The sequence below is a fragment of the Hyla sarda genome, chromosome 7, assembly GCF_029499605.1.
Source record: "Hyla sarda isolate aHylSar1 chromosome 7, aHylSar1.hap1, whole genome shotgun sequence".
Lineage (NCBI taxonomy): Eukaryota > Metazoa > Chordata > Amphibia > Anura > Hylidae > Hyla > Hyla sarda.
This window is the reverse complement of record NC_079195.1, coordinates 25,152,073-25,224,161: the sequence shown is the minus strand read 5'-3', so window position 1 is coordinate 25,224,161 and position 72,089 is coordinate 25,152,073. Positions and strand designations below refer to the sequence as shown.

Sequence of the window (72,089 nt, the reverse complement as noted above, 5' to 3'; positions counted from 1 at the left end):
CAAACATATAAAATTAAAGAAGGAAGAGGTGACAAGGGGTTATTGCACTAGGAGGATCCTACCGGTATGCAGGAACTCTGACTTTGGGGACTTAGCACACAAGGTACGGTACCAGGACACCACAGATAGATAGACAGTAGTTAGGCCCTGTCAGGTTGAGTCCCTCTGTGTCCTAGGGGCCCTCCTGCAGTGTTTCCCCCATAGTCATATATATATTGTATAGTGTTATGTGCAATAGGTATTAAGGACCTTTAAGGACCTTTGAGTTAGTCACATGATAATGTGTTCACATGATGTGCTGGTTACCCAGAGAGCACCAGCTAACCAGGTGACCTGTTGCTTGACCTATGGGCTTCTGGCTCAGCCCCCCTTTATAAGCGGGGCAGCCATTACAATCTCTCTCTTATCACTCCTGCTGAGATACAGTAAAGTCCAGACGTCTCAGAGCCAGTGTCCAGCACATCTGGAGGCCTCAAGCCTAACCTACAGCCACATGTCAGTAAGTCAAGTCATCTCTGTCTGCTGTCACTACCTACAGTCAAGTCAAGGAATTCTCTCCTGGAGGAGGGGGTCATGGTGAAGTCTGTCAGAGAGTTCAAAAGGGGTCTGGATGCATTTTTGGAGAGTAATAACATCACTGGTTATATATATTAGATTTATAGGGACAGAACGTTGATCCAGGGATTTATTCTGATGCCATATTTGGAGTCGGGAAGGAATTTTTACCTCTAGTATGAGGGATTTTTTGTCTTCCTCTGGATCAACTCAGTAGGGACTCATTAGGGCTATAGGTTGAACTTGATGGACTCTGGTTTTTTTTCGACCTTATGAACTATGTTACTAAGTCTATAGTCAAGTCAATTATAGTCAGCGTGGCTGTCCTAAAGTCTGTCAAAGTCACTACAAGTCCCAGCAAGCTGCAAGGTCCCATGGGATACTGGTCACCTCTCTGGGGTCCTGGCCTAGCTGTAAAGACTATTTCCATCTGTCTACCTCAGTAAAGCTACTGTTAACCTAACCTGGTCTTGGACTATTATTACCCTGCCTAACCTAGGGATAGCGGTGCTACCGTTCAGGTGGTTACCGGGAAAACCACGCCCTGGCGTCACAAACATTTAGGGGTTAATAACATCTGTCCCTGGGCTAAAACATCTGCCCCATACACCTCATCTTCACACCCCGAGACACCACAGATAGATAGATATGAGATAGATGGATAGATAGATAGATAGATATGAGATAGATAGATAAATAGATAGATAGATATGAGATAGATAGATAGATAAATAGATAGATATGAGATAGATATGAGATAGATAGATAGATAGATATGAGATAGATAGATATGAGATAGATGATAGATAGATATGAGATAGATAGATATGAGATAGATGATAGATAGATAGATAGATAGATATGAGAAAGATAGATAGAAAGATATGAGATAGATAGATATGAGATAGATAGATAGATATGAAATAGATAGATATGAGATAGATAGATATGAGATAGATAGATATGAGATAGATGATAGATAGATATAGATAGATAAATAGATATGAGATAGATAGATATGTTCCAGATCCTGCCATGCTTACTGAACTGTTCACACAGAGGCATATTCACAGTGTAGGGTCCGTCCCAATGAGGCCACCTTATCACGGTGGGACGGTCCAAGCTATTTGACCGCCGGCGGAGACAAATTTGCGAGCTAAGTGCCTCACTATTTCATAGTTTCACATTTGCATCTATTACACCATAGCTGTATAGCTCTCCATGTTTTATCTGCATGTTCATGTTTCACCTATATCCTTGTGCTGGCAGTGTGCTGCTGTATTCTTCTGTTGCTGTATATCTAGCCTAGTAGCGTGCACCTGTAGGCCAGGTCCATATAATAGTTTGGTATCAACTAAAGTGCTGGCTGACTTATTCTTTGTCTAGATAGATATGAGATATATAGATAGATATAAGATAGATAGATAGATATTAGATAGATAGATGATAGATATGAGATAGATAGAAGATAGATAGATATGAGATAGATGATAGATAGATAGATATGAGATAGATGATAGATAGATAGATAGATAGATATGAGATAGATAGAAGATAGATAGATATGAGATAGATGATAGATATGAGATAGATAGAAGATAGATAGATATGAGATAGATGATAGATAGCACATTACTTATTAATCTGGAATAATAATAATAATACATTGTGAATTGTATCTATAATACAGATCTATTCTTCCTGATTCTTGTAAAAACCTTTTGTCTCAGGAATATAACATCGCAGTAATAGGAGGAGCAGTTTCCTTCCTGTCTATGACACTGATCAGCGTCTGGTATGAGGCAGAGATCAGCGTCACCCATCATGTCTTCCATACAGACGCTGCTCTTCTGCTGCTTTCTTCCAGTCTGTAAGTATTAGGTGTCCTTAAGAATAATCCTCTGACCAGAACACCAATGGATGACAATCATGACCTCTGTATCTATTAGGTCAGACACTATTAGTATCCCAGATATATCTATTACAGTAAAGTATGGGAATATTCAATATAATGTTGTATACAATTGTATTTCTTGAATTCTAAGACCTTATAGATAAAATCAGTAATGGTCGCTCCTCCTTTATCTACAGGTCTGGCCAAAAACCCCTCCATCACCCAAACCCCACAACTCCTGAGAGGCACGGCCGGCTCTGAGGTGGTGATGACCTGTGAACAGATGACTACAGACCATGAGTGGATGTTCTGGTATCACCACCGCCGGGGGCAGGGGCTGGAGATGGTCACCTACATGCTGAGAGGAAATCCACCCGGCTATGAAGATGGCTACAAGGTCGGCTACCAGATGAACATGACAAAAGGAGACAAACTCAGCTTTCTAAGGATCACGTCTGCTGAAGCCAAGGATGAGGGGAGTTATTTCTGCGCTTCCAGTGATGCACGGTGACACAATGAGCCCAACGGCTTTGATGTAACCTCAGTGCACAATAATAGTGAACACCAGTCACCAGCACAGAAGGGGCACAAAGGAACAGAAAGTATCAACCAAAAAGTATAAAAGATACTACAGTGTAATGTAGATAGATGAATGGATAGATGTGAGATAGATAGATAGATAGATGGATAGATATGAGATAGATAGATAGATAGATAGATAGATAGATGGATATGAGATAGATAGATAGATAGATATATAGATAGATATGAGATAGATAGGTGGATAGATATGAGATAGATAGATAGATAGATAGATAGATAGATAGATAGATATGAGATAGATAGATAGATAGATAGATAGATATGAGATAGATAGATAGATAGATAGATAGATAGATAGATAGATAGATAGATATGAGATAGATAGATATGAGATAGATAGATAGATAGATATGTTATAGATAAATAGATAGATATGAGATAGATAGATAGATAGATAGATATGAGATAGATAGATAGATAGATATGAGAGATAGATAAATAGATAGATATGAGATAGATAGATAGATATGTTGTAGATAAATAGATAGATATGAGATAAATAGATCGATAGATAGATATGAGATAGATATGAGATAGACAGATAGATAGATAGATATGTTATAGATAAATAGATAGATATGAGATAGATAGATAGATAGGCCAGCACTATTGATTCCAAACTATTATATGGACCTGGCTTAAAGATAGATAGATAGATAGATAGATAGATAGATAGATAGATATGATATGATATAGATAGATATGAGATAGATAGAGGTGGACCGATCACGATACGACTTTCCAAGGATCAATTTACCCTACCTTTGCGGCTATACAAGCTTTTTTCCTCCACCCTACCAGTACTAAGCCGGGGACATTTAAGGAGACAGATCCGGCGTGTGTTTTCTTGCATGTGGGCATAATAGAGTACTTCTCCCATACAGCAGGGACAAGTGTTGGATAGACTATCTGGACCAACGCCCGAACAGTTTCTGTCCGGGGTGATTCAGGTGTCTCTACCTGGAGGACGTCCATTGCTACGGACGTTATCCTAAACACAGCACTTTGGTCCTATAATTAGGGAGAGTGCTGTACTCTCGCCCTTGTGTATATGAGTTTATGTTTGGGATCATGTCAGCAATGCCCCCGCGCTTATGTATAAGCATATGACACATGTCCCCATATGTTCGCCAGTGAATACAATCGAAATCATAAGAAAATGTCATGAATTCCCTTGCCTTACTTTGCCCTACACTAAGATGGCGAACGGGAAGCCTGTGGACACTCTGAGCATGCACAAGCTCTTTCATCTGTAGCTGGAGAGTGTAACTATGGACGCTAAGCAAATCGGAAGTGACGTATATGTCACCGGAAACAGCCGCGCTATGTTTACAAGGCCGCTTACGGCGTTCCACGCTGGAGACGGCAAGATGTATTGGAATGGGATCGTTACCGGAAACCCCTGGAGATGACGAGCACGAGCACTTTTCATAGAGGTGGGATGTATATACCACATATTAAGAATCGGATATTCGAAAGCACTGATAATGTATATACAATTATGTACATATGCCATTTTATTGTAATATGCACTTTATTCATGTATTTTGCACTTTGATTCATTTGTTTACATATGTAAATGTATTGGTGATGATGTCATACTATTTCCTGTGGGCGGTGTATAAAGCCCAGCACTTATCACACATTTGTACTTGAAAAAGCCAGCGTGAGGCTGGTGAAACGTTGTCTATTGGAATACACTATGGAATAAACCTTACACCGTGATTCTCAAGCTGTGGTGTGCTGCATCTATTTGCTTTTTATAGATAGATAGATAGATAGATATGAGATAGATAGATAGATATGAGATAGATAGATATGAGATAGATAGATATGAGATAGATAGATATGAGATAGATAGAGATGGATAGATATGAGATAGATAGATAGATAGATAGATATGAGATAGATAGATAGATATGAGATAGATAGATATGGGATAGATAGATACAGACAGCAAACAAAAGCCGCAGCACACCGGATAAACGTGAAGAGGTTATTTATTCCAACTAACGGACCAACGTTTCAGACGCCCATGCGTCCTTTCTCAAGCAAGAGAAAGGACGTATGGGCGTCTGAAACGTTGCTCTGTTAGTTGAAATAGATAACCACTTCACGTTTATCCGGTGTGCTGCGGCTTTTGTTTGCTGTCTGGATCTAGTAAGGGCTCCTGACCTGGGCTTGTCTCCGCTTGCACCCCCTGCTACTAAAGGACTTATGTGCCGCTCCATTTGCTTTTTCTTCTGGGATAGATAGATATGAGATATATAATATATAGATATATAGATAGATAGGAGATAGATGGATATGAGATATATATAAGATAGATATGAGATAGATAGATAGATATGAGATAGATAGATAAATATGAGATAGATAAATATGAGATAGATAGATAGATAGATATAGATATGAGATGGATAGATATAGATATGAGATAGATAGATATGAGATAAATAGATAGATAGATAGATAGATAGATAGATATGAGATAGATAGATATGACATAGATAGATAGATAGATATGAGATAGATAGATAAATATGAGATAGATAGATATGAGATAGATAGATATGAGATAGATAAATATGAGATAGATAGATAGATAAATATGAGATAAATAGATAGATAGATGGATAGATATGAGATAGATAGATAGATAGATAGATATGAGATAGATAGATATGAGATAGATAGATAGATAGATAGATATGAGATGAATAGATAGATATATATATGAGATAGATAATAGATAGATAAATAGATATGAGATAGATAGATAGATAGATAGATAGATTTGAGATAGATAGATAGATAGATAGATATGAGATAGATAGATAGATAGATATGAGATAGATAGATAGATAGATAGAGAGATAGATATGATATAGATAGATAGATTGATAGATAGATATTAGATAGATATGAGATAGATAGATAGATAGATAGATATGAGATACATAGATATATATTAGATAGATATGAGATAGATATGAGATAGATAGATGGATAGATAGATATGAGATAGATATGAGATACATATATATATATATATATATATATACATATATATATATATATATACATATATATATATATATATATATATATATATATGAGATAGATAGATATGAGATAAATAGATATATGAGATAGATAGATAGATAGATAGATATGAGATAGATAGATTGATAGATAGATAGATAGATAGATAGATAGATACGGCAAGGTCAAAGACAGGCAGCACTCCAGATTAAGGTGCAAAATAGAAGTGGCTTTATTCACACCAAAAAATGCAAGGCGACGTTTCGACCACCTCTCGTGGTCTGCATCAGGCCTTGCACTATTTGGTGTGAATAAAGCCACTTCTATTTTGCACCTTAATCTGGAGTGCTGCCTGTCTTTGACATTGCTGTATCTAGAGGGAACTTGGGGCTCAGGTCCGACCACAGCGTGCACCCTTTACTTCTGGACTCCTGTGTGCTGCTCTACCTGCTGTATATAGATAGATAGATAGATATGAGATAGATAGCCTAGCTTGAAAAAGGCTGCATGCTTGCAGCTGAAACGTTGCCTATTGCACCTTGATGGAATAAACCACTTTTACAAGTTTTTTCACCTACTTACCGGAGTGCTGCAGTGTTCTTGCATTGTGTATTGTTTGGGGCCCTGTGACCTAGGACTCACACTGAACTGCACCCACCGTCTATTTTTGTTAACGGTGTTCTGCTGCCTTCAGTGTTTTCTCGATAGATAGATAGATAGATAGATAGATAGATAGATAGATGGATAGTGAAAATATTAATAAAAAAAAATTAAAAGACAAAAGAATGAAAAAAATATTAGGGTATTAAAAGAAATGTTAGACCACCTGACAGCTGATAATCTCTACAATGTCCTGCAGAGGCTCATTCATAGAATGTAAAGCTTCATATAAAACCCTAAAAGTGAATTCTGAGGGGGATCAGAGTATAAAAAGAGTATATAAAGAGTATAAAAAGAGTATATAAAGAGTATAAAAAGAGTATATAAAGAGTATATAAAGATTATATAAAGATTATATAAAGAGTATATAAATATTATATAGAGTATAAAAAGATTATATAACGAGTATATAAAGAGTATATAAAGAGTATAAAAAGAGTATATAAAGAGTATATAAAGAGTATAAAAAGAGTATATAAGGAGTATATAAAGATTATATAAAGAGTATAAAAAGAGTATATAAAGAGTATATAAAGAATATATAAAGAGTATAAAAAGAGTATATAAAGAGTATATCAAGAGTATATAAAGATTTTATAAAGAGTATATAAAGAGAATATAAAGATTGTATAAAGAGTAGTGTTGAGCGGCATAGGCCATATTCGAATTCGCGAATATTCGCGAATATATGGACGAATATTCGTCATATATTCGCGAATATTCGCATATTCGTTATATTCTTGTTTTATTTTCGCATATGCGAAACTTCGCGTATGCGAAAATTAACATATGTGAATAATAGCATATACAAAATTAGCGTACGCGAAAATTCGCATATGTGAAAATTAGCATATGCGAATTTTCGCTTATGCGAATTTTCGCACGCCAGTCTCACACAGTAGTATTACAGCCTTCTTTACACCACACAAGCTGGAAGCAGAGAGGGGTGATCACTGTGATGTGTACTGTGAAAAAACAAAAAAACAAAAAAAAAAAAACGAATATTCGTAATTACGAATATATAGCGCTATATTCGCGAAATTCGCGAATTCGCGAATATGCGATATTCGCGAATAATATTCGAATTGCGAATATTCGTGAGCAACACTAATAAAGAGTATAAAAAGAGTATATAAAGATTATATAAAGATTATATAAAGAGTATATAAAGAATATAAAATGAGTATATAAAGAGTATATAAAGATTATATAAAGAGAATATAAAGAGTATATAAAGATTGTATAAAGAGTATAAAAAGAGTATATAAAGAGTATATAAAGATTGTATAAAGAGTATATAAAGATTGTATAAAGAGTATAAAAAGAGTATATAAAGTTCATATAAAGATTATATAGAGTATATAAAGAATATAAAATGAGTATATAAAGAGTATATAAAGAGCATATAAAGATTGTATAAAGAGTATAAAAAGAGTATATAAAGAGTATATAAAGATTGTATAAAGAGTATAAAAGAGTATATAAAGAATATAAAATGAGTATATAAAGAGTATATAAAGAGCATATAAAGATTGTATAAAGAGTATAAAAAGAGTATATAAAGAGTATATAAAGATTGTATAAAGAGTATAAAAGAGAATATAAAGAGTATATAAAGATTATATAAAGATTATATAAAGAGTATATAAAGAGTATATAATGATTATATAAAGATTATATAAAGAGTATATAAAGATTATATAAAGAGTATATAAAGAGTATATAAAGAGAATACAAAGAGTATATAAAGAGTATATAAAGATTATATAAAGAGTATATAAAGAGTATATAAAAAGTATATAAAGAGTACATAAAGAGTATATAAAGAGTATATAAAGATTATATAAAGAGTATATAAAGATTATATAAAGAGTATATAAAGAGTATATAAAAAGTATATAAAGAGTACATAAAGAGTATATAAAGAGTATATAAAGAGTATATAATGATTATATAAAGATTATATAAAGAGTATATAAAGATTATATAAAGAGTATATAAAGAGCATATAAAGAGAATACAAAGAGTATATAAAGAGTATATAAAGATCATATAAAGAGTATATAAAAAGTATATAAAGAGTACATAAAGAGTATATAAAGAGTATATAAAGATTATATAAAGAGTATATAAAGATTATATAAAGAGTATACAAAGAGTATATAAAGATTATATAAAGATTATATAAAGAGTATATAAAGAGTATACAAAGAGTATATAAAGAGTATATAAAGAGTATACAAAGAGTATATAAAGAGTATATAAAGAGTATACAAAGAGTATATAAAGAGTATATAAAGAGTATACAAAGAGTATATAAAGAGTATATAAAGAGTATACAAAGAGTATATAAAGAGTATATAAAGAGTATACAAAGAGTATATAAAGATTATATAAAGATTATATAAAGATTATATAAAGAGTATACAAAGATTATATAAAGAGTATACAAAGAGTATATAAAGAGTATATAAAGAGTATCTCTCACTTCGGAGGACCCATCATGTTCAAGTATTACATGAATGCCCCTTTTGTTTCAGCAAGAAATATGTCATACTTTCATTGCCCTGTGGAGGCGCTGCAGGTTACTGAATGTAGAGAGTCCCTCTGTGATCAGTTCATCATCATGGGCATAAAACTATTGTACTTATTCTATTTTTTGTAAATTGTTTTCCAGAATTGAATTGGGAATCCACCTCAGAATGACATATAACAACAAGAGATATTATAACAGTCATAACATGGATACGACAAGTCCTACAGGATTCAAGAACTGAAGAACTGATACTGTTATGATGAAGGTTCATATTAATATAGATATCAAGAACACAAAGGAGAGGCTCCCTGTGTCAGGCCCCTCCCCTCAGACACTAGGCTAAAACAAGGCCAACTGGTGTCAAGGGTAAAAATAGGGAAAGCAAAGGGGCATGGACCAACATTCAGAGGCCTCACTTCTCACTACTGTACAATCCCAGCAGAGAGGCACAGGGCTGGTGCAAGGATCTTTTCCACCCTAGGCAAAAGCTAATTTTGCTGCCTCCTTGACTCCTCCCATTGACACTCCCCACCGTACTTCTAGGGTGACACACTGTAACAAACCCCCTCCTCATGTAATCTCCTTACAACTGGGGCGACACACTGTAACAAACCTCCTCCTCATGTAATCTTCTTACTACTGTGGTGACACACTGTAACAAACCTCCTCCTCATGTAATCTCCTTACTACTGGGGTGACACACTGTAACAAACCTCCTCCTCATGTTATTTCCTTACTACTGGGGTGACACACTGTAACAAACCCCCTCCTCATGTAATTTCCTTACTACTGGGGTGACACACTGTAAAAAACCTCCTCCTCATGTAATCTCCTTACTACTGGGGTGACACACTGTAACAAACCTCCTCCTCATGTAATCTCCTTCCTACTGGGGTGACACACTGTAACACACCTCCTCCTCATGTAATCACCTTACTACTGATTTGACACACTGTAACAAACCTCCTCCTCATGCAATCTCCTTACTGCTGGGGTGACACACTGTAACAAACCCCCTCCTCATGTAATCTCCTTACTACTGGGGTGACAAACTGTAACAAACCTCCTCCTCATGTAATCACCTTACTACTGGGGTGACAAACTGTAACAAACCTCCTCCTCATGTAATCTCCTTACTACTGGGGTGACACACTGTAACAAACCTCCTCCTCATGTAATCTCCTTACTACTGGGCTGACACACTGTAACAAACCTCCTCCTCATGTAATCACCTTACTACTGGGGTGACACACTGTAACAAACCTCCTCCTCATGTAATCTCCTTATTACTGGGGTGACACACTGTAACAAACCTCCTCCTCATGTAATCACCTTACTACTGGGGTGACACACTGTAACAAACCTCCTTGTCATGTAATCTCCTTACTACTGGGGTGACACACTGTAACAAACCTCCTCATGTAATCTCCTTACTATTGGGGTGACACACTGTAACAAACCTCCTCCTCATGTAATCTCCTTATTACTGGGGTGACACACTGTAACAAACCTCCTCCTCATGTAATCTCCTTATTACTGGGGTGACACACTGTAACAAACCTCCTCCTCATGTAATCACCTTACTACTGGGGTGACACACTGTAACAAACCTCCTTATCATGTAATCTCCTTACTACTGGGGTGACACACTGTAACAAACCTCCTCATGTAATCACCTTACTACTGGGGTGACACACTGTAACAAACCTCCTTATCATGTAATCTCCTTACTACTGGGGTGACACACTGTAACAAACCACCTCCTCATGTAATCTCCGTACTACTGGGGTGACACACTGCAACAAACCTCCTCATGTAATCTCCTTACTACTGGGGTGACACACTGCAACAAACCTCCTCATGTAATCTCCTTACTACTGGGGTGACACACTGTAACAAACCTCCTCATGTAATCTCCTTACTACTGGGGTGACACACTGCAACAAACCTCCTCATGTAATCTCCTTACTACTGGGGTGACACACTGTAACAAACCTCCTCATGTAATCTCCTTACTACTTGGGTGACACACTGCAACAAGCCTCCTCATGTAACCTCCTTACTACTGGGGTGACAGCTTAGCAGCTGTCAGGACCTGGAGATATAACTTTCTTGTGGACGTGTCAGAAAGTTAAACAGATTTGTAAATTACTTCTATTAAAAATCTTAATCCTTCCAGTACTTATTAGCTGCTGAATACTACAGAGGAAATTCTTTTCTTTTTGGAACACAGAGCTCTCTGCTGACATCATGACCCCAGTGCTCTCTGATGACATCTCTGTCCATTTTAAGAACTGTCCAGAGTAGAAGAAAATCCCCATAGAAAACATATGCTGCTCTGGACAGTTCTTAAAATGGACAGAGATGTCAGCAGAGAGCACTGGGGTCATGATGTCAGCAGAAAGCTCTGTGTTCCAAAAAGAAAAGAATTTCCTCTGTAGTATTCAGCAGTTAATAAGTACTGGAAGGATTAAGATTTTTAATAGAAGTAATTTACAAATCTGTTTATCTTTCTGACAACAGTTGATTTAAAAAAAAAAAAAAGTTTTCCACCGGAGTACCCCTTTAATGCCTTATGTTAAGCATGAGATTGTTTTTATAATGTTCATATGCCTTTAAATGTTGTTACCAAGTCATGTAACCAGGGAAGGTGTCAGTGACCAGGTGTCTTGAGTGGTGACCTATAGGACCACTCCAATTGCTCCCTTATATCCCCAGGGAGGCGCTAGCTAGTGAGTCTAATCTTTGCTGAGGTTCAGTCAAGACCTGAGAGTATCTGGTGTCCTGAAGAGACCTAGGCGGATCACGCAGCAACGTTTCCATCATCAAGTGCCCCACAGGTGAACGTTAAAGCCTGGTACACTACATAAGGGGTGAATTCTAGTCAGTCCTAGTCAACTCAGTCAAGTCTTTCTAAATTCAACGTGAGTCTGCAGCATTCTATCCAAGTCCACTACAAGTCCCGGCGAGACCGCAAGTTTTTAAAGTCACTGGTCACCTCCTTGGGCCTAACTGAGCTGTAAAGACTATTCCATCTCTCTGCCTCAGTAAAGCTGCCGTTGTTCCATGACTTGGCGTTGGAATCATTATTTGTCCTGTGCCTAGCCCAGGATCCAGCGGCCATACCTCGGGTGGTGTAGAGGTTAACCACGCACTGGCGTCACGAATACAAGGGGATAATGCCATCTGCCCCTAGGGTAATAACATCTGCTCTCATCACACCCTCACCACACTATAACAGGGCCCCAAGTATCAGGAGACTGTTTTGAGTTCCCTTAAAGGGGTACTCCGCTGCTAGACAACTTATCCCCTATCCAAAGGATCAGGGGTAAGATGTCTGATTGTTGAAGCCGGATGCCTGCTGAAACCGTTCAGCAGGCATCCCGGCATATCGCCCAGGGGGGTCATTATGCCCCCCCATGTTGGCGATCGCCGCAGATCGCTGGACAATTCAGTCCAGCGATCTGCGGCGATTCCAGGTCAATCGGGTCTCCAGTGACCCGATGACCCGGAATTACTGGCTGATCTGTCTCTGATGGCCCCGAACAGCCAGAGCCTGCAGGGGTGAGGTGGCACTGGTGCCACCTCACGATCGCCCTGATTCGTCAGCCGGATTACCGGCCGACCAATCAGGGCGCCTGCTGCGGGTGTCACTCCCGCACCCGCTCCGCCCCTCTTCTGGAGGACGTGAGCGGGTGCGGGACGTGCACCCCGGGTGCTGGGGACCCCGATCCCCGGTGCCCCTGTTGGGATCGGGGCCCCAGGAGCAGCTGCGGCGGCGGGACTGACCTGCAGCGTCTGGATCGTTGGAGGTGAGTGACAGCCTCCTGCTGTTGCTTAGCAACAGCTCCCAGCATGCAAAAAGGGCATGCTGGGAGCTGTAGTTATGCAACAGCAGGAGGCAGACCACCACAACTCCCAGCATTCCCTTATGGGCATGCTGGGACTTATGGTTTTGCAACAGCTGGAGGCACATTCTTTCTATGGAAAAGTGTACCTTCAGCTGTTGTATAACTACAACTCCCAGCTTGCACAAACAGCTAAAGTGCATGCTGGGAGTTGTAGTGGTGCATCTGCTGGTTGCATAACTACAACTCCCAGCATGCCCGTTGGCTGTCGGTGACTGCTGAGAGTTGTAGTTTTGCAACAGCTGAAGGCACACTGGTTGTGAAACTCAGAGGTTTTTTTTACCTAACTCAGTGTTTCACGACCGGTGTGCCTCCAGCTGTTGCAAACTACAACTCTCAGCAGTCACCATACACCATGCACCGTACATGCTGGGAGTTGTAGTTTTGCAACAGCTGGAGGCACACTGGTTGTGAAACACTGAGTTAGGTCACAAACTCAGTGATACATAACCAGTGTGCCTACAGTTGTTGCAAAACTGCAACTCTCAGCAGTCACCGACAGCCAACGGGCATGCTGGGAGTTGTAGTTATGCAACAGCTGGATGTCCCCCCCCAATGTGAACGTACAGGGTACACTCACATGGGCGGAGGCTTACAGTAAGTAAATTTGAGCTGCCGCAAACTTTCTGCTGCAACTCAAACTGCCAGCGAGAAACTACTGTGAACCCCCGCCCGTGCGACTGTACCCTAAAAACACTACACTACACTAACACAAAAAATAAAATAAAAGTAAAAAATACTACATATACACATACCCCTACACAGCCCCCCTCCCCTCCCCAATAAAAATGAAAAACGTCTGGTACGCCACTGTTTCCAGAACGGAGCCTCCAGCTGTTGCAAAACAACTCCCAGTATTGTCGGACAGCCGTTGACTGTCCAGGCATGCTGGGAGTTTTGCAACAGCTGGAGGCAGCCTGTTTGGGAATCACTGGCGTAGAATACCCCTATGTCCACCCCTATGCAATCCTTAATTTAGGCCTCAAATGCGCATGGTGCTCTCAATTTGGAGCCCTGTCGTATTTCAAGGCAACAGTTTAGGGTCACATATGGGGTATCGCCGTACTCGGGAGAAATTGTGTTACAAATTTTGGGGGGTATTTTCTGCTTTTACCCTTTTTAAAAATGTAAAATTTTTGGGAAAACAAGCATTTTAGGTAAAAAAAAAAATTTTTTTTTTACATATGCAGAAGTCGTGAAACACCTGTGGGGTATAAAGGTTCACTTAACCCCTTGTTACGTTCCCCGAGGGGTCTAGTTTCCAAAATGGAATGCCATGTGGTTGTTTTTTTGCTGTCCTGGCACCATAGGGGCTTCCTAAATGCGGCATGCCCCCAGAGCAAAATTTGCGTTCAAAAAGCCAAATAAGACTCCTTCTCTTCCGAGACCTGTAGTGCGCCAGCAGAGCACTTTTCACCCCCATATGGGGTGTTTTCTGAATCGGGAGAAATTGGGCTTCACATTTTTAGGGGTATTTTCTGCTATTACCCTTTTTAAAAATAAAAAATTTTTGGGAAAACAAGCATTTTAGGTAAATTTTTTTTTTTTTTTTTACATTTGCAAAAGTCGTGAAACACCTGTGGGGTATTAAGGTTCACTTTATCCTATGTTACATTCCCCAAGGGGTCTAGTTTCCAAAATGGTATGCCATGTGTTTTTTTTTTTGCTGTTCTGGCACCATAAGGGCTTCCTAAAGGTAACATGCCCCCCAAAAACCATTTCAGAAAAACGTACTCTCCAAAATCCCCTTGTCGCTCCTTCGCTTCTGAGCTCTCTACTGCGCCCGCCGAACACTTTACATAGACATATGAGGTATGTCCTTACTCGAGAGAAATTGGGCTACAAATACAAGTAAAAATTTTGTCCTTTTACCCCTTGTAAAAATTCAAAAATTGGGTCTACAAGAACATGAGAGTGTAAAAAATGAAGATTGTGAATTTTCTCCTTCACTTTGCTGCTATTCGTGTGAAACACCTAAAGGGTTAAAACACTTACTGAATGTCATTTTGAATACTTTGGGGGGTGTAGTTTATATAATGGGGTCATTTATGGGGTATTTCTAATATGAAGACCCTTCAAATCCACTTCAAACCTGAACTGGTCCCTGAAAAATAGTGAGTTTGAAAATTTTGTGAAAAATCGGAAAATTGCTGCTGACCGTTGAAGCCCTCTGGTGTCTTCCAAAAGTAAAAACACGTTAATTTTATGATGCAAACATAAAGTAGACATATTGTATATGTGAACCAAAAAAAAATGTATTCGTAATATCCATTTTCCTTACAAGCAGAGAGCTTCAAAGTTAGAAAAATGCAAAATTTTCAAATTTTTCATCAAATTTACGGATTTTTCACCAAGAAAGGATGCAAGTATCGACAAAAATTTACCACTATGTTAAAGTAGAATATGTCACGAAAAAACAATCTCGGAATCAGAATGATAACTAAAAGCATTCCAGAGTTATTAATGTTTAAAGTGACAGTGGTCAGATGTGCAAAAAACGCTCCGGTCCTTAAGGCCAAAATGGGCTCCGTCCTGAAGGGGTTAAGGGGACTTTTTTGGGTTCCCTGAGCCCTAATTCTTCGGTACCCTATGAACCTCTTATAGTCACACCATTATCTAAGTGCATGGTCATCTTTGGTTACTGTCTTCTTGTTATTCTATTTCTGATGTAAAAAACACAAACATGTACAATAAATTTCTTTTTGGGTCTTTGAGTGTTGCTTGTGGCTTTTTGTTCTATACTTGTATCTCTATTGTTGTTTTTTGTTGTTGTTGTTGTTGTTTTTTTTTTTGCACCTGTTATAAACCACAAGCCCAACACAACAAAAATGGAGCACAGTGGCCCCAGAGTGATAGGATGTGGTGACTGTGTGAGTATATACATGTACTGTGTGTGTTTTGCAGCTGTTTGTTGTGTATTGCGCTTGCAGTAGTAGATTAGGTCAACGTACACCACTGTGATCCAAATATACAATCATACAATCTGACACCTGGGGGACACGAGCAATGTTATGTTCTGCAGACCTACTTACTGCTGCATTTGATTTGTGTTTTGTGCTTATTTTATGTAGAATAACATCTGGTACGGTATTAGAGACTTATATGGGCTCTGCCGGTGGACACCGGCTCTGGAACAATGATGGGCCTCCAATATCCAGCAGAAGACAACCCCGATGTGTAGGTGACTTTGGAGCAATCTCCTACCAGTCGGGTCTATTTCTTCTGGGATGATTCACAATTAAAGGATTACTCCAGTGAAAAACAATTTTGCTCCAGAAAGTTAAACAGATTTGTAAATTGCTTCTTTAAAAAAATACTTAATCCTTTCAGTACTTATCAGCTGCTGAAGTTGAGTTGTTGTTTTTGTCTGAAAACAGTGCTCTCCGCCACAACCCCTGCCATAGACTTGCATTGAGGGGGTGTGGAGTGACATCACCAGGGGCGTGACCGTGACATCACGACCCCGCAGCCCGCACTCAGCTTTCGGAACACTGGGGCAGTGGAGTACACCTTTAAATCATGTCTACAGGTCCATACAGGGATAATTTCACTGAAGCACCGGAACTAAAACTTAAAGGAGTACACCGGTGGAAAACTTTTTTTTATTTTTTAGTAACTGGTGCCAGAAAGTTAAACAGATTTGTTAATTACTTCTATATAAAAAAAAATCTTAATCCTTTCAGTACATATCAGCTGCTGAAGTTGAGTTGTTGTTTTTTTGTCTGACAACAGTGCTCTCTGCTGACACCTCTGTCTGTCTCTTGAACTGTCCAGAGTAGGAGCAAATCCCCATAGCAAACCTCTCCTGCTTCGGACAGTTCCAGAGACAGACAGATGTGTCAGCAGAGAGCACTGTTGTCAGACAAAAAAGAACAACTCAACTTCAGCAACTGATAAGTACTGGAAGAATTAAATGGCCACTGTCACCAAACTATTTTTTTGGATATGTTGTAGTACTTATGTACTACAACATATCTCTAATATAAATTTATAGATTTTTTTTTCATTAAAATAGTGTATTTTAATGTTGAAAACCGGCCACTAGGGGTCTCCCTCCTAGTGGCCGACTGCAGGCTGGCGTGACGTCACGCTTGAATTCTGACCGATGCCGGCCTGGCAATCGGTCCTGATTCATTCAGCCTGTGTTCGCTCCCTGCCTGTCAATCAGACAGGCGGGAGCGAGCGCTGAGAGCGCATTGGCTCCCTGGCTTCATACGCCCGCCCCGCCTCCCGGCATATACGTGCTGCTGCTCTGCACTCAGGTATGGCTACGGGGGGAGCAGGGTTCGGGGTAGTGCTGCGGCAACTTTTGATTTCAACAGAGAGGGGGGGAGCGGTGTTCTGGGTAGCGCCGCAGCCTATACAAAACTATTGATTTCAACAGAGGGGGGAGAGAGCGGGGTTCGGGGTAGTGGCGCAATGCTAACAAAGTTATTGCTTTCAACACAGGGTGCCTCCAGTTGTTTCACCACTACAACTCCCAGCATGCCCTGACAGCCAGTAGATGTCAGGGCAAGCTGGGAGTTGTAGTGGTGAAACAGCTGGAGGCACCCTGTATAGATGAACTAAGGGCGGAAGTGTCGGCCCCAGTAGGCATCAGTGACGTCTGCCTGCTGGGGAAGTCTGCCTGGTAGTGAGCACACTACCACACTACCAAGCAGACAAAAAGGCATTTTTAATATAGTAAAAAAAAATTTAAAGGCAGGGAGGGGGTTAGGGAGAGATGGGCAATAGGCAGGGACAGAAAAAAAAAAGGATGGTGGGAGCTACACTTTAAGATTTTTTAATAGAAGTAATTTACAAATCTGTTTAACATTCTGGAGCCAGTTGAAAAAAAAATGTTTTTCACTGGAGTACCCCTTTAACCTATAGATCTTATTGAGGGAAGTTCCCTGCAATGATAGCAACAAGAGGGTGGACCTCAGAATCATCTCCTCTGGTGGGCCCCGGGAAGCACTGGCTGAGGGTCTTATGTAGTAAATCTTACAAATGTAACCATAGGCCAAGCTATGTGGACCTGTGTGTTAAAGGGGTACTCCACTGCCCAGCGTTCAGAACATTTAGTGGGTTGAAGAAGTGGGTTGTAACGTCACGGTCATGCCCCTGGTGGCGTCACGCCATGCCCCCTCAATGCAAGTCTACGGGAGGGGGCATGATAGCTGTCACGCCCCCTCCCGTAGGCTTGCATTGAGGGGCGGCGCGTGACATCACACGGGGGCGGGGGCGTGACGTCACAAGCCGCCCACCCTATAGTCGCCGGTAATCAGTCCCGGGGCGAACACGCTCCGGGGACTGATTACAAACGGGGTGCCGCGTGCAAGATCACGGGGGTCCCCAGCGGCGGGACTCCCGCGATCAGGCATCTTATCCCCTATCCTTTGGATAGGGGATGAGATGTCTAAGCACCGGAGTACCCCTTTAATAGCCGACACGCGGCCTGCTATTAAAGGGGTATTCCAGGGGAAAACTTTTTTTTTTTATATCAACTGGCTCCAGAAAGTAAAACAGATTTGTAAATTACTTCCATTAAAAATCTTAATACTTTCATTAATTATCAGCTGCTGAAGTTGAGTTGTTCTTTTCTGTCTGGCAACAGTGCTCTCTGCTGACATATCTGCTTGTCTCGGGAACTGCACAGAGTAGAAGAGGTTTGCTATGGGGATTTGCTTCTACACTGGGTGGTTCCCGAGACAGGTGTCATCAGAGAGCACCTAGACAGAAAAGAACAACTCAACTTCAGCAGCTCATGAGTACTGAAAGGATTAAGATTTTTTAATAGAAGTAATTTACAAATCTGTTTAACTTTCTGGAGCCAGTTGATATATATAAAAAAAAAAAAGTTTTTTCCTGGATAACCCCTTTAACCCTTTAGATCGCTGTTGGCAAAGCTGACAGTGGCGTCTAAATGTTCCTTTATTCCGTCCCTGGAGGTCCAGTGGGGTGGACTCCTGCCGACTCCTGCGCTGAGAATGATAAAGCCTGGCAGGACCAGGCTTTATCAATCGAGTGCAGAACACACAGATCAATGTGGTTTTAAGGAACCACATTGATCTGTATGAGGAATCAATTAATTCCGCCTAGAAGTCCCCTAAGGGGACTAAAAGTGTAAAAAAAAAAAAAAAAAAAAAAAGTTTAAAAACACACATTAACCCCTTCCTTATTTAAAGATCAACCCCCTTTTCCCAAACTCCATATAAAAAAATATATAAACATAATAAAAATAAACATATGTGGTATCTCCACTTGCGTAAATGTCCGAACTATAAAAACATATCGTTAATTAAACTGCAAGGTCCAATATAGCATATTAGTGGTCACTTTTTATACAATAAAAACGTGAATAAAAAGTGATTAAAAAGCTCCGATCAAAACAAAATGGTACCGATAAAAACTTAAGATCACGGCGCAAAATATGAGCCCTCATAGAGCCCCGTACAAAAATAAAAAAGTTATAGGGGTCAGAAGATGACAATTTTAAATGTAATCATTTTCTTGCATGTAGTTATGATTTTTCAGAAGTACGACAAAATCAAACCTATATAAGTAGGGGATCATTTTAATCATATTGACCTACAGAATATAGATAAAGTGTCATTTTTTTCCGAAAAAATGTAATGCGTAGAAATGGAAGCCCCCAAAATTTACAAAATTTCATTTTTTCTTCAATTTTGTTGCACAATGATTTTTTTTTCTCCATTTTGCTGTAGATTTTTGGGTAAAATGACTAGAATGATTTCATTACAAAGTAAAATTGGTGGCGCAAAAAAAAAAGCCCTCATTTTTTTTTAAATGCAAAATTGAAAGGGTTATGATTTTGAAAAGGTAAGGAGGAAAAAACTAAAGTGCAAAAACAGAAAAACGCTTGGTCCTTAAGGGGTTAAATCCGTGTACCCCAATATTCAACCATTACAAGTAAATTAATTAACATTCAAAAAAGAAGAGATGTGGCCCTTCAGTTCAGTGAATTAAGGTGGCTCTTTCTTCACCCATCAGTGTTTCAATTCCATGTTCCAGTCTCACGAAGTGACACTGATGGGTGAAGAAAGAGCCACTTTAATTCAGTGAACCGGGGGCCACATCTCTTCTTTTTTGGATGTTATTGGATCATAAGGCCAGGAGTCAGGCCTTGGGAAGCAGTGCACCCACACCTGGGACTAGAAGCCTTATCACAGTGCCCATTGTCTTGTTATTTTTAAGTAAATGTATTATGTAGCCTACACTAAAGCCAATATGGACTAGTATGTTGTCCACTAGCATGATCCACCATTCTACAGGGTGGGCCATTTATATGGATACACCTTAATAAAATGGGAATGGTTGGTGAAATTAACTTCCTGTTTGTGGCACGTTAGTATATGTGAGGGGGGAAACTTTTCAAGATGGGTGGTGACCATGGCGGCCATTTTGAAGTCGGCCATTTTGAATCCATCTTTTGTTTTTTCAATAGGAAGAGGGTCATGTGACACATCAAACTTATTGGGAATTTCACAAGAAAAACAATGATGTGCTTGGTTTTATCATAACTTTATTCTTTCATGAGTTATTTACAAGTTTCTGACCACTTATAAAATGTGTTCAATGTGCTGCCCATTGTGTTGGATTGTCAATGCAACCCTCTTCTCTATATACTGCTAAATACTACTATATACACCGCAGGAGAACTGCTAGTACAGGCTTCCAGTATCCGTATACACTGCTATATACTACTATATACACCGCAGGAGAAATGCGAGCACAGGCTTCCAGTATCCGTATACACTGCTATATACTACTATATACACCGCAGGAGAAATGCTAGCACAGGCTTCCAGTATCCGTATACACTGCTATATACTACTATATACACCGCAGGAGAAATGCTAGCACAGGCTTCCAGTATCCGTATACACTGCTATATACTACTATATACACCGCAGGAGAAATGCTAGCACAGGCTTCCAGTATCCATATACACTGCTATATACACTATATACACCGCAGGAGAAATGCTAGCACAGGTTTCCAGTATCCGTATACACTGCTATATACTACTATATACACCGCAGGAGAAATGCTAGCACAGGCTTCCAGTATCTGTATACACTGCTATATACTACTATATACACCGCAGGAGAAATGCTAGCACAGGCTTCCAGTATCCGGATACACTGCTATATACTACTATATACACCGCAGAAGAAATGCTAGCACAGGCTTCCAGTATCCGTATATACTGCTATATACTACTATATACACCGCAGGAGAAATGCTAGCACAGGCTTCCAGTATCCGTATACACTGCTATATACACTATATACACCGCAGGAGAAATGCTAGCACAGGCTTCCAGTATCCACTGTGACCAAACTTTTTTTATATGTTGTAGGACTTATGTACTACAACATATCTCTAATATAAACCTATTAAATATTTTTTTCATTAAAATAGTTTATTTTAATGTTTAAAACAGGCCACTAGGGGTCTCCCTCCTAGTGGCAGGCTGCAGGCTGGCGTGACGTCACACCTGAATTTGGACTGATGCCGGATGGGCATCAGTCCTAATTCATTCAGCCTGCGCTCGCCCCCTGCCTGTGAATCAGACAGGCGGGAGCGAGCGCTGAGAGTGCATTGGCTCCCTGGCTTCACACGCCGGCCCCGTCTCCCGACATATACGCGCCGCTGCACTAGAGGTATGGCTGGAGGGGGGGGGGAAGAGGAGTTCAGGTTGGCTCCGTGGCAGGCTCTGCACTAGAGGTATGGATGGGGTGGTGGAGCGGGGTTCGGGGTAGCGCCACGGCAGGCTCTGCACTAGAGGTATGGCTGGAGGGGGGGAGCAGGGTTCAGGGTAGTGCCGCGGCAGGCTCTGCACTAGAGGTATGGATGGGGGGAGCGGGGTTCTGGGTAGCACCGCAGTGCTAACAAAGTTATTGTATTCACCACAGGGTGCCTCCAGCTGTTTCACCACTACAACTCCCAGCGTTCCCTGACAGCCAGTAGATGTCAGGGCAAGCTGGGAGTTCTAGTGGTGAAACAGCTGGAGGCACCCTGTATAGTGAACTAAGGGCGGAAGTGTCGGCCCCAGCAGGCATCAGTGACGTCACGCCTGCTGGAGAAGTCTGCACACTACCAGGCAGACAAAAAGCCATTTTAATATAGTAAAAAAAAATGTAAAGGCAGGGAGGGGGTTAGGGATAGATGGGCAATAGGCAGGGACAGAAAAGAAAAACAGATGGTGGGAGCTACCCTTTAAAACCAAGCACATCATTTTTTTTGTTGTGAAATTCCCAATAAGTTTGATGTGTCACATGACCCTCTTCTTATTGAAAAAACAAAAGTTGGATTCAAAATGGCCAACATCAAAATGGCCACCATGGTCACCACCCATTTGGAAAGTTTCCCCCCTCACATATACTAATGTGATACAAACAGGAAGTTGATATCACCAACCATTCCCATTTTATTAAGGTGTATCCGTATAAATGGCCCACCCTGTAGTATCCATTACCCAAAGCTCTTGTGTCAGACTGAACTATAGATGGATGATTAAAGAGGTACTCCGGTGAAAACCTTTTTTCTTTTAAATCAACTGGTGGCAGAAAGTTAAATATATTTGTAAATTACTTCTATTAAAAAATCTTAATCCTTCCTGTACTTATTAGCTGTTGAATACTACAGAGGAAATTATTTTCTTTTTGGAATGCTCTCTGATGACATCACGAGCACAGTTCTCTCTGCTGACGTTATTATAATAATAATGCTTTATTTATTGTTGTCCTTAGTGGGATTTGAACCCATGTCCCCAGCACTGCAAGGCAGCAGTGCTAACCACTGAGCCACCATGCTTCCCTTAGCAAACATCTGCTATGCATGGTTCCTAAAATGGACCGAGATGTCAGCAGAGAACACTGTGCTCGTGATGTCATCAGTGTTCCAAAAAGAAAGGAAATGCCTCTGTAGCATTCAGCAGCTAATAAGTACTGGAAGGATTAACATTTTTTAATAGAAGTAATTTGCAAATATGTTTAACTTTCTGCCACCAGTTGATTTAAAAGAAAAAAGGTTTTCACTGGAGTACCCCTTTAATGTCCTAACCCAAAGGAACACCAATGGGGTCATTTCTTACCCCCTAACATATTTCAAGGTATATGGCTAATATCTGCTCTTTCCCATTCCCAAAACTTGTAAAACAGCATGACGGTGCCTCATTTCACTTTTTGCACTGCAATGTCCCAGTACGGGACATGGTCCTGCACTACACTTAGGTCCTGTCAGGTTGAGTCCCTCAGTGACTTGGGGGCTCCCCTGCTCGTTCTTTAATGTTATTTTTCCTACCTTATGTGTAGACAGTGTCCTAATGTATAGATAGTCTACAGGACCTCTGAGAGGTCACAAGGACCTGTGGAATGTCACATGTTATGTTGTCACATGATGTTACCCAGAGAGCACCAGCTTGACCTTTGACCCGCATCTTGACCAATGAGCCTTAGTCCAGCCCTCCACTATATAAAGTGTCAGCCATTACAATTCACTCTCTTCCTTTACTGAGAACCAGCCAGTGCAGATGTCACAGTGCTAGTGGCCACAAAGCTACAGTCATTCCAGTAAGTCAAAAGTCTATGTCTGCTGTCACTACAAATAGTCAAGTCCTGCATATAGTCAAGCATGAAGTCAAATCTTTAAAGTCTATTACAAGTCTAATTGGTCCCAGCAAGCTGCAAGGTCCTTCTGTGTTCCTGGCCACCTCTCTGGGAATCTGGCCTAGCTGTGAAGATAATTCTGTCTGTCTGCATTCAGTAAAGTATCTGTTAAACCATAACTGGTTGTGGACTCTCCTTTCCTTAACTAGCCATTGGAATAGCGGAGATACCGTTCATGTGGTTCCGGTACTAAAAACAACTCTGGCGTCACGAACACTAGGGGTTAACAACATCTTGCCCCAGGGGTTAATACCATCTGTCCCCAACACCTACACCGCTACACCCCGTGGTCCTGCCATACACCATGGGTCACCACAGCACTAGATGAAATCCATTGACCACCTTCAAGCGACTTTATTTGCTAACTCTCCACTTGCATATATGTAACATTTGTGTATGACCCTATATCCCACCGCCCCATCCAGATAGAATCGACTTTCACACAGGCCTTAAAATAAAATCAACATATGGAGCATTAGATGTAGGCGGCCAATGCAGATCTTGTCTGAAGGTGGAAACTATTTTAGAGACAATTAGAATGTGAGATGTTTATCAGAGTGAAACCTGACATGTTCCCTGGGAGACAATGACTTGTAATGTAAGAACCTGTCTATCTGCCTCATACACACCTGCGGTTTCCGGACGTGACTGCAGCTGTTTTTTATTTTCCTGCCGTGTGGTTGAGAATACTGAGCGCGTGGTTTCCATGTCAGTTATTCTCTAACAAGGTTGTGGCTGAAATGAGGTCTCCGCATTTATAATAAGAAATGGGCGCTGCTTCCTGCACAACCTCAGGTTCAGGACGACATAGACGGCTCTACAGCAAAATACAGAAAGTGCAACAACAGGGTTCAGACTGCACATGTATAGGTTAATTATTAACTATAAAAGTAACTATGGCAACCATTTCAATAGATACAGTGCACAGAAAAGTTTTAGTCAATGTTTACTGTTATCCTGTACTGATCCTGAGTTATATCCTGTATTATACTCCAGAGCTGTACTCACTATTCTGCTGGTGAGGTCACTGTGTACATACATTACATTACTTATCCTTTACTGATCCTGAGTTATATCATGCATTATACTCCAGAGCTGCACTCACTATTCTGCTAGTGGGGTCACTGTGTACATACATTACATTACTTATCCTGTACTGATCCTGAGTTATATCCTGTATTATACTCCAGAGCTGTACTCACTATTCTGCTAGTGGGGTCACTGTGTACATACATTACATTACTTATCCAGTACTGATCCTGAGTTATATCCAGTATTATACTCCAGAGCTGTGCTCACTATTCTGCTGGTGGAGTCACTGTGTACATACATTACATTACTTATCCTGTACTGATCCTGAGTTATATCCTGTATTATACTCCAGAGCTGTACTCACTATTCTGCTGGTGGAGTCACTGTGTACATACATTACATTACTTATCCTGTACTGATCCTGAGTTATATCCTGTATTATACTCCAGAGCTGTACTCACTATTCTGCTGGTGGGGTCACTGTGTACATATATTACATTACTTATCCTGTACTGATCCTGAGTTATATCCTGTATTATACTTCAGAGCTGTACTCACTATTCTGCTGGTGAGGTCACTGTGTGCATACATTACATTACTTATCCTGTACTGATCCTGAGTTATATGACTGTGTCAGTGCCCGGTTTCCTCCAGGTAGTTCAATCTTGGTTTCATTAGACGAGATGATCTTGCTTCTCACAGTCTTAAAGTCCTTTAGAGGCTTTTTTGCAATCTACGGGTAGCTTTGAAACTCTGTTATCAAGGCTGTTTTCCTCCTATTACTTAGTATGGTGGGGCGGCCAGCTCCAAAAAGAGTCCTGGTTGTTCCAATCTTCTTCAATTTAAGAATTCTGGAGACCTCTGAGCTCTCGGGAATGATCTTGTCCCTTCTTCAGATCTGTGCCTCCACACAATCCTGTCTCTGAGCTCTACAGGCAGTTGTTTCCCCCTCAGGATTATACCACAGATGACTCCAGTCAAGGGGTAGAAACATCTCAAAGATGATCAAGAAAAATGGGAGTCCAAAGAGATCAATTTCAGGAGTCATATGAAATTTCAAAAATTGACAGGATTTGACAGAATTTATATATATATATATATATATATATATATATATATATATATCAGTTAAAGGGGTACTCCGCTGCTCAGTGTTTGGAACTGTTCCGAACACTGGAGCCAGCAGCTTGTGACATCATAGTTCCACCCCCTCATGACGTCACACCCCGCCCCCTCAATGCAAGTCTATGGGCGGGGGCGTGACAGCCGTCATCCCCCTCCCATAGACTTGCATTGAGGTGCAGGGTGTGACGTCATGAGGAGGGGGAGCTATGAAGTCACAAGCTGCCGGCACCAGCTCCAGTGTTCGGAATAGTTTGTTCCAAACAATGAGCAGCGGAGTACCCCTTTGAGGATGGCATACAAATAATAGCAAATTCAAGATCCAAATAATCAGGGCCGGTTCATCATTGGCACACCTGGAGTGCCTTCTCCGGGCCCCTTGCCCGCAGGGGGCCCCGTCATATTCGGGACATCCCTGCGGGCCGCTCAGTAGCGGATCCGGGGGTTACTGTTTTAAAGTGGCCGCAGCGCCGGCTGCTTGTTAAAGATCAGTAGCCCGGCCACGGCCACTTTAACCCCTTAAGGACCCAGACACTTTTCACTTTAGGACCAGGCCATTTTTTGCACATTTTACCACTGTCATTTTAAGCATTAAAAATGCTGGGATGCTTTTACCTTTCATTGTTATTCCGATATAGTTTTTTCGTGACATATTCTACTGTGGTAGCCCTAGGGGGTGTTGGTAGTGGGTTTATTGTTTCGGTAAATGAGGGGTTAATGTTAACCCTATAGTTCGTGACGACAGGCTGAGGGCTAGTATGCTGAGGTAATTCTCCGGCCTATCGCCGCCCTTCCCAGTAACGATAGGTGCATATAATAAAATGACTGAAGATCCACAAAGTAGTTGAACTTTAACTTGAAGAACTTTACTTAGATGATTGCGGTACATCCAATGAACAAATACAGTCTCAGGCAAACAGTCTCTATATATCTCAATGACTGACAATTGTTGCGGACCTTGAGTGAAATTAAAGTCTCTGAATTTAGGGTAATTATTGCAGATCCGTTCATAGGAAGGGAAAGGTAAACACGGCCTTAACCACAACTCAGCCGGGTACAGTCCTTGATGAATCTCCTACAGACTAGGAGTCTCTTGACTTAATAGTCAGGCACAAGCTTAGTGGTTACGTGGCTGAACTTTGAACTGGAACAATCTTAGCACAGTCCTGCTAGGCACAATTCTTAAACTTGGTTGCTGTAAGACAAAAATGGTTAGACAAAAAACAATATGACATTACTTTAGAGTCTCTTTAGAAGATGTTCTTCTTTACTCTTGTAGTGCCTCTCTGGGTTCCTCTGTATCTGCCAACGTCAGGGACAGGATTAGAATTGACATAGCTTTGCCACACCACATTGATGAGAATGGAGTTGTGGAAGGCAGCTTGAGAAGGGGTTATAGGCTTACTAGCCGGGATCAAAGTGGGGCAATAGGGCTTGAGTACCATCTCCAAATGAGGATGGACCCATGACTCCTTCGTTGGTACCTGTGCAGGAGGCAAACTCTCATTGCTCCGAGAGGGCCTAGGTACGGTCTTTGGTGCCCGCAATTTGGGCTTGCTTTCTTGAACTTGAGCAGGACTTGAGTCTCGACGATCTGTAGAAAATGAAGAACTTGGCTCTTTGCTGTACATAGAAGATGATGAACTTGACTCTTGAAGCTCCTCCTCCTTGGGTACGCTGGTGGAGGCTTTAGGAGTGGACCTTTTCGGCCTCAAGTTGAAGGGATCAGACTTCCAATCCGTTGACGGGAAATATTTGAAAGGAAGCTGTGTTTGGGCTGTTGATCTAGTTACCGCTGCAGCCCATTCTCCACGAAGGCTATGGATGGGGGTGTACTCCACAATTTCACCCACCTCCAAGGTGTAGAACTTGTTATGGAGATATGGCATTTGCACTTTTTGCCGGTTTACGAGGATGGTCTGCCCAGTGTGGCAGTCAAGGAGATAAGGTCCGGTGATCCTGCAGAGTGCTTAGGGATTGATACACTAGCGATTCTAGATATATCAGCCGTTGCCGCAAGGCTCAGGCCTAACTCACTGCGATATGCAGCTATGCAGATCCTGCTCGTTTGACAGCCCGGGAACAAGAAAGATCCTTACTGCTTAGCTGCGCAGGAACAAGAGAGAGAACAATGGCCACCGCTCCCTTATATGGGCAGGGGCGGGCCGAATCTGATTGGTCCGAACTTTCGTCACTCACTGTTACACAGTGTGAAGGGATTGAACTATTAGTGCAATAACTATCTGGATGAGAGGTGACTAGGGGTGAACTAGAGGGACTCACATTAAGGGGACCCACACACGCAGGCACCGGATAGGATACGTTACCGGGACACCACACTACTTCATGTTAGTGGTAAAATTTTGACGATACTTGTATCATTTCTTGATACAAAATCTGAAAAAATTTAAAATGTTGCATTTTTTAAACTTTGTAGCTCTCTGCTAATAAGGAAAATGAACATTCCAAAAAAATTATATATTGATTCACAAATACAATATGTCTTCTTTATGTTTCCATCATAAAGTTGACATGTTTTTACTTTTGGAAGACATCAGAGGGCTTCAAAGTTCAGCAGCAATTTTCCAATTTTTCTCAAAAATTTCAAAATCGAAATTTTTCAGGGACCAGTTCAGTTTTGAAGTGGATTTCAAGGGCCTTCATATACCCCATAAATTACCCCATTATAAAAACTGCACCCCTCAAAGTATTCAAAATTACATTCAGTAAGTGTGTTAACCCTTTAGGTGTTTCACAGGAATAGCAGCTAATTGAAGGAGAAAATTCAAAATCTTCATTTTACACTCGCATGTTCTTGAACCCAAAGAAAAAAGGAGCTACTCAAAAATTATAAGTCAAATATAAAATATAAACTTTATTTCATAATATTAAAAACATAGTGCAATATGTTAAAAAAGGAGGAATACGGCACAGACAGGCGGCATTCCTGGGACAATGGCAATAAATGTGCAAATACTGCTAAATCTCATTAAATTTGTGGGTAAAATAACTGAGGCAAGGAGGTACAGTAGGTGCATATGCTGGCAATTCCAGTTAAAGTGCAAGTGCAAACAGGATAAGGCCTAAGCATTGATCATATGGTAACAAATAAGTAACATATACATACCACAGTAATATAGAGAAAGTATTGTAAGTCCCAGGATGCCACCACCCCACAGAATTTAATAAGGGGTGCAGTGAGTATTTACACCACACTGGCATTTGACAGATCTTTGGAACAGTGGGCTGTGCAAATGAAAAATTAATTTTTTCCTTTTCACGGACCACTGTTCCAAAAATCTGTCAGACACCTGTGGGGCGTAAATGCTCACTATACCCCTTATTACATTACGTGAGGGGTGTAGTTTCCAAAATGGGGTCACATGTGGGGGGGAGGTCCAATGTTCTGGCACTATGGGGGCTTTGTAAACACATGTGGCCTTCGATTCCGGACAAACTTTCTCTTCAAAATCCCAATGGCGCTCCTTCTCTTCTGAGTATTGTAATGCGCCAGCAGAGCATTTTACATCCACATATGGGGTATGTTCTTACTCAGAGGAAATGGGATTACAATTTTTTTTCCCCTTGTGAAAATGAAAAACATTTTTTTAGCGGAAAAAATGTTTTTCTTCATTTTTCCATCCAACTTTTTCATCAAACACCTGTGGGGTGTTCAGGCTCACAATACCCCTTGTTACCTTCCGTGAGGGGTGTAGTTTCCAAAATGGGGTCACATGTGGGTATATATTTTTTTTCGTTTATGTCAGAACCGCTGTAAAATCAGCCACCGCTGTGTAAATCACCAATTTAGGCCTCAAATGAACATAGTGCGGTCTCACTCCTGAGCCTTGTTGTGCGCCCGCAGAGCATTTTTCGCCCACATATGGGGTATTTCCGTACTCAGGAGAAATGGGGTTACAAATTTTGGGGGTCTTTTTTCCCTTTTAACACTTGTGAAAATAAAAAGTAAAGGGCAACACCAGCATGTTAGTGTAATTTTTTTTTTTTTACACTTACAGACTGATGTAGCCCCCAACTTTTCCTTTTCATAAAGGGTAAATGGAGAAAAAGCCCCCCAAAATTTGTAGTGTAATTTCTCCCAAATACGGAAATACCCCATATGTGGTACTAAACTGTTTACTTGAGATACATCAGGGCTCCGAAGGGAGAGAGCGCCATGCGCATTTGAGGACTAAATTAGGGATTGCATAGGGGTGGACATAGGGGTATTCTACACCATTGATTCCCAAACAGGGTGCCTCCAGCTGTTGCTAAACTCCCAGCATGCCTGGACAGTTAGTGGCTGTCCAGAAATGCTGGAAGTTGTTGTTTTGCAACAGCTGGAGGCTCCATTTTGAAAACACTGCCGTACAATACGGTTTTAATTTTTATTGGGGGGGGGGGGGGACAGTGTAAGGGGTGTATATGTAGTGTTTTACCCTTTATTATGTGTTAGTGTAGTGTAGTGTTTTTAGGGTACGTTCGCACTGTCGGAGGTACATAGTGAGCTTCCCACTAGAAATTTGCGGAACGGCGAAAAATTTGCCGCAGCTCATACTTGAAGCAGGCAACTTACTGTATGTTCACATGCAGGGGGGGGGGGGGGAACCTCCAGCTGTTTCAAAACTACAAATCCCAGCATGTACTGACAGACCTTGCATATTGGGAGTTGTACTTTTGCAACAGCTGGAGGCACACTGGTTGGAAAATCTTCAGTTAGGTTCTGTTACCTAACTCAGTATTTTCCAACCAGTGTGCCTCCAACTGTTGCAAAACTACAACTCCCAGCATGTACTGATCGCTGAAGGGCATGGTGGAAAATGTAGTTATGCAACAGCTGGAGGTACCCAACTACAACTCCCAGCATACCAAGACAGCTGTTTGCAGTTTGAGCATGCTGGGATTTGCAGTTTTGCAACATCTGGAGGGCTACAGTTAGAGACCACTAGAGGCCTATTGTGGGTGGGCAAAACGGGGAAAACGAAAGTTAACCCCGCCGCCCCTGATCTGCTATTGGTCGTCGCTGTTGATGACCAATAGCAGCGATAGGAGGGGTGGCCCCCTTGCCACCTCACTCCTATCCCTTCAGGGGGATCGTAGGTGTCTTGGACAACCGCGATACCCCTTATATTCCGGGTCACCGGGTCACCATAGACCTGTATGACCCAGAATAGGTGCAAATCGCAAGAGTGAATTCACTTGCAATTTGCCCCGATTGCCGACATGGTGGGGTCTGATGACCCCCCTGGGCATTTGCGTGGGGTGCCTGCTGATTGATATCAGCAGTCACCCCGGCCCGGTCCCTGCCCGCCACGTGGCAGGGACTGACATTCCCACGGACGTACATGTACGTCCTGGGTCCTTAAGACCCAGGGTATCAGAACGTGCCAGTACGCCCGGGGTCCTGAACAGGTTAAAGAGGTTATCCGGGAAAAAACTTTTATATACATATACATATATATATATATATATATATATATATATATATATCAACTGGCTCCGGAAAGTTAAACAGATTTGAAAATTATATTAAAAATCTTAATCCTTTCAGTACTTATGAGCTGCTAAAGTTGAGTTGTTCTTTTCTGTCTAAGTGCTCTCTGATGACACCTGTCTCGGGAACTGTCCAGAGTAGAAGAAAATCCCCATAGCAAACCTCTTTTACTCTGAGCAGTTCCCGAGACAAGCAGAGATGTCAGCAGAGAGCACTGTTGCCAGACAGAAAAGAACAACTCAACTTCAGCAGCACATAATTATTGGAAGGATTAAGATATTTTTAATAGACGTAATTTACAAATCTGTTTAACTTTCTGGAGCCAGTTGATATATATATATATATATATATATATATATATATATATATATATGTATATAAATTTCCTGGAATACCCCTTTAAGTATTTTCAAAATGAGTGATGAGTGATGGTAATCTGGAGATAAAATGTGAAGATATTGAATCCTTAGATCCCTTGTAAATGCTCTTCACCTCCTTGTCCTCTATGTCTCCATTCCATGTCCCTTATTCCACTATCTACAGCAGTGGTCTTCAACCTGCGGACCTCCAGATGTTGCAAAACTACAACTCCCAGGATGCCCGGACAGCCATCGGCTGTCCGGGCATGCTGGGAGTTGTAGTTTTGAAACATCTGGAGGTCCGCAGGTTGAAGACCACTGATCTACAGTATGCGCATAAACAGACAGGAGAGCATGATGTACAATAAAGTTATCATTTATTAGAATGTAAGTACATATACACACATATATAACAGCACAATACACAGACACAGGAACAATCTCAGCTACTACGTAACAGGATCAAACACATCAGCTTTTATTCAGTTCTCTCCGCTCCGTAATACGACTATATGCAGTTATCCATGAAGCAGAGGTATACGGTCTATAGAACTCTGAAGCATTAATAACATCCGTCATCCATTAGTAAGAACTCGTAATGACCTAAAATAAGAAATATCTAGTAAATTCCACATGACTCAAGTCTTGTCTAACATACAATATACTTACTGTCAGCCATATTACCTGTCAAGGGGGTGGGGAGAGTGATACATACAGTAGGGGGGTAGTAATACCGAAATTATATACTTTTACATAGGAGGCAGTATTATAGAAGTTATATTCTTGTATATAGGAGCAGTATTATAGTAGTTATATTCTTGTATATAGGAGCAGTATTATAGTAGATATATTCTTGTATATAGGAGCAGTATTATAGTAGTTATATTCTTGTATATAGGGGCAGTATTATAGTAGTTATATTCTTGTATATAGGAGGCAGTATTATAGTAGTTATATTCTTGTATATAGCAGCAGTATTATAGTAGTTATATTCTTGTATATAGGAGCAGTATTATAGTAGTTATATTCTTGTATATAGGGGCAGTATTATAGTAGTTATATTCTTGTATATAGGAGCAGTATTATAGTAGTTATATTCTTGTATATAGGAGCAGTATTATAGTAGTTATATTCTTGTATATAGGAGGCAGTATTATAGTAATTATATTCTTGTACATAGGAGCAGCATTATAGTAGTTATATTCTTGTATAGAAGAGCAGTATTATAGTAGTTATATTCTTGTATATAGGAGCAATATTATAGTAGTTATATTCTTGTATATAGGAGACAGTATTATAGTAGTTATATTCTTGTATATAGGAGCAGTATTGTAGTAGTTATATTCTTGTATATAGGAGCAGTATTATAGTAGTTATATTCTTGTATATAGGAGCAGTATTGTAGTAGTTATATTCTTGTATATAGGGGCAGTATTATAGAAGTTATATTCTTGTACATAGGGGCAGTATTATAGTAGTTATATTCTTGTATATAGGGGGCAGTATTATAGTAGTTATATTCCTGTATATAGGAGCAGTATTATAGTAGTTATATTCTTGTATATAAGAGCAGTATTATAGTAGTTATATTCTTCTATATAGGAGCAGTATTATAGTAGTTGTATTCTTGTACATATGGGGCAGTATTATAGTAGTTATATTCTTGTATATAAGAGGCAGTATTATAGTAGTTATATTCTTGTATATAGGAGCAGTATTATAGTAGTTATATTCTTGTATATAGGAGCAGTATTATAGTAGTTATATTCTTGTATATAGGTGGCAGTATTATAGTAGTTATATTCTTGTATATAGGAGCAGTATTATAGTAGTTATATTCTTGTATATAAGAGGCAGTATTATAGTGGTTATATACTTGTATATAGGGGGCAGTATTATAGTAGTTATATTTTTGTATATAGGAGCAGTATTATAGTAGTTATATTCTTGTATATAGGAGCAGTATTATAGTAGTTATATTCTTGTATATAGGTGGCAGTATTATAGTAGTTATATTCTTGTATATAGGAGCAGTATTATAGTAGTTATATTCTTGTATATAAGAGGCAGTATTATAGTGGTTATATACTTGTATATAGGGGGCAGTATTATAGTAGTTATATTCTTGTATATAGTAGCAGTATTATAGTAGTTATATTCTTGTATATAGGAGCAGTATTATAGTAGTTATATTCTTGTATATAGGAGCAGTATTATAGTAGTTGTATTCTTGTATATATGTGGAAGTATTATAGTAGTTATATTCTTGTATATAGGAGGCAGTATTATAGTAGTTATATTCCTGTATATAGGAGCAGTATTATAGTAGTTATATTCTTGTATATAGGAGCAGTATTATAGTAGTTATATTCTTCTATATAGGAGCAGTATTATAGTAGTTGTATTCTTGTACATATGGGGCAGTATTATAGTAGTTATATTCTTGTATATAAGAGGCAGTATTATAGTAGTTATATTCTTGTATATAGGAGCAGTATTATAGTAGTTATATTCTTGTATATAGGAGCAGTATTATAGTAGTTATATTCTTGTATATAGGGGGCAGTATTATAGTAGTTATATTCTTGTATATAGGAGCAGTATTATAGTAGTTGTATTCTTGTACATATGGGGCAGTATTATAGTAGTTATATTCTTGTATATAGGAGCAGTATTATAGTAGTTATATTCTTGTATATAGGAGCAGTATTATAGTAGTTATATTCTTGTACATAGGGGCAGTATTATAGTAGTTATATTCTTGTATATAGGGGGCAGTATTATAGTAGTTATATTCCTGTATATAGGAGCAGTATTATAGTAGTTATATTCTTGTATATAAGAGCAGTATTATAGTAGTTATATTCTTGTACATAGGAGCAGTATTATAGTAGATATATTCTTGTATATAGGAGCAGTATTATAGTAGGTATATTCTTGTATATAGGAGCAGTATTATAGTAGTTATATTCTTGTATATAGGAGCAGTATTATAGTAGTTATTGTCACGATGCCGGCTGGCAGGTAGTGGATCCTCTGTGCCAGAGAGGGATTGGCGTGGACCGTGCTAGTGGATCGGTTCTAAGTCACTACTGGTTTTCACCAGAGCCCGCCGCAAAGCGGGATGGTCTTGCTGCGGCGGTAGTGACCAGGTCGTATCCACTAGCAACGGCTCAACCTCTCTGGCTGCTGAAGATAGGCGCGGTACAAGGGAGTAGACAGAAGCAAGGTCGGACGTAGCAGAAGGTCGGGGCAGGCAGCAAGGATCGTAGTCAGGGGCAACGGCAGGAGGTCTGGAACACAGGCTAGGAACATACAAGGAACGCTTTCACTGGCACAATGGCAACAAGATCCGGCAGGGAAGTGCAGGGGAAGTGAGGTGATATAGGGAAGTGCACAGGTGAAGACACTAATTGGAATCACTGCGCCAATCAGCGGCGCAGTGGCCCTTTAAATCGCAAAGACCCGGCGCGCGCGCGCCCTAGGGAGCGGGGCCGCGCGCGCCGGGACAGGACCGAGGGAGAGCGAGTCAGGTACGGGAGCCGGGGTGCGCATCGCGAGCGGGCGCTACCCGCATCGTGAATCGCATCCCGGCTGGCAGCAGAATCGCAGCGCCCCGGGTCAGTGGATCTGACCGGAGCGCTGCAGCGGAGAGAGTGTAGCGAGCGCTCCGGGGAGGAGCGGGGACCCGGAGCGCTCGGCGTAACAGTACCCCCCCCCTTGGGTCTCCCCCTCTTTTTAGGGCCTGAGAACCTGAGGAGCAGACTTTTATCTAGGATGTTGTCCTCAGGTTCCCAGGATCTCTCTTCAGGACCACAACCCTCCCAGTCCACTAAAAAAAAAGTTTTCCCTCTGACCTTTTTAGAGGCTAAGATCTCTTTGACAGAGAAGATGTCCGAGGAGCCGGAAACAGGAGTGGGAGGAACAGATTTGGGAGAAAAACGGTTGAGGATGAGTGGTTTAAGAAGAGAGACGTGAAAGGCATTAGGGATACGAAGAGAAGGAGGAAGAAGAAGTTTGTAAGAGACAGGATTAATTTGACACAAAATTTTGAAAGGACCAAGATAGCGTGGTCCCAACTTGTAGCTAGGGACACGGAAGCGGACATATTTAGCGGAGAGCCATACCTTGTCTCCAGGGGAAAAAACGGGAGGAGCTCTTCTTTTCTTATCCGCGAACCTCTTCATGCGTGAAGAAGCCTGTAAGAGAGAATTTTGGGTCTCTCTCCATATAATGGAAAGGTCACGAGAAATTTCATCCACAGCGGGCAGACCAGAGGGCAAGGGGGTAGGGAGGGGGGGAAGAGGGTGACGGCCGTACACCACGAAAAATGGGGATTTGGAGGAAGATTCAGAGACTCTGAAGTTATACGAGAATTCGGCCCATGGAAGGAGATCTGCCCAGTCATCCTGGCGGGAGGAAACAAAATGTCGCAAATAATCACCCAAGACTTGGTTAATTCTTTCTACTTGTCCATTGGACTGGGGATGATATGCAGAAGAAAAATTTAATTTAATCTTGAGTTGTTTACAGAGAGCCCTCCAGAATTTAGACACAAATTGGACGCCTCTATCCGAGACGATCTGCGTAGGCAACCCGTGAAGACGAAAAATGTGTACAAAAAATTGTTTAGCCAACTGAGGCGCTGAAGGAAGACCAGGAAGAGGGATGAAATGTGCCATTTTGGAGAATCGATCAACGACCACCCAAATAACAGTGTTGCCACGGGAAGGGGGTAAATCAGTAATAAAATCCATACCAATCAGAGACCAAGGCTGTTCGGGGACAGGCAGGGGATGAAGAAAACCAGCGGGCTTCTGGCGAGGAGTCTTATCCCGGGCACAGATAGTGCAGGCTCGCACAAAGTCCACAACATCCGTCTCCAGAGTCGGCCACCAATAGAAGCGGGAGATGAGTTGCACAGATTTCTTGATGCCCCCATGACCAGCGAGATGGGAGGAGTGACCCCATTTGAGGATTCCGAGGCGTTGGCGTGGAGAAACAAAGGTCTTTCCTGGAGGAGTTTGCCTGATGGAGGCTGGAGAAGTGGAGATCAGGCAGTCAGGTGGAATGATGTGTTGCGGAGAGAGTTCAACTTCTGAGGCATCCGAGGAACGAGAGAGAGCATCGGCCCTAATGTTCTTATCGGCAGGACGAAAGTGAATCTCAAAATTAAATCGGGCAAAGAACAGAGACCACCGGGCCTGGCGAGGATTCAGCCGTTGGGCAGACTGGAGGTAGGAGAGGTTCTTGTGGTCGGTGTAAATAATAACTGGAAATCTTGATCCCTCCAGCAGATGCCTCCATTCCTCAAGTGCTAATTTAATGGCTAGAAGCTCTCGATCCCCGATGGAGTAGTTCCTCTCCGCCGGAGAGAAGGTCCTAGAAAAAAAACCACAAGTGACAGCATGCCCGGAAGAATTTTTTTGTAAAAGAACAGCTCCAGCTCCCACTGAGGAGGCATCAACCTCCAATAGGAAGGGTTTGGAAGGGTCAGGTCTGGAGAGCACGGGAGCCGAAGAAAAGGCAGACTTGAGTCGTTTAAAGGCGTCTTCCGCTTGAGGAGGCCACGACTTGGGATCGGCATTTTTTTTGGTTAAAGCCACGATAGGAGCCACAACGGTAGAAAAATGTGGAATAAATTGCCTGTAATAATTGGCGAACCCCAAAAAGCGTTGGATAGCACGGAGTCCGGAGGGGCGTGGCCAATCTAAGACGGCAGAGAGTTTGTCTGGATCCATTTGTAGTCCCTGGCCAGAGACCAAATATCCTAGAAAAGGAAGAGATTGGCATTCAAACAGGCATTTCTCAATTTTGGCATAGAGTTGATTGTCACGAAGTCTCTGAAGAACCATACGGACATGCTGGCGGTGTTCTTCTAGATTGGCAGAAAAAATTAGGATATCGTCCAGATATACAACAACACAGGAGTATAACAGATCACGAAAAATTTCATTGACAAAGTCTTGGAAGACAGCAGGGGCGTTGCACAGGCCAAAGGGCATGACCAGATACTCAAAGTGTCCATCTCTGGTGTTAAACGCCGTTTTCCACTCATCCCCCTCTCTGATGCGGATGAGGTTATAGGCGCCTCTTAAGTCCAATTTAGTAAAGATGTGGGCACCTTGGAGGCGATCAAAGAGTTCAGAGATGAGGGGTAGGGGGTAGCGGTTCTTAACCGTGATTTTATTAAGACCGCGGTAGTCAATGCAAGGACGTAGGGAGCCATCTTTTTTGGACACAAAGAAAAATCCAGCTCCGGCAGGAGAGGAGGATTTACGGATAAAGCCCTTTTTTAAATTTTCCTGGACATACTCAGACATGGCAAGAGTCTCTGGGGCAGAGAGAGGATAAATTCTGCCCCGGGGTGGAGTAGTACCCGGGAGGAGGTCGATAGGGCAATCATAAGGCCTGTGAGGAGGTAGAGTCTCAGCTTGTTTTTTGCAGAAAACATCCGCGAAGTCCATATAGGCCTTAGGGAGACCGGTTACTGAGGGAACCACAGAGTCACGGCAAGGGTTACTGGGAACCGGTCTTAGACAGTCCTTGGAACAAGAGGGCCCCCAACTCTTGATCTCCCCAGTGGACCAATCCAGGGTTGGGGAATGAAGTTGAAGCCAGGGAAGTCCAAGGAGAATTTCCGAGGTGCAATTGGGGAGGACCAAAAGTTCAATCCTCTCGTGATGAGATCCGATGCTCATTAGAAGGGGCTCCGTGCGGAAGCGTATGGTACAGTCCAATCTTTCATTGTTTACACAATTGATGTAAAGGGGTCTGGCGAGACTGGTCACTGGGATGTTGAACCTGTTGACGAGAGAGGCCAAAATAAAATTTCCTGCAGATCCAGAGTCCAAGAAGGCCACGGTAGAGAAGGAGAAGGCAGAGGCAGACATCCGCACAGGCACAGTAAGACGTGGAGAAGCAGAGTAGACATCAAGGACTGTCTCTCCTTTGTGCGGAGTCAGCGGACGTCTTTCCAGGCGGGGAGGACGGATAGGACAATCCCTCAGGAAGTGTTCGGTACTAGCACAGTACAGGCAGAGGTTCTCCATGCGGCGTCGTGTCCTCTCTTGAGGTGTCAGGCGAGACCGGTCGACCTGCATAGCCTCCACGGCGGGAGGCACAGGAACAGATTGCAGGGGACCAGAGGAGAGAGGAGCCGAGGAGAAGAAACGCCTCGTGCGAACAGAGTCCATATCTTGGCGGAGCTCCTGACGCCTTTCGGAAAAACGCATGTCAATGCGAGTGGCTAGGTGAATAAGTTCATGTAGATTAGCAGGAATTTCTCGTGCGGCCAGAACATCTTTAATGTTGCTGGATAGGCCTTTTTTAAAGGTTGCGCAGAGGGCCTCATTATTCCAGGACAATTCTGAAGCAAGAGTACGGAATTGTACGGCATACTCGCCAACGGAAGAATTACCCTGGACCAGGTTCAACAGGGCAGTCTCAGCAGAAGAGGCTCGGGCAGGTTCCTCAAAGACACTTCGGACTTCCGAGAAGAAGGAGTGTACAGAGGCAGTGACTGGATCATTGCGGTCCCAGAGCGGTGTGGCCCATGACAGGGCTTTTCCGGACAGAAGGCTGACTACGAAAGCCACCTTAGACCTTTCAGTGGGAAACAGGTCCGACATCATCTCCAGATGCAGGGAACATTGGGAAAGAAAGCCACGGCAAAACTTAGAGTCCCCATCAAATTTATCCGGCAAGGATAGGCGTAGCCCAGGAGCGGCCACTCGCTGCGGAGGAGGTGCAGGAGCTGGCGGAGGAGATGACTGCTGAAGCTGTGGTAGTAACTGTTGTAGCATAACGGTCAGTTGAGACAGCTGTTGGCCTTGTTGCGCTATCTGTTGTGACTGCTGGGCGACCACCGTGGTGAGGTCAGCGACAACTGGCAGAGGAACTTCAGCGGGATCCATGGCCGGATCTACTGTCACGATGCCGGCTGGCAGGTAGTGGATCCTCTGTGCCAGAGAGGGATTGGCGTGGACCGTGCTAGTGGATCGGTTCTAAGTCACTACTGGTTTTCACCAGAGCCCGCCGCAAAGCGGGATGGTCTTGCTGCGGCGGTAGTGACCAGGTCGTATCCACTAGCAACGGCTCAACCTCTCTGGCTGCTGAAGATAGGCGCGGTACAAGGGAGTAGACAGAAGCAAGGTCGGACGTAGCAGAAGGTCGGGGCAGGCAGCAAGGATCGTAGTCAGGGGCAACGGCAGGAGGTCTGGAACACAGGCTAGGAACATACAAGGAACGCTTTCACTGGCACAATGGCAACAAGATCCGGCAGGGAAGTGCAGGGGAAGTGAGGTGATATAGGGAAGTGCACAGGTGAAGACACTAATTGGAATCACTGCGCCAATCAGCGGCGCAGTGGCCCTTTAAATCGCAAAGACCCGGCGCGCGCGCGCCCTAGGGAGCGGGGCCGCGCGCGCCGGGACAGGACCGAGGGAGAGCGAGTCAGGTACGGGAGCCGGGGTGCGCATCGCGAGCGGGCGCTACCCGCATCGTGAATCGCATCCCGGCTGGCAGCAGCATCGCAGCGCCCCGGGTCAGTGGATCTGACCGGAGCGCTGCAGCGGAGAGAGTGTAGCGAGCGCTCCGGGGAGGAGCGGGGACCCGGAGCGCTCGGCGTAACAGTTATATTCTTGTATATAAGAGGCAGTATTATAGTAGTTATATTCTTGTATATAGGATCAGTATTATAGTAGTTATATTCTTGTATATAGGAGCAGTATTATAGTAGTTATATTCTTGTATATAGGTGGCAGTATTATAGTAGTTATATTCTTGTATATAGGAGCAGTATTATAGTAGTTATATTCTTGTATATAGGGGCAGTATTATAATAGTTATATTCTTGTATATAGGAGGCAGTATTATAGTAGTTATATTCTTGTATATAGGAGCAGTATTATAGTGGTTATATACTTTTATATAGGGGGCAGTATTATAGTAGTTATATTCTTGTATATAGGAGCAGTATTATAGTAGTTATATTCTTGTATATTGGAGCAGTATTATAGTAGTTGTATTCTTGTACATATGGGGCAGTATGCCTTGTATCTGTATTTGTTTATATTCTCATCCATATTTAACAAAGTTGTATTGGGAACAGTCAAACTGTCTTTCCATGGTATAACCGGGGCTGTGTTATATTATAATTCCATCTCTCTGTATTGTGAAACATCTTCTTTCGCCTCCGGTCTCGCTTTGATAAGAGATTGGAGCAGACAGAGGATTTTATACAGGACAAACCATAGGAGGGGTTATTGGCGATCCAAGCTTTCCTTCTGACTTCCTATAATATATCACGTGATCTGATCCTAGTGATGTCACCAGATCACAGGCTGGTACTTATTGCCCAGTTGGTGGCCCCAATTGAATGGTTAGAAGGGACTTAGGCTTCATTCTTTAGGTTTTACCTTGTCCATATCGTTCAGTCGCATCTCTTTGTCTCTTACCTTTTTCCTCCACAACAAGACAAGGACGATCACTGCATAAAAGACGCTTTTGCAGAGAACCACAATGTAGGAAATCTTTCCTTTGTTAATCTGCATGGCATAGGACTCTGTAAATAGAGATATATTTATAAGACACCTTCAGATTTTAAAGGGGTACTCCACCCCTGGACATCTTATCCCCTATCTAAAAGATAGGGGATAAGATGTCTTATTGTGGGGGGATCCAGACACTGGGACCCCCACAAACATTGTGTTCAGAACACCGGCTTCATAGACATGAATGGAGGGGGCTTGGCGTGACATCATGACAACCACGCCCCCTCCCATAGACATGAATGGAGGGGGCTGGGCGTGACATCATAACAACCACACCCCCTCCCATAGACATGAATGGAGGGGGCTTGGCGTGACATCATGACAACCACGCCCCCTCCCATAAACATGAATGGAGGGGGCTGGGCGTGACATCATAACAACCACACCCCCTCCAATAGACATGAATGGAGAGGGATTGGTTTGACATCATGGCAACCACGCCCCCTCCCATAGACATAAATGGAGAGGGCTTGGCGTGACACCATGACCACAGCCACCCAAAGCCGGCATTCTAAACATAATGTTCAGAACATTGGGGTGTCGGCACGGAGATCACGGGGGTCCCATCAGCTGGTCCCCCCTGCAATCAGACATATTATCCCCTATCCTTATCCTATCTTCTACATTAAAAGCAATTGGTTGAGGGGAAGTCAAGATCTGGGAAAAGTCTCCCTTTATTCCTAAAGCCATAAATCTTCCTTGTAATAGCAGGAGGCGCACCCTAAAAGCCTGTATCAGAAAAGGACTTCACAAGTTTAGTGTTTTCTCAGACTGAGACGGAATTTACGTCTCCCAAAGTCTTTAGGGATTTCCACAGCAAATTGTATTATTGGTGGATATGTCTCCCTGTGCAGTTAAAGGGGGTACTCCCCTGGAATTATTATTATTTTTTTTAATCAACTGGTGCCAGAAAGTTAAACATATTTGTAAATGACTTCTATTTAAAAATCTTAATCCTTTCAGTACTTATCAGCTGCTGTATACTCCACAGGAAATTCTTTTTTTTTTTTATTTCCTTTCTTCTGACCACAGTGCTCTCTGCTGACACCTCTGTTCATTTTAGGAACTGTCCTGAGCAGAATAGGTTTGCTATGGGGAATTGCTCCTACTCTGGACAGTCCCTAAAATGGACAGAGGTGTCAGCAGAAAGCACTGTGGTCAGACAGAAAGGAAATTCAAAAAGAAAAAAACTTCCTCTGGAACATACAGCAGCTGAAAGTACTGAAAGTTTTAAGATTTTTTATTAGAAGTAATTTACAAATCTGTTTAACTTTCTGGCACCGGTTGATTAAAAATACCCCTTTAAACAATAAAACCTGCTTACCTCCCCCGCTCGCCTTACGCCCTCTCCATTAGTTTTTCTCTTTCCCACTGCACTCCTGTAAGTTCTTCTTCGGAGCTGATCCAGCATTGTGTGCAGAAGTGAAACATCAAAATTAGGATTGTGGCAGGGGCAGATCTGACATTGGCAGCTGCAGGGGAGGTGAGTATGCCAGGTTTTATTGTTTTAGTGCACAGAAAGGCATAGCCACAAATTTAACCCTTTCTCACAAAGTGACATTAATTACATTGCAAATGCAGTTATCTAGCCAAAGTAGGTCACAATGTGACATCCTCACTACTTTACGGTCCACACGATCACCACGGCTATAACTGACAGCCAGACAACACTGTAATGGTTGGAACATAAAATCCCTGCTGTGTAAGGTTGTCATCATATATGTCCTGACCAGATCACTGACCCCCAACTAATGCCATAACTGATGGCAAAGTGCATCAGTTGTGTTTAGTCAGATATCCAGTGAATTCAGCCGTCTGGACGGGAAACGCCTAATTGGGGCCCAGGGTAGATCCAAACTGTCCCCTTCAAATGAATGAGATCAGTTCGATCATCAATTTACCTCTGATGCTTTTCTACTGTGCCGGAAAGAAACGGATTGTCGGACATATGTGACGGCAATCCGACCATACTGACCATTGCACCTAGGGAGTACAAATAAAGTAATGGGGCTCCTTCTCATTTACCCTTATCTTTTTAACCTTTGGCAGCACTAACATAAGTCCCCGTCAGATTTCACTCACCTTTAGAGACACTGTAATCTGCAAATAACAATGAAAGAAAGACTATGTTAGTGCGCAGAATTATTTATATCACTCTAATATAAAGTTTGATATTAGTTCTAAATTTGTCATTTATTAGGCCGGGCGGCTTTATAGGGCTAATCTGAAAAATTTATTTGTATGACAGAATTTGATAAAGAGTCCAAGTCCAAGGCCCTATCATCAATGGAGAGGTATCCATGCATGGCTATGATGCTCAATAATTAATGGAGAATACAGAAATCAAGAAATAGGGTTTTGTCTATAAGCAACAATTTTTTTAGGGCAGATGGATATCATCCTCCAATTTGGGCCCCATATCTAGATATATGTACCACAAATTTGGAAAGGAAGACATGGCGGCACATACCTATGTTATGCGTTGATCTATTTGTAGCTATTCAGCTAAATTTCAACTTCTAACATCAGGTATTTAGGGAATTTTTTGGTACTAATGGCCTGAAATGACTCAATCTGGCAAACCTTATCTCAATGTTACTGATATTCTTCCTATAAACAGTAATTTAGAAGGCAGATTAGGACTCACCGCATCGGATGGCTACAGGTATCAGAAACCGAATCCATGGCGAGGAATGTAGGGACGGTGCAGAGCCCTAAGAGGTCACTGCCGTCCGTTTCGCACATCATTATGTGCTTCTTCCGGCCTCTACAGGCCGAAAAAAGCATGTAATGATGTGTAAAAAAAAGGCCAGCAGTCACCCCCAAGGGCTCCGTACGGTCCCTACATGCCTCTTTGTTGATCCGGTATCTGATACCTGTAGACATCCGATGCGGTGAGTGCTAACCTGCCTTCTAAATTACTGTTTCTTTGATATTGGACAATCTGTCCTAATCAGGTTTAGCACTTATCTCATTTGTACTTAGTAGTCCCACGGGCGCAAACTGGGTCTTACCAACTGGATCTTACAAACTGGGTAGGATACCGTAGCTGGCGACCATTATTCCTTGGTCTCTCCCCTTCCATTCCTCTTTATCATTTTGATTTTCTTCCTATCTGTGGGTCTACCATCACATTATCCATCATCCCTTGCAAACGGAACCCGACTTCTTAGAGAGCCTGAGGCCACTCGTCATCTTAGAGAGCTTGGGGCCACTCTTCATCTTCAATTACCTGTTTCTCCTTTAACTTCTGCAGAAGTTTTATTTGTTCCATCCAGAAACGCAGCCTCACATCGAAATGTGGAATTGGGATTGAAATATTCCGAACTGGTCAAAGTGAGACGCTTGCTGGTTGAATATAAACCGTTATTGGCTTTCTTCGGCACAGGCTCGTAGACATTCACCCTTTCTTCATCACCCACAAACCATCGGATTTTTACATGTTCAGGAAAGAAATTTCTTGCAACGCAGACCAGAGAAATGAATTTGTTGTTAATAAGTTCTCTTTCATTGGGACGGTAGATGGTGACAGTGGGTCCTATTACCTGTTGATTTGGTTCTGTAAAAAATTAAAGCCCAAATAGGTTAGAAAAATAGTTGTTACCACATATTGTACATCATATGGAATTGAAGTTGTATTGATGCAGTTTCCAGAGTTTGATTTAACCTCTTAAGGACTGAAGGTTTTTCTGTTTTTGCATTTTAGTTTTTTCCTCCTTACCTTTAAAAAATCATAACTCTTTAAATGTTGCACCTAAAAATCCATATGATGGCTTATTTTTTGCGCCACCAATTCTCCTTTGTAATGATACCAGTCATTTTATCAAAAAATTTACGGTGAAACAGAAAACAAAATCATTGTGTGAAAAAATTGAAGAAAAAATGCCATTTTGTAAGTTTTGGGGGACTTCCGTTTCAACGCAGAACATTTTTATGTAAAAATGACACCTTATCTTTTTTCTGTAGGTCAATATGATAAAAATGATACTCTACTTATGTAGGTTTGATTTTGTCATACTTCTGTAAAAAATCATAACTACAATATACATTTAAAATTGTCATCTTCTGACCCCTATAACTTTTTTATTTTTGAGCGTATGGGCCGGTATTATGGCTCATTTTTTGCACCGTGATCTGAAGTTTTTAGCGGTTTCATTTTTGCATTGATAGGACTTGTTGAATGCTTTTTATTCATTTTTTCATGATATAAAAAGTGACCAAAAATACGCTATTTTGGACTTTGGAATTTTTTTGCGTGTACGCCATTTACAGTGCGATTTAATTAACAATATATTTTTATAATTCGGATATTTCTGCACACGGCGATACCATATATGTTTATTTTTATTTACACAGTTTTTTTTTTTTTTAAATGGGAAAAGGAGGTGATTCAAACTTTTATTAGGGAATGGGTTAAATGATCTTTATTCACTTTTTTCCCACTTTTTTTTTGCAGTGTTATACCTCCCATAGGAGGCTATAACACTGCACACACTGATCTTTTACATTGATCAATGGTTTCTCATAGGAAACCATTGATTGATGATTCTGCCGCTTGACTGCTCATGCCTGGATGTCAGCCACCGAGCAGTCATTTGGCGATTGGACACTAGGAGGCAGGTAAGGGGACCCTCCTCATGTCCTACAGAGGTTTGGGATGCTGTGATTTCGCCGCGGCGATCCCAAACTGCCCCCTGAGCTAACCGGCAGCGTTTTAGTTTCACTTTAGACGCGGCAATCAACTTTGAACGCTGCGTCTAAATGGTTAATAGCGCGCTGCACCGCTGTGGCCCCACATTATAGAACGGGAGCAGACTCAGGGCGTACAGGTACGCACTCAGTCCTTAAGGAGTTAATCATATATATATTAGGGTGTTTCATGTTTTTTAAACATGTGATTTTCATATGACTTTGCTTACGCCCCGAGTCTCAGTGATGTAAAAGATGTATATGCCAAATTTCAAAAAGTTTGGATAATATTTAGGGGTTGCACACATTGATCACTTTTATCTCCAACTAGTGACATTTCTAATATTGGAATGCTTTGTACTAATGGGCTTCTCATGTATTTCTTTCAATCAAACCAATGGGAACCAAAATTTAGCTGCTAAAAAAAAGTGCCTAGTGGTGAGTTTTTAGGAACTAAGAACTTTTAGTTTTTATTTACCATCACAAGGAAATGATAGAAACACTTTCGGATGCTGCTAAATCTACCAGGACTAAACTACAGGAAGTGTGGAGGAAAGCAAATATCCCTGTTAAGATGGAGGAGAATATCCGTGCTGGTATACAGAAGCTGTACAAACAATACCAAAATCTTGGTAAAGAGAAATCGAGAAACACGGATAAAACAAATGTGAAACGGCAGATTTGGACAGGTGATTTTGTCGAGTTATTTGACATTTCCCGGCAAAATGTGATGGACATGGCTAGCGTATCGCAAGAAGATAAAGAATTTCTTAGGTCACAAAGAAAAGGTCGTATGAGTTCGTCAATGAGTGGAGTAGACAAGGTTTTCGAGAAGAAAATAAGAACAAAGGGGGAGATTTATCAAAAGTTGCTGAGTTGCCCGTTAGAAACCAATCAGATTGCTTCTTTCATTTTTAACAAGGCTTCTCCAAAATGAAAGAAGTGAGCTGATTGGTTGCTATGGGCAATTGTGCAACTTTTGCTCTGGACAGGTTTCGATAAATCTTCCCCTATGTGTACAAAAGAAGACAAAATTGATTCATATTAGAAAAAACATTACAAAGCTATCTCTGAAATCAATAAGACAGTTACACTCCATCATCATCAGCACCTAGTGACGAAGAGGCCGAGATTTTGCCTCCAGCAACAAAAAAATTACGTTCAAGTCCTAGATTAAAACCTCTTGATCAGACACCCACGTCTACTTGGGATGGAGAACAGCCATGTGAAGGCTCTTAAAGGGGGTACTCCGCTACTCAGTGGAGCCGGCGCCGGGAGCTCGTGACGCCATAGCCCCGTCCCCTCATAACGTCACGCCCCCGCCCTCTCAATGCAAGTCTATGGGAGGGGGCGTGACTGCAGTCACGCCCCCTCCCAAAGACTTGCATTGAGAGGGCGGGGCGTGACATCATGGGGGGGCTATAACGTTACGAGCTCCCGGTGCCGGCTCCAGCGTTCAGAACAGCTTGTTCCAAACGCTGTGGAGCGGAGAACCCCTTTAAGGTGGTCAATGATACCGCAGAAAGAGGAATTGCCCTGATAAAAAAAAGTTCAGCGAATCGCTCAGGGACGAACAACAAAAAAAAATTCTTGTTGAGGGCAGTCGTGCATCACAGAAAAGTCACCAAGCGAACAAAAGTAGGGATTGCATCGTTCAAAGTTGATTAATGTAGCACATGTTTTGCCTACGATACTACCTATTAATCTTAGTGTATAGCTTTAATATTATTTTAAGTTTGTGATTTCTAGTTTTCCCTATAAAAGTAAATAACATTGAAAAATCGTATTTGTTGTCTACTTTTTCAAAACTTATCAAAGTGTGCAACCGCGTCTGCTAAATATTATCCAATCTTCTTGAAATTTGGCATATATATCTGTTACATCACTGAGACTCGGGGTGTAAGCAAAGTCTGCAAAAATTGTACATTTTAGTTTTTGCCTTACAAAATGAAAGACCCTAATATGTATATTATTATTTTAATTTTTTTTGCAATTTTATATTTTTGAGCATTTACTGTAAAGATTTGATGTAAAGATGAGGTGTTTGTAGGTTTGGAAAATTGTGCATAAAGCAGTATTTAAAGGCATTTTCTAGGACTGTAATATGAATGGTTTATCTTTAGAATAGGCCATCAATATCTGATTGATGGGTGTCCGACTCCCAAAACCCATATCGATAGGAGCTCGGTGACACTTCCATTGTGCTCTGGTAAATGGAGCTCAGTCAGCTAGTCCGTCAGAAGGCCGGGAGTTGAGTGGAGAAAAAATACAACAAGTCCTATTTTTTTTGCCGCTCAACTGGATTCCTGATGGACCACATTTAAGTCAATGTTGTGTTGGAGATGTACGAGAGCTGTACTCGGGTCTCTTCGGCACTCCCATAGAAGTGATGGAGCATGTGTCGTCTGCTGCGCACGCTCCTCACTGACAGCCAGGGTCCCATTCCAGAGATCCAGCAGTCAGACCCCCCGCCATCAGCTAATTATTCCAAATTGTGTGGATAGGGGATAAGTTACTTTTGGTCAGAGTTCTCCTTTAATCTGGCCATGTGAATAGAGGGATGTTAATAAATCAATAGAAATTACTGTACAATGATACCCTTTAAAATACAAAAAAATAGAATGAATAACAAGAAATGACAAATTTGTAGACAGAAAGCAAAAATGTTTGATTCCATTAAGCTCACGGCCAATGCCAATAAATATAAGAACAAGGCTATATGGACACGTGGCATTCTATCACTGTACCACCCCTTTTTTCACGCTATTTTCTGAAATGGCTGTAAAATTGCGCAATATTTACAGTAATTTGGTAAAAAAAATTGTAAAAATCTGGCAGTGGCACGAATCATTACCGCTTATATATGCCACGTGTGAACACAGCCTAAGCCTGGATTTAAAGAAACATAATGCAGAGGGATTTTTATGCCTATATTAAGGTGGCAGATCCCGAACTCGGGCACAAAAATATTCCCATATAATACTTATTTTGTGAATCCTACCTAAGAGCTAAATACCAATGTATAATTGTAACTTGGGACTTACGCATTAAAACTCATTTATTTATTCATATATTTTTTTATTTTTTTATTAACTTTTGTATTTATTTATTTAATATTTTTTCTTATTGTTTTCACTGATCACTGTTTTTACTGTCTTCACTAGTTTGTCATAAAACAAACCCTTTGCTCATTAAAAAACATCAGCATATTGTATTTTAGGTCACTATTCCTATAGGTAAATGTTATATTATTTTATTGCCTATTTTATTATTTATTGAGGGGGGCTCAGAAGTTTCCATTATTTCCCGAAAATACAATTTTACTGTGATAATTAATAGATATACAATTGACATCAAGGCAATAAAATAATATAACATTTACCTATAGGAATAGTGACCTAAAAATACAATATGCTGATGTTTTTTTAATGAGCAAATTAAACGTTGAAACTAAATCAATCTACATATGATTATATTTTGCATATATATAAATTTATATTGTATATTTTTATTATTTCTTCTTTAATTTAAAAATCAACTTACCAATCACTGAAACTATTGGCCCTTGGCCAAACTCTTGTTTGTTCCCAGCAGTCACAGCCGTAGACGTACATATAAAAAGTCTCCAGACTTTTAATTTATGTTTTTTTCTATAAATGTTTGTCTTTTTTTATTTTATCTTTTATTTTTCTAGCATGAACTCTCACAGACTTACCTAGCACACTGACAACTGTTCCGCTCCCAAAAAAGAGGTAGAAGTAGCCACAGTGGGACAAAGTGAACAGGAAACCTCAGGGATAACCACAGGACACTATGACACATGGCGCTTGGTGCACCACATCTCCCGGAAAGCATTGTGCAAAGGGGAATTCTGTTCTTGTAATTTAGTTTTTTTGCAACATTCATAAGGGGGGGTCACCAGATGATACCTTCAGGCTTTAATATTAAGATATATGATATAACCCTATGGGAAGTTTTTTGTAAAGAGCTGCCCATAATTTCTATTATAGTGCTCCCCCAGTCCCCACAATAATATGTTGTGGTACAAAAACAGTAGCTTTTAAAAATTTTGCATTTACATTTTCTTTTTAAATTTAACTAAAATTTGATCTTTATATATCATAGTTTATGTTAGTGAGTTATTAAAGTTTTTAGGATCCAGGAATATGGCAACATATATCAGGGTAGCTTGGTGCAATAACTTTAAGAAGATGTTATCATTATTTTATGTTTATTCACCAAATGAAGCCACAAGAACATAGACGTTCCCCTTAACTTGGGTCAAGTCAACCAGGGTGCCTCCAGCTGTTGCAAAACTACAACTCCCAGCATGCCTGGGCAGTCAAAAGCTTTCTGAAAGTTATAGTTTTGCAAACAGGGTGCCTCAAGCTGTTGCAGAACTACAAATCCCAGCATGCCTGGACAGCCATTGGCTGTCTGGTCAAGCTGAGAGTTGTAGTTTTGCAACAGCTGGAGGAACCCTGGTTGGGAAATACTGATTTAGAGAATAAAATAACAACCCCCATGGATGATATATGTTCAGTTCAGCAGAACCAAATAGGGTCCTGGTTATGGATCTTAACAGGTTAATAAAAATTAAGAAATATTGTGCCCATCTGATTTTGAATCCAGCAGATTTCTTTCTATTTTTTCTTTTTTGTCCAGATATTTAAATTTTTTTTTAAAAAACTTTTATTATTACCTAAATTATTTATTAAATAACCACACAAACAAATAAACATATACGCACTCACCGCCGTAAATAATATTATTAATTATTTAAAAAAATCACTATTTTGAATATGGTCCCCTGACTTTTTATTAAAATCTATTGTTAAATCGTTCAAGCCTAATTTTTAAAAAATAATGTATTTTAACTCAAACCATACATTTGCAAAAAAATTTGCAAATAATATCAAAATAAAATTGGGAGCATTATTAAAACTCATGGCAATATATGTATTTTTTTTCTTACATTTTTTCTGCATTTTTATCCTCAACTATATTTGGATGAAGCTGCTGAAATGATATTTAAAAAATAAATAATAACTTAAAAAAAAATATATACTTTCAATCAACCCATATATGTACAAATATTAAATTTTGTTTACTAACGTTGCATTAGATAAAAATGTTTTAAAGAGCATGAGAATTTTTAAAACTCGTGATAATATTTATTTTTTTAAACATTTTCTTGAAGCAGTTATATTCGGCTGAAATTAGGTGGATGCACTTAAAATACTAAAATACAGGGAAATTTAACATTGAAAATACAAATTATTTTTAAAAGAGAAGTTGAATGATTAAAAAATTATTTTTTTTTGTTTTTTGCACTTACCCAACACAGTCAGAACTGTACCACTTCCAAAATACTGTCTTTCGGCATTCACAGTTGAAAACTGCAGTACTAAATCGTCTTTATAACTATCCAGGCGCTCGATCTACTAATATCTTTACAAATTCTTAAAATTTAGGAAACTGAGTTCCAAGGATCTGTCTCGAGATTTATTTGAATCCTTTATACTGATAGAAAAAACTTCTATCCCAAATCTGATATCATGGCTATATGGTAGTATAACTGAGACATAAAGTGTTATCACTTACCGAGCACCGATAATACCGTACCCCCTCCAAACTCTAGCTTGGCAGCAGAGTTCACAGCCACACAACGTTGTATAAAAACGTACTCAATTTGATAAACTTACCTAAAACACTGAGAACCGTTCCGCTTCCAAAGTAAGCGACAGAATTTCCTGCACAGTAGACGAATCCCACAAAAAAACATCTTCAAATCCAAAAAGGACCATCCTGGGGAACTGCTTGAATGTTTTTGAATTTTTTGGACCCTTTGTCACTTCTAGGCTAAGGTCTATCCCGTTTTATAATCTTTTTCCTTATTGCCTGCTCCCACCACCTCTGTAGGACAACCATTGGGCTGTTCCTCAAGGACAATTCGAGACCCTCATTTGAGCTGAAGACCCTACAACCTGGAAAAGTTTGAGACTTTTTGTCTCTTTGACCGGGGATGGAGGCATGCTGGGTGTTTGTAGACATTTTGAAGCATGGACCGGTCCCATCTATGGAAATTTGGTCATACCCCAGGAGAGGGTTTTTGTAAAGCACCTGTATTAATTTGAATCATGGTGCCCCCACTGCTCACAATGTTGTAGTCTATGACAAATAATAATTCCCTAGTTCCTGTATAGACATATTCGATTCCATGTGAGTTCTATTAAGTTATTTTTTCATATGCTGATATTTGTGTATTTTTTTTTATCTTTATGAACATATTTCAACACTTGGAATGGGAATAGGGCTAACTCGGTCACATACAAATGTAGCAGAGTTGAGTTTGTTGTTTTAGCTTATCTAGCATGCATTAGTTTTGCATTGTAGGAATAATTCTCCTAAAGTAAGCCAGATTCACACAACAATAGTATGGTCCTATTTTATGGTCTGCTTTATGACCATAACGCCCCGACCCCCATAGTTCTACCGAATTGACTTTAGATCATTATGGAAGTCTATGGTATTATGGTTTGTAATATGGACCTTATATTATGACTACTTTATTTATAAGAAAAAATGGCTTAATATAAAAACAGATTTATGAAACTTTTTAAAACTCACTGGAATATATTTTGTTTATCGCTATTTAAAAAAATATATATATCTTAAATATTTGGATGAAATCTGCCGAAATGTGTTGGACATTTATGAACTAAAATACACTGAAATTAAAAAAGAGAGGTTGCACAATTTAAATAGATTTTGGGTGTTTTTTACACTTACCCAACACAGCCAGAACTGTACCACTTCCAAAATACTGTCTTTCGCTAGTCACAGCTGTAAACCACTATACTAAATCTTTCCTCTATCCATCCAGGCACTTGAATCTACTAATATCTTGACCATTTCTTAAAACTATACCCAAAATTTAGAAAACTGAGTTGCCAGAGTCTCTCTTAAGAATCAATATTTATTAAAGTTAACCCATTATATTTATAAAGATAACTTCTATCCCACATCTGATATCACTATCACTTATATAATGGTGACATAAAGCGATATCACTTACCGAGCACTGATAATACCGTACCCCCTCCAAACTCAACCTTGGCACCAGTGGTCACAGCCACACAACATTGTATAAAAACTGACTTGATTCACTAAACTTACCCAAAACACTGAGAATTGTTCCACTTCCAAAGTAAGCAGCAGAACTTCCTACACAGTAGAAGACCCCACTAACAAAACACCCCCAAAATCCAAAAAGAATCATCCTTGGAATCTTGGGAAATGTTATTGATCTTTTTGTGGCATTACCCATTTCTAGACTAAGTTCTATCTGAGTTTATAGTCTAGCTCCTTGTCCCATTCTCTCACCGTTCCTATAGGACAACCGTTTGGGTTGTTCCTTGAGGATAATCTGAGACCCTCATTTGAGCTGAAGACCCTACAACGAAGATGAGATGTCATTCATGGTCAATGAAACCTTTTAAAGAGGCCATGTTGGGTGTTCATTGACATTTTAAAGCATGGGCCAGTCCCTTCTTTCAGAATTTGGACAAAGCCCAAGACAGGGTTTTTGTAAAGCGCCTACATTAGTTTGAATCATGGTGCTCCCACTGCTCACAATGTTATAGTCTGTTACAAAAAGTATTTCCTAGTTGCTGGTATGAGCACATTCAGTTCTAAAATGCATTCTATTAAGTTATTTTTTATTTGCTGATATTTGGAATTTTAGACATTTTTTTCAATTGTATGAACAGAATTTAAACACATGGGCTTAACTCGAGTTAGGGTTATCTTTGTTATATACAGATGAGGCAGAGTTGATCACGTTATTTAACTCTTTGGGGTTATGTCCTTTGTACATTGTAGCAGTAGCCCCATTTTGCCAAATTTATCTATGGTATTTATTGCATATTCCGGTTTTCTACATTATATGTTTCAGACTTTATTAAAGGGGTGGTCTGGTAAAAAACAAGTTATACCCCTATCCACAGGATAGGGACAAGAATCTAATCACGGGGGGTCCAACCTCAATGTCCCCCCGAAATCTTCTGAACGGGACTCGGCTCTCTGAAAGGCAGCATGCCCTCCCTTCAGAGAGCCGGGTCCCATTCAGAAGATTGCGAGGGGCCAGATCTCACTGTATTCATTCCCTAGGAAAGCTCTGAAAGCTCCGAAGAGACCTATACCAAACCATGTTGTATGTAGTAGTAACAATGGCACATTATCCAGCTAAACTTACTTAAAAAAAAAATAAAGGGCTTTTTATTTAATAAACAAAATGTATAATTATTTCACATGACTTTGTCTATTAAAACTTTGTAAAATGTCATAGATGTTACATGGTTATTTCAAAAATAATCTATTTAATAGATTTGTAGTTAAATTTTAATTTGTGAATTTCTGCAAATTTTAACATTATTTTCTATTTCCTTATGGCCCTTTGGCTATCTGACCCATGGTTACTTTTGATCGTAAAGTCATTGATCTCAGTCCTACTGCTTAAGCCATTATTACATATTTCTAATTAACAATTATAGTTCTAATTTTTAATTCTACCCCAAAATTAGTATATCGATTGTTAAATTGAATAACTTACCCAGGATTGTTAGGATGGTCCCACTTCCAAAATATTGTCTTTCATTTCCGCTCACAGCCAGAAATGATGATACTAAATCCTACTCCTATAGCTGCCACCAATTCTCCCCCATGGAAAAGGCCTTAATGACAATACATAAAAATGCACCGATCCTTGCAAATGCTCAACCCCCTCTATACTAAGGCTTACCAATTAATCATATGATTGACTAATAATAGATACTATATTGGACTCTGTAGAGAGAGGACTTTATACAGTGCCTATGTGAGGTATATTTTGTGGTATAGAGTTTATTAACCGTTTGTGACCACAGACTATTCTAACAAGAACATCTGCTACATGCCAGTTTACATCCCTTACTCCTTTATTCCCCATCTAATGTATCCCCGAAGTCACGTACCCACCTAACAAATGTATTATGGTCCCACTATAAAAGAACACAACAGAGACACCTCCTGCTCAACATAAAGACCTAAATACCAAAAGATACTTCCCCAACGTGTGCACAGCCTTTTCAGTGTAACTATATTGCCAACTTAAACGAGAAGTCTCATGTAGGGCAATTTATTGTCTATCCAACAGGGTTCTCCTGTACGCAAAAAGCGATGGTCAACTAGTGCCCTCCATTCATCTCTATGGGAGAGCTGGAGATACTCAAGTACAGCGGCATACAGGAGATGGTGCAGGCCCCACCGGTTGGACCCCCCTTGATCAGACACTTATCCTTTCGAAAGGGGATACATTGTTCTACATGAGACTTCTTCTTAAATTTTTGACCAGGTCATTTTAAGTTCTTCATGGAATGTTATAAAAAAAATTAATAATTCTGCCCTATAAATAAGTGACCTGAGCTTCTTCTCTATTGAACCTCATGGGCGTGTTTGGGTTTGGCTTATATCTGGTTATTGTGTTGGAACTTTAGGTTGACCATATGACCGTGTCTATAAAGTATACGATGAGCAACAGAAATACCGAGAGGCCACTTACCGCATAAGGTTCTTCACTTTATTTTAATCTTCGTGCATAAAAAACGCCAGCAAGGCAGGACAAGATGCCGGGAAGGCGCTGCAGCGCCTTCCCGGCATCTTGTACTGCCTTGCAGGCGTTTTTTATGCACAAAGATTAAAGTAAAGTGAAGCACATTATGCGGTAAGTGGCCTCTCGTTATTTCTTTTGCTCATGTTATGGACTTACCTGTTAATCTCTAGAGATTGAGCACCACCGTTATCTGCTTTTTTTTCATCCATTGCATTTTTCGTGACCGTAGCAGTATATCAGAGGTGTTATAGTTTGGTTGTGCCAACTCCTGTATCTACCATATATCTACCATTTAAACAGGAACACCACAGTCTTCCAGCCATAATTCCTGAAGCTTAAGGAACCTCATAGATTCCTACACTGATGCAATGTTATGACTTAAAACCAAGTCCTATCTTCTAGATATAGATGTAAGCTCTATTCATATAAGGTGTCATGAAATAAACAACTAATACTTTCCTAAAATGTCATAGACATGTTGAGTAAAATACACTCACCCAGTACAAACAGAATAGTCCCAGCTCCAAAATACTGTCTGTCTCCGGTGTTCACAGCAGCCTACCTCTGTATAAAATCCAGAAGCTTCCTCCCAGGTGCAAAGACTAGAAAGCATTGAAATCCTGATAGTAACCACATGCTGAGTACAACTTCTGCTTGTCGTATACTTACATTTCCCACCACTAAACCAACATTGACCAGGCATTTGTAGACAATAAGATGAAATAACAAATCTATGGGGATTTGTAGATCCATAATATGTCTACAACACACTTTATTAGGCTACAATGTCAAAATACCCAACTATATTAACAGTCTTTGGATGGTTTTGGTCTCCAGAACCATTGGTTCTTCTCACCTGAACCTTGATCACCTTTCACCTTCTATGATCATGTACATTTGGTTGAGTAGAACTTTGAGGATGTTAAATATGGCCAAATTACAGCTGTTTTAGTGTCTATTTTTGGTAATTTGCCCTAGTCTACAAATTTTGAATGAAAATGGCTTTCCCGAATTTTTATGGCACCATGCGAAGAACTTATAAAATGGTCATGCCTTAAGAATGCTAATGGGATAAAGTTTCCTCAGATGTCCATTAACTCACTTTATGATATTCTTGACACTTCTGTCACACCTATTACCTAATCTTCGTTGGACCCATGTCTAGTTTTCATTTAAAAAAACAAAAAACAATTCTTTAATCAGACTCCATAAAATTCTCAAAAATCTAGATAAATCGAAGCCTTTAAGTCAATATTTATAGGTTACATATTGACTTACCTAATACATGCAGATAGGTCCCGCCACCAAAATACTGGGTGTTATAGGAACACATTGAAAAGAGCCAGCACCAAATCTGGAATAGGCTCCTTGATCCAACTGGACTATTTTTTTTATGTTTCTCATTTTTGTTTGTAGTGAATTTAAAACATTCTTTCTAGTCTATGTGGTCACATGTGCTTTTTGTGTTCTATACACCATACAGGCAAATTTTTAAGAAAAATTTGATGCATAAAACAGTGAAGAGGAACCAGACAGAATTGTCCATCAACATATGGATTTTTTCCCATGATGGACGTTGCTCACTGTCATGGATGAAATGTGAATGGATTATAAATGACCTAATATAGTCTCAGTACGGTTACTAAAACTTATCTAAAAGGCTTAAAAAATAGTACTCATTACAAAAATATACAGTACAGTACTTATTACAAAACATTTTTGGTTACATACCCATAAAATAAACTTTGGCTACACTGACAAAATGATATCCGTAACCCTTGTCTATTTTCTGTCTCGGGTCTCGGCACAAACTTTCGGCGATCCAGTACGGAGCCGGATGACCATACACAACTGATGCCCCAACTGATGGCAAAGTTTGTCAGTTGTGGCATGATCTGTCGCCCAGTTATTTCTGCAGATCCGATGGAGGAACATTGCAAGACGCATTACTCAATCTGGCAATCCGGCATACCTATTGAGATTCCAGATTAGTCTGAACTGTCACATTGAAGTGAATGGTATTAGTTCAATGGTCAGTTTTCCTCCGACAACAGAAGGAAACCGAGCTAGATCGCCAGATATTTGTGAAACCACCCTTACCGATGCTGACAACAAAGACAATTACACAATATCTTTCTACTTAGTTAAAAATGTGGCTTTATGGGCAAAAACAACTAATAAAGAATACTATATAGAATTATTTTATGGCAATTCCTTCCATCACACTTACCCAGTACAACCAGGCAGGTCCCAGGTCCAAAATATTGTACATTGCCATCACAGCAGTGCCTCATTGCATTAAAACCCTGGTCATTACTTTTGCTTTTAGCACCATTTCTGTCTTCTACATAGTGCACTCAAAAAACTCTTAAACTACTCTTTATACATAGAATACAGAATATTGTCTAGTCGTTACTTTTTTATAGCCCTACTTTATGGTATTTAGTCTATACTATCCTCCATTTTTTTTCCCTTTCAGTATTAACTCTACCGATCAGATTAAAACTGACTATTGATGTCTATTGGTCCTCTGACCTTCTGAAAGGACTTACCCAACACAGAAAGAACCGTTCCAGACCCAAAATCTTGTTTCCGATCGCTCACAGCTCATCATAACTGTATGGAAACTTCCATTTTAGAGACTGTCAAAATGTACCCCAAATTAGATGACCTTGAGGTATCACGGACCTTAAAAACTTTCCCAAGACACTGACTACAATCCCTGCTCCGAAGAATGCAACAGAGTTTGTCATAGAGACATGACCCTCTCTGCAAAAACTAACCTTGAGAGCAGCATACTCTTTTAAACCTACTTATGTTACAATCTACTTCTAGAGCAGTGGTCGCAAACGGTGGCCCTCTAGATGTGGCAAAACTTCAACTCTCAGCATGCCCGGACAGCCGTGGGCTTTCCGGGCATGCTGGGAGTTGAAGTTTTGCCACATCTAGAGGGCCACAGTTTGCAACCACTGCTCTAGACCTTTGTAGCCCATGTGGATGGTTATAAATTTTAACTCGATTTAACTTTTTTTGAGACCATCAAAACTCACCTAAAACACTGAGTACAGTTCCTGCTCCAAAGTAAGCAGCAGAGGTTGTCACAGAGACTCGACCCTCTTCGAAAACCTACCCTGAGAGCTTCACCATGGTTCTTACCTAAGACAATAAGGACTGTTCCTGCTCCAAATTCCACCTTCTGGGCATTCACAGCCAACCATGGCTGTATAAAAACTACGCACAAATGTAGACAGAATTCAGAACTCTACGAGACCATGAAAACTCACCTAAAACACTTAGAACTGTTCCGGATCCGAAGTAAGCAATAGTGTTTGTCACAGAGACAAAGCCTCCTCCTAAAACTTGCCCTTCCTATAGTTTGTTGGTCCTTAAGACTCTTTAACTCGGTGGATTGATTCTAACATCTTCTTGACTTCCAGCCGAACCTTCTTCTGGATCAAAATCATTCAACGTATCAAAAATTCACAACAAACCTATTTTGTTGTCCGGTTTTAAAATGCTTTTAAATACCTAATGCCAAGTGTAAAATGACTCACCTAAAACTGATAGGACCGTGCCTTCTCCGAAATACGCTTGATAGTTACACAGGGTTAATGGCCAATTCAAGAACTGAATAGTCATCAGGAGCCATCTGTGATACCTCAGGAGTCATCTGTGATACTTCAGGTGTGATGTGTGATACCTCAGGAGTCATTTGTGATACCTCAGGGGTCATCTGTGATACCTCAGGAGTCATCTGTGATACCTCAGGAGTCATCTGTGATACCTCAGGAGTCATCTGTGATACCTCAAGGGTCATCTGTGATACCTCAGGGGTCATCTGTGATACCTCAGGATTCCTCTGTGATACCTCAGGGGTCATCTGTGATACCTCAGGAGTCATCTGTGATACCTCAGGAGTCAGGGACGTGCACAAACATTTTGGAGGGCAGGGGCTGAACTGAATAAAATGCGCACTTCCCATAAATATTTATATAAATGTCCACATAATAATGCCAGACTGTCCAGCACTGCCCAGGGCACTTTTAAGAGTAACATCAAAAAGGGCAGGGGCTCAAGCCCCCTTTCTAGTCAACCTGTGCATGTCCCTGTTAGTAGTCATCTGTGATACCTCTAAATCAGTGGTCTCAAATTGTTGCCCTCTAGATGTTGCAAAACTTCAACTCCCAGCATGCCCGGACAGCCAACGGCTGTCCGAGCATGCTGGGAGTTGAAGTTTTGCAACATCTAGAGGGCCACAATTTGAGATCACTGCTTCTAAATGGACTTATACACTAAGATGTTTCGAGTCACAGAAATGAAGCCGTAGATTACAGTACAGTCATACAAACAGTCCATAAGAACCAAGATGGGGGCACTGCTTACCTAGGACATGGAGTACTGTCCCTTTTCCAAATACAGCAGCTCCATATGAGGTCACAAAGGCAAATCCAAGTGCAAGAACATCATCGAGTAGGACGTCTATCACTCCAATGTCCATCTACTCATCCAGGGAATCACTTCCACCATGATAATCCATCCAAATGTGTTGTTTAATAATAGAGGAACCCTTGAGACATATCTTCTATCAATCCTTCACTGCTTGAAGATTAGGTGTTTCCTTCACCCTCTGCATTCAGTATCTGAATCTCCTCCTCCAGCTCTCATTGCTTTTGAAGATCTCTTTGTGTTTTAGACCTCAGGATGACTTCTACTATTGCTTATTCTTCTTCATCCGAGCCTCTCCCTTCCACTTACTCCAACAGTTTCTTCCCATCTGTATTTATAATACTCATCAATATAATAACATCATAAGCTCACACAAGAAGAAACAAAAAAGACCACGGAGCACTCACCGATCACAATGCTGGCAGGATGGACTTCTTAATCCGAAGACCATATTGGTCCATGCAGGGAGGCGGCAGATGGATCCGGGGGGGGAGTTCAGACGCTGGGCCACGGACCGTATCACGCCACTAGGAGCTTCGTCAGCGGCCTGACGAAGCGCCTAGTGGCTTGATACGGTCCGTGGCACGGCGTCTGAACTCAATAGTGATGTACAGTAGGGGCCATATTCGAATTTGCAATATTTCGCAAATATATTGACGATTATTTGTCCTATGTTCACGAAATTTGCATATTCGCTATGTTCATTCACTTTTTTTTTCCATGCATAAATGCATGGATAATTTGTATAAAAATTTTCATGTGAAAAAACAAAGAAAAAAAAACATGCCATGTGAGAGACCAATATGATAGAATGCTATTCGCATTTAAAATTTGCATAAACATTTGCATATGAAAAAAAAACAAAAACAACGTGACAGACCCCTATTCGTCATTACGAATATATAGCACTATATTCTAAATATTCACGAAATCGCGAAGTGCCGATAAAAATTCACATTACGAATATTCATGCTCAACACTAGAACTCACCCCGGACCCATCTGCTGCTTCCCTGCATGGACCAATATGGTCTTCGGATTAAGAAGTCTGTCCCGCCAGCATTGTGATCTGTGAGCGCTCCGTGGTCTTTTTTAATTCTTCGGTGAGCTTATATTGCCTTATTTCTTTAGGCGTGTAGCGCCAACGTTGATCCAGCTGTCTCTGCACCTGCTTCCATGATACACACACTGGCATGACACATATGGACAGGAATAACGTAAGTGCCGACTGCTTTGATCTCTGAGGGAGTGAATATAATAACATCATTTATGATCTATTTGTTATTAGTGTTGGGCGCGAATATCCTCATTTCGAATTTTTATCGCGAATATAGCAAATTTGCGAATATTGCAAATATATTCCCTATTTATTTGAAATTACGAATATTCACTTTTTTCCGCATATGTGAATATTCTCATATTCCTTCTTTTCACTTGTGGGCCAACCAGAATGATGCAAATACACTTGTCAGAGGTTATCAACAACATCCCTAGCAACCAATAGTAAAGTTGCCCACCCCCTCACTGTTTTCTTCCTCGAATACGCAAATATGCGAATATAACGAATATGCGAAATTTGCGAATATAGGACAAATATTCGTCTATATATTCGTGAAATATCGCAGATTCGAATATGGCCAATGCTGCTCATCACTATTTGTTATTATTTTTATACTCATGCTTTTCAATCATTTCTTCTTTCCAATGATCTTCATCATTGGCTTCTTTACACAGCCTTACTATGGGTCCATGTCAGGGGTCAAGTCCTGCGAAAAAAAAGTGTGGGAACTCACCCAAGATTTCTACTCAAGGGCTGGTCCTGCTAATGGGAACAATGTTCCTGATGTGAGAAAAAGTGCAGGAACTCAGTTCCCATGCCTTCTTGCAGGACTTGAGCCCTGGTCCATGTACTAGGGTTCGGAGGCACAGAAATATTTTTTTTCCACTAGATTTCACATGATTCTAAAATAATAATGGTGTCATGATCCATCCTCCTATGCCAAATTACAGAAGTAGCTTTAGTACTAGAGTAAATTTTTCCAGTCTTCCATTGTTCCTATTATTCCTACTCATCTTAGCCTCCATGTAATTTAACTCCATGTTTTCCATCACCTTATGTTTCGGTATTTAGACTCTTCAGCACTTCTATTCGATTGCACATTGTTTCATATTACTTAGCTTAGTTCTCCTCATTACTTTTTTTTGTGTCTCAGATGGAATTTTCTATACATCTTGTCTCACTCATTTATCATTTTCCTCAATTTGTCTTTAGAGTTTTTACTTATGCGTCAATTGTTATTTCCTTTAAAGGGGTATTCTGGGCAAAAAACATTTTATTCCCTATCCAAAGGATAGGGGATAAGTTTTCTGACCACGGGGGGCCCACTTTTGAGACCCCCCGTCATCTCCCTGCAGCACCCACATTCTATGCGGGTGCTGAATCTCCAGTTTCGGAAACCCCCGGGTTTCCGGGACTGGGAACGTGACGTCACGCCACGTCCCCTCCATTCATGTCTATGGGAGGAAACCCGGACGTCTCAGAAACTGGAGTTTCACCACCCGCATAGAATGCGAGTGCTGCGGGGGCTCTCATCAGCAGGCCCCCGCAATTAGACATCTTATCCCCTATCCTTTAATGTGTCGCCATCTTGAAATCTACTTCTAAATGTTGCTTTGCCATTGGCCATAAAGACCCTCTCCTACTTTCAGACGTCATCTTTATTTTCTGTAAAGTGCATCAGTTGTGTATTGTCCAAACCAGATACAGTTGCAAGAAAAAGTATGTGAACCCTTTGAAATTATATGGATTTCTGCACAAATTGGTCATAAAATGTGATCTGATCTTTATCTAATTCACCGCAATAGACAATCGCAGTCTGCTTAAACTAATAATACAAAAAGAATTAAATGTTTCCATGTTTTTATTGAACCATGTAAACATTCACAGTGCAGGTGGAAAAAGTATGGTGTGTTCAATAAAAACATGGTAACATTTAATTATGTGTGTGTTATTAGTTTAAGAAGACTGTGATTGTCTATTGTTGTGACTTAGATGAAGATCAGATCATATTGTATGACCAATTTGTGCAGAAATCAATATAATTCCAAAGGGTTCACATACTTTTTCTTTCAACTTTATTTCTGCAGGTCAGAAGGGGGAATGTTCCCCCAATCCGGCCTTTCCCAACTGAGGTGCTGGATAATCTGAACTGTCCCATTAACATGAATAGAAGCAGTTTGATCATCAGTTTCCTTGGAACCCCGGACATATATGATGACATCCTTAGTATCTTTCTTCATTCCTTTCTATATTTCATAAGCTAATTCTGCCATCTATAGCCAATATATTTAACCCCTTAAGGACCGGGCCATTTTACACCTTAGGACCGGAGCGTTTTTTGCAATTCTGACCACTGTCACTTTAAACATTAATAACTCTGGAATGGTTTTTGTTATCATTCTGATTCCGAGATTGTTTTTTCGTGACATATTCTACTTTAACTTAGTGGTAAAATTTTACGGTAACTTGCATCCTTTCATGGTGAAAAATCCCAAAATTTTATAAAAAAAATGAAAATTTAGCATTTTTCTAACTTTGAAGCTCTCTGCTTGTAAGGAAAATGGATATTCAAAATAAAAAAAAAAATTTGGATCACATATACAATATGTCTACTTTATGTTTGCATCATAAAATTGATGAGTTTTTACTTTTAGATGACACCAGAGGACTTCAAAGTTCAGCAGCAATTTTCAAATTTTTCACAAAATTTTCAAACTCACTTTTTTTCAGTGACCAGTTCAGTTTTGAAGTGGATTTGAAGGGTCTTCATATTAGAAATACCCCACAAATGACCCCATTATAAAAACGACACCCCCCAAAGTATTCAAAATGACATTCAGTAAGTGTTTTAACCCTTTAGGTGTTTCACAGGAATAGCAGTAAAGTGAAGGAGAACATTTAAAATCTTCATTTTTTACACTCGCATTTTCTTGCAGACCTAATTTTTTAATTTTTGCAAGGGGTAAAAGGAGAAAATGTTTACTGATTTTTGTAGCCCAATTTCTCTAGAGTAAGCACATACCTCATATGTCTATGTAAAGTGTTCGGCGGGCGCAGTAGAGGGCTCAGAAGGAAAGGAGCGACAAGGGGATTTTGGAGAGAACATTTTTCTGAAATGGTTTTTGGGGGGCATGTCACCTTTAGGAAGCCCCTAGGGTGCCAGGACAGCAAAAAAAAAAACCCACATGGCATTATATTTTGGAAACTAGACCCCTTGGGGAACGTAACAAGGGGTAAAGTGAACCTTAATACCCCACAGGGGTTTCACGACTTTTGCATATGTAAAAAAAAATAAAAAATTTTATCTAAAATGCTTGTTTTCGCAAAAATTTTACATTTTTACAAAGGGTTAAAGCAGAAAATACCCCCCAAAATTTGAAGCCCAATTTCTCCTGATTCAGAAAACACCCCATATGGGGGTGAAAAGTGCTCTGCTGGCGCACTACAGGTCTCAGAAGAGGAGTAGTCACATTTGGCTTTTTGGAAGAAAATTTTGCTCTGGGGGCATGCCGCATTTAGGAAGCCCCTATTGTGCCAGAAAAGCAAAAAAAAAAAACACATGGCATTATATTTTTGAATCAAGACCCCTTGGGGAACATAACAAGGGGTAAAGTGAACCTTAATACCCCACAGGGTTTTCACAACTTTTGCATATGTAAAAAAAAACTAAAACGTTTTACCTAAAATGCTTGTTTTTGCAAAAATTTTACATTTTTGCAAAGGGTTAAAGCAGAAAATACCCCCCAAAATTTGAAGCCCAATTTCTCCCGATTCAGAAAACACCCCATATGGGGGTAAAAAGTGCTCTGCTGGCGCACTACAGGTCTCAGAAGAGGAGTAGTCACATTTGGCTTTTTGGAAGCAAATTTTGCTCTGGGGGCATGCCGCATTTAGGAAGCCCCTATGGTGCCAGTACAGCAAAAAAAAAAAAAACACATGGCATTATATTTTTGAAACTAGACCCCTTGGGGAACATAACAAGGGGTAAAGTGAACCTTAATACCCCACAGAGTTTTCACAACTTTTGCATATGTAAAAAAAAAACTAAAAAATTTTACCTAAAATGCTTGTTTTCGCAAAAATTTTACATTTTTACAAAGGGTTAAAGCAGAAAATACCCCCCAAAATTTGAAGCCCAATTTCTCCCGATTTAGAAAACACCCCATATGGGGGTGAAAAGTGCTCTGCTGGCGCACTACAGGTCTCAGAAGAGGAGTAGTCACATTTGGCTTTTTGGAAGCAAATTTTGCTCTGGGGGCATGCCGCATTTAGGAAGCCCCTATGGTGCCAGAACAGCAAAAAAAAAACACATGGCATTATATTTTGGAAACTAGACCCCTTGGGGAACGTAACAAGGGGTAAAGTGAACCTTAATACCCCACAGGGATTTCACTACTTTTGCATATATAAAAAATATATATTTTTTTTCACTAAAATGTGGGTTTCCCCACAAATTTCCCATTTTTGCAAGGGTTAATAGTAGAAAAGACCCCCCAAAAGTTGTAACCCCCTCTCTTCTGAGTATGTAGGTACCCCATAAGTGGACGTCAAGTGCACTACGGACGAACTACGATGCTCAGAAGAGAAGGAGTCACATTTGCAAACTTGGCTGAAATGGGGGGGGGACATGTCGCATTTAGGAAGCCCCTATGGTGCCAGGACAGCACCATACCCCCCACATGTCATACCATTTTGGAAACTAGACCCCTTGAGGAATGTAACAAGGGGTAAAGTGAGCCTTAATACCCCACAGGGGTTTTACAACTTTTGCATATGTAAAAAAAAAAATCCTTTTTTTTCACTAAAATGTGTTTCCCCCAAAATTTTACATTTTTACAAGGGTTAATAGCAGAAAATACCCCCCAAAATTTGTAAATACATTTCTTTGGAGTAAGGACATACCTTAATTTTTGATGATTTTCGCTCCGCGGGTGCACACCAGGTCTTGGAGTAGGAGGTCAGTCAGGGGCCTTGAGCTTATTATAGCAGCCAGGATGTGGGACCCCCCCTCAAGGAGCGTTAATGGGTGGGGAGCACTGAGCCCTAAAATAGGGGAACACTATGGGGGACAACAGGCCGTAACTGGGGTAGACAGGTGAGGTACAGTGGCCCGTAATATGGGGTACAGTGGGCCAGAAAATAATATAATAATAAAATAGGATATGTTCCCAGAATGATGACCCAGAGCACAGCCAAAACTAAAAAAAATATGCCCACCCCAAACCCTATGCTCTGAGTCATCATTCTGGGAATGTGAGGTGTGTGGCGGTCCCTAACCTGTTGCCTCAAATGCGCACCCGCTCAGGTGGAGAGAGAGCGCTGCACATTTGAGGCAACATAAAAAGTTCCCGATGATAGTGACTCAGTGACCTATGACTCATTTTTGAAAAAACACCCCCAGAGGTCTTATCAGGTTTTTTTTTTTTCAGGTTTTTTTGGGCAATTTAGTGATTTATGGGGGTAAAATTTTGGAATGTACTCTGGACTTGGTACATTGGTCAAATTATGGAAAATTAAACTGAAAAGGGAAAATTTAGGGCTCCATGGAAGTGTGATGCTCCCTGAAGCAGCCTATGCAGAGGCCCGAATTATCTGGGCAAGTGTCACACTGAATGGTGGTGTCCCTCCGTCTCTCCTTCCTGTAACACACTCTGCATTTTTTCTGGGATCTTCTCTTCTTTCCACTGGGGGGGACCTCACCTGGAAAGTGTTGGCCTGGGACGATCCTGGCGCCTATAACTCCAGACCCTTGGGAAGTCCGGCCTGATCTTTCCCGGTCAGCAAAGATCAGGAACCTTAGGACTTCTTCTTGGTACTGAAGGAATGTCCCCGTGTTGCCAGCGTACTGGGATAGTACAAAAGCGTTGTACATGGCAACCTGTACCATGTAGACCGCAACTTTTTTGTACCATGCCCGTGTTTTCCGCATGGCGTTGTATGGCTTGAGGACTTGATCTGAGAGATCAACTCCCCCCATATACCGATTGTAGTCCAGAATACAATCGGGCTTGAGGACCGGTCCCACGGTACCTCGCACAGGGACAGGGGTGCTGCCGTTCCCATGAATAGTGGTGAGTATAAGGACATCCCTCTTATCCTTATACTTCACCAACAACAGGTTATCATGGGTGAGGGCACGGGACTCACCCTTGGGGATAGGCGTCTTGACCAAATTTAGAGGGAGGCCTCTCTGGTTTTTCCGCACGGTCCCACATTCGGACGTCGATCTGGCGGAAAGGGATGTGAAGAGAGGGATGCTAGTATAAAAGTTGTCCACGTACACGTGGCAACCCTTATCCAGCAATGGGTTCATAAGGTCCCAAACGATTTTCCTGCTAACACCCAGAGTGGGGGAACAATCTGGGGGTTCAATACGGGAATCTCGTCCCTCATACACTTTAAACTTGAGAGTGTACCCGGAGGTACTCTCACAAAGTTTATAGAGCTTCACGCCATATCGCGCCCGCTTCGAGGGAATATACTGGCGGAAGATGAGTCTCCCCTTAAAACTGATGAGAGACTCATCTACCGAGAGGTCCCTGAGCGGTACATAGGCCTCCAAAAATTTGGCCCCAAAGTGATCGATGACCGGCCTCACTTTGTAAAGCCGGTCATGGGCGGGATCACCTTGGGTCGGACATGCCGCATTATCTGCATAATGCAGGCATTTCCGAATGGCCTCATACCGGTTCCGTGTCATCGCCATACTGTAAAGCGGGGTCTGGTAGAGGATGTCCCCGCTCCAGTAATGACGAGCACTTGGTTTTTTGACCAGCCCCATATGCAGCGTGAGGCCCCAAAATGTCCTAATTTCCGCTGCATCAATGGCGCGGCATTCATTGGGCCTGGCCAAAAACGAATTGGGGTGGTGGGCAATGAACTGCTAGGCGTACAAGTTCGTTTGCTCCTCCATTAGATTGACCAGGCGGTCACTGAAAAAAAACTTTAAAAAGTCCAGATCAGTGAACCCAGCCGTGTCAATCCGGATTCCTGAGTCGCCAACAAACTCAGGAATCCGTGGCTGATAATCCTCTGGGGGGCTCCAGACATGGTCATCAGAAGAGGGCTCCGGTGCACTTGTTAGGGGGCCGGACTCCTATCACGAGCGGCATTGCCACCCGTACTAGTGTCGGCCACTGGGTCACTCTCATGGGGGGTGCGTGGCCTCACCTGGTGGCGTCTCCGCTGCCGTACAGGGGACTCATCATCACTACTAGATGATGAGGAGGGTGATGAAGAACACAAAAATGTTGGATCTTCATCGTCCTCACTGGCAGATTCGGAGTCGGAGGCTAAAAAAGCGTAAGCCTCCACTGCCGAAAATGCCCGGCGGGCCATCGCCTTTTTTGTACGGTGGGGGGGGGGGGAGTATGTAGTGTGTGGTGCTTGGTGTACAAAGTGTAGAAAAGTAATAGAAAGAGAAAAAAAAAAGCTGTGGCCAAAAAAAAAAAAGGGGTGGCAAACGCAGCTCCCTGAACCCCTAATAGGACCCTGGGTAACGGATCAAACCCTAATAGGACCCTGGGGGACCTATTAGGGGGTCAGGGGGGGGATTTTTCTTTTATAAAAAAAAGAAAAAGAAAAAAAGCTGCGCCGAAAAAATAAAGGGGTGGCACACGCAGCTCCCTGAACCCCTAATAGGACCAGGGGTCAGGGATCAGACCCTGATAGGACCCTGGGGGACCTATTAGGGGGTCAGGGGGGGGGAGGGGGGGGTACTTTTTTTTGACTTTTTTTAACTTTTATTTAATTTTTTAACTATTTATACTCCTACCTGTCCCTAAAATGATCTCACCCTATTCTAAGGCTCCTGAGGGGGCTCCGGAGCTCTGAGGGGGATCAACGGTCCTCTTCCTGCTGCTGCACCCGCTGACTGAACCAAAACAGCGGGTCCAGCAGCGGGAAGGAGCCGTTAACCCCTCCGCTGCCGCTCTGCTATTGGCTGGACGATCGCCAGCCAATAGCAGCGTTGCTGGGGCGGTGACAGTATTGTCACTGCTCCCCAGCAACGGTAGGTGATTGGCGATGTAATTGTACATCGCCGATCACCATTTATTTCCAGGTCATCGGGTCACAAGTGACACGAATGACCTGAATCGCTGAAGATCGCTTGCGTGATTTCGCAAGCGATCTCCGGCGATCGCCGACATGCGGGGGTCCCGGGACCCCCCTCGGCATTTGCACGGCATGCCTGCTGAAAGATTTCAGCAGACATGCCGTTCCGATCTCTGCCCGACGAGCGGCAGAGACCAGAAATACAACAGGACGTTCTCTAACGTCCTTGGGCATTAAAGCCCAGGTAGCGGGAACGTTAGAGAATGTCCTATGTCCTTAACAGGTTAATGGGGTACTCCGATGGAAAACATTTTTTTTTTTAAATCAAACTTTCTGGTGCCAGAAAGTTAAACAGATTTGTAAATTACTTCTATTAAAAAATCTTTACCCTTCCAGTGCTTTTTAGCAGCTGTATGCTACAGAGGAAATTCTTTTCTTTTTTAATTTATTTTTTGTCTTGTCCACAGTGCTCTCTGCTGACACATTATGCCCGTACTAAGGGTGCGTTCACACTGCGGAATTCCCGTGGAATTCCACGAACGGAACTCTACGAGCGGAATTCAGCGGTGTGAACTTAACATTAGTGTGAATGGGTCTCCGCGAGATCCATTCACACTGCGGAATTTCTGCGGGCAATTCTGCCGCTGAAATTGTTCCGCGCAAAGAAAGAACATGTTCATTCATTGCGCGGATTCCGCGAGCACTGCATAGCCGTCAATGGTGATGGCTCAGTGCCCCGCGGCCCCAGTGCCGAAGAACCCTCGGCGGCGGCCGCCAGGCGGAGTCTCCGCCAGTGACCGGAGATTCCGCAGTGTGAACGCACCCTAACAAGTAATAGTATAAATGGTGGGATCTGATTGCTGAGACCATCAATGATCCCTAGAACCAGGGTCCCATATTGGAATGGAATAATGGTGGAGCATGTACACTACTACTCCATTGAAAATGTGTGGGTCTGATGGAGATAGCTGAGTTGAGTACCTGGCTATCTTTGTTGATCCGACTTTCAATGGAGTGGCACACCGAACGCATGGCATCTATTCAAATGAAGGATTCTGGACACCTCTTATTGTAATTGTGGGGGTCCTTGCAGTAGTAGAGCACATGTTATATTGCCATTCCATTGCTATGTAGTTATTCAAAGCTGCTGTTTTTTCATTGCCCCTTATTCCTGTCTATTGGGGAGTTGTTAAAAATTTTAAATTATGGGATAGGGAAAAACTACCTGATAGTTTGGTCAATCATCTGAGACCCCTCTAACCTTAAGCATGGAGGTCTTATGTCCCACATGTACATTGAGCAGCATCTCACATGCTCAGCCACTCCTCCATTTCTTTTCAATGGGATTTCCTAAAATGTTTAAGCATTAAAGTCACCTACTCTCTCATAGATAGTAAACAGAGTGGTGGCCGGGCATAAGCACTGCCATTACATTAACTCTAGGAAACACTGGCCACCATTCCCATGACCAGTGAAGGGCAGCTAGTTATCCCCTAGGCTGTGGATAGGGAATAACGTTTAATCTTGGGATAACCCACCATAACCTACCTACCATAATTCTACTGTATAATTCTATGTCACCCAACAGTCTTGGTGTTTGGTATTATTAGTTATACTCCTTTATTTGCTTTCTCAACCTTTCATTTCTTCTTAAACGTTCTTGTATATCCCAGGTATGCCACCATACATGATCCAAGAGACATTTAGCCCTCCTGATCACCAGAAGCAAATAAGAATAAACAATGTGTGGGAAATCTTTTTGTAGCTAAGCTATTCTTCTTGGGTTGGCCCCAAGTAGCCCTTGGACTGTGTCTGTAGAGATAAGTCAATGTCTTAAGTTGCTGACAGATCCTCCTGTTTGTTGGCTGACTTTATGACATCCAATACAAGCTTTTTCCTTTACAATGCTAAATTCCCTTGGGGGTTTTTGTAAAGGGTTCCCATCAGTTTGTATCACAGTGCCCCCTGTCCCCACAATGTTACATCCTAATACAAAAAGAACAGAATGTGCTCCCAGCTGCAGGATTACAAGACAGGTCTTGGTGGCACTCGCCTTAGAAGTCAATGAGAGGAGCTGCCGATTGTGGTTTGTAACTCAACGACGTCTACACGTTCACACGGCTTCTATCTATAAACTGGTCTTTGATCTCCTTATAGAGCGAGAGGAAAAGGCAAAATGCGCTAAAAAAACTCATCTTACTAGGAAGTGTCGAATAAATCAGCAATTTCCCCAAAAATTTACAAACTGAAAAAAAAAAAATATAGGTATATTTTTTAAGTTCCCTTTTTCTTATTTTACAAGCTCCCTGCCCAGAAACATCCCCATCGGAGAGAAGACATGCACTGCCAGGAAGCACTGACCCACTTTGTTTTATGGCACCTTAAACCAGGTCACTCAATACACCCAGTGATGTCACACGAAAATCAGCCAATCAGAGCTCACAAATACCCTCCAGATTTTGTCTATTTTTATATTGTGACTGCCTTCAAAATATTTTTCTTTAAATTGTGTAATTTTTTTTTTATATTTTTGACCAATGCCCAATATTATAAAGATTTTACGATTTTGTTCAAGCAAAAAATTTATTTCGATCTCCTGTGCATAAAAATACATTATGAAAGCATAACACTGCATTATTGGGATCCAGACCTCATGTACTGTAGTCAATAGGAAAATGTTTCATAGTTTGATCATAAAATGCACAGACTATATAAAAAAAAATGAGAAGGAAGGAATGTCCGGCACCAGG

At 41.0% G+C, this 72,089-nt stretch overlaps 2 gene segments (V, D, J or C); one reads left to right on the top strand and one right to left on the bottom strand.

The window, feature by feature from the left end:
* Positions 1–2,621: 2,621 nt before the first annotated feature.
* LOC130283106 (T-cell receptor beta chain V region LB2-like) lies at positions 2,622–2,960 on the top strand. The segment is given in 1 exon segment: positions 2,622–2,960. A coding segment is annotated over 1 exon segment (339 nt).
* Positions 2,961–32,248: 29,288 nt separating this feature from the next.
* Positions 32,249–60,373, bottom strand: LOC130282417 (T-cell receptor beta-1 chain C region-like). The segment is given in 5 exon segments: positions 32,249–32,487; positions 41,343–41,449; positions 43,521–43,538; positions 44,671–44,997; positions 60,163–60,373. Coding segments are annotated over 5 exon segments (588 nt in total).
* Positions 60,374–72,089: the final 11,716 nt, after the last annotated feature.